This window comes from Cryptomeria japonica, chromosome 7, assembly GCF_030272615.1.
Source record: "Cryptomeria japonica chromosome 7, Sugi_1.0, whole genome shotgun sequence".
In the NCBI taxonomy this organism is placed as follows: domain Eukaryota; kingdom Viridiplantae; phylum Streptophyta; class Pinopsida; order Cupressales; family Cupressaceae; genus Cryptomeria; species Cryptomeria japonica.
The window spans coordinates 702,514,311-702,586,399 of NC_081411.1; the positions used below are offsets into that span (position 1 = coordinate 702,514,311).

Here is a 72,089-nt window from a genome sequence, read left to right on the forward strand (position 1 = left end):
GGCAAAAAAACGTTTTTGTTGAAGGCCCCTTTTCACAAAGTCTTTTGGGTTTTCTAAAATTTACCTAACTTGTGTGCTTGCAGGAAGGGGTTATCATTTGAAACAACCCAAACTACTAACAATTTTGTTGCAGGGCCTTGGCTAGGGTTTTGTAATTTTGTTGCGTGCCTTGTTTTTCATAACTTAGCAAACACTTCAATTGATGCACTAAAATTGAATCATTGTCTTTTGTGTCTTGAGCAATAGGCTCTTTTTGTTTAATCTTTAGAGGGCCTGTCTTCCCGTGTGGTCATTAGGACTACTAGTGAGAAGAGAACGACCCAAGTGGTAGCGAGGAAAACCCACCTCATCCAAACCACTATAATCAAATGTATTCATGGTGAAAACTATGAATAACGTGTGCTGATTAGTTCATACCGACACTATGTCTCCCCATAAACCCGTTTGATCAAATTTATTTGATCATTTGTAGGGCGTAACCCCTACCGGCTGGGAGCCTTCTGTATTTACAGAGCTGAAAGTGCCGCATGTATGGCCACACGAGCGGATGCCCTTACTAGCACCTCTTTGTTTTAGATGCCCAAATCCTTCTAGTTGTTGAGGCAGGAGGTCGGACCTCTGGTAGCGGCCCACACACATACGGTTCTTAGTAGAGATACAAAGTTCGCCATGGGGAGTTTTCATGGGGACTGATGCTTGGCTGACCCGAGAAGTGAGTGCCGAGGGTGGAGCCAGTGAGGTCAAGCATCTAAGTATCCGCTCTGAATAGCGTATCCTCGGGGGTAAAACCCTATGTGGGATCAACAACTATTGTCTTGGCCAGCCCTAAGATTTGTGCTTGTCTTATGCTAAACACTCAAACATTCAAGACAAAACAGCAAAACATTGTGTCTTTTGTGTCTTCAAGTGTATGTAAAAACTTTTTACATCAAACAACACACTTTTGGAGTCTAAACAGTTTGCAAACATTGAGTCATCAACATTGTGTCCTCTTGTCACGAAAAACAGTCGAAAAATCAGATTTGGTCACAACAAAACAACTTCACAGATAGGAAAAATTGCACTAAGGTTACAGAAACGCGTCTGTGTCTGTTCAAACCGCGTCTGCGTAGGATAAGCGCATCTGTGAAGTACAGAATAGTGTCTGTGTTTTTATCAGCGTCTGTGTCAAATAGAGAGGCGTCTGTGTCTGGGAATCGCGTCTGTGAAGTATACAGAGGCGTCTGTGTCAGGATTTGAAAACTTTAACAGTCAAGCAAACAAAAAAAAATCAGTTTCGGCATACTTGAGCTTCTTAGGTTGTCTCTTCAGGTTTCATCTAGCATTCAGCCTATTCTAAGGTTTCATACAGTCCATCATTGCTTCATACCTCACTTTACATTCATACTTGTCTAAACTTGAGTCAAAAGGTCACTTGCTTGTCCTTATCATTCTTTGTCAACACACTACATACAACTACACTTTGCTAGGTGGTCCCTCATCAAGGTTTCTTACCTTTGGGTCTCATTTGGTCTTACTTAGAGTCAAGGTCAGCTTACCTCATCAAGAGAAACTATCCTCTCTTTGGAAGTCACACCTACTCTACTACTTACATACTTGGTCTTACACTTTGGAAATTGCAAGTACACCTCAAGATTCACTTACACTCCATACAACTCTTGGTCTTCCGTACTCTCGTCATTTTTCATCTAGTCTCTCACATCTTGGTCTAACACCTAGTTCATGGTTGAAACCCGCCTTCAAAAATCTAGGAGAATAGCTAAAGAAGCTCAAGAATCCGTAAACATGAGTTCTTATGAGTATGACAATGATCTATTCTACAATCCTGAGCACACTACATTACCAGACATGAATGTTTATAGACACAATCCAAATGTAGAAAGCGCAAACACTATAAACAACAATACTACACACAATGACAATGTGGACAACTCTTCAATACTATCAGCAGACATAGAAGAATCCATAATGAATCCTCAATTCAATAGATTGGTTGAAGAGATAATGAGGAGAGTTCGACAATACTTTCTAAACATGATGGCACATAGTGGAGCTAAAATACCACATGATTTTGACTTATCTCAACTTATGGAAAGTTGACCCTCACAACAAATTCAACCCAACATGGATCAAAGGAGACCAAATAGTGGAGGAAATAGAGGACCGAATAATATGATGCCTGAGTCACCATCAGTTTTGCTTCAAAAACCAGCAATCCCACATACACAAGCTCAAACATATGATACTTACACTCAAGGACCATCATGGAGGCCTTATGCTCAATCACATGCTTAAGGTATGAATCAATCAAAACAAGTGGATACTCAAGGACATCCTCAAAATTTTGACACAAGGAGACCTCATGTCAAAATTCGGGGCAACACAATGGAAAATGAAAGGCCTATTGAATATGGTTTATACACACAAAATAGATATGGGGTCCCTCAACATGAAGTTATGCCAAATGCTCCATACATGTCACAACAATATAGACCTCTTCCATACGAACATGTTTATGATCAATATCATCCATACATGCAACAAGCTCCTCCTCAAATGGGTGTCTCAAACATGGGGTATGCTACAAGAAGTCGATCTCCACCTAAAAGTAATTTGGAACAACAAATAAGAGATTTACAAAAGAAAGTGGAGGACATGAGTACATCAAAACCTACATACACTATGAGAGATATATGTCCTTATCCCTTTGATAAGAGCATCCCAATGCCCCCATTTCCTGCACACTTTGTGACGCCAAAATTTGACAAATATAGAGGGAGAGGAGACCCCAAGGCACACATAAGACAATTCTTCACAGCCTGCATTGAGGTAGCGGCAGAAGAAACATACTTGATGAGGTTGTTTCCACAAAGCTTAGGCGATCAGGCTATGGAATGGTTTTCTCAATTACCTCCCGGTATTAAGTCATGGGGTGACCTAGCAGAGGAATTCATTCAACATTTCTCTTACAACATTGAAACAGATGTCTCAGTTACTACCTTGTGCAATACTAAACAAAAGGAAGGAGAATCTTTCGCAACATTTTTACAAAGATGGAGAAACTTAGCTAGCAGATGCTCTTGTGAAATCCTGCAGAAACAAATGGTGGAGATGTTCACACAAAATGTTAATAAGGCTATTGGCTATGATCTCAGAAAAGCTTGTTTGTCTACATTCAAGGACGTTATTGAAAAGGGCCTAGCAACAGAAAAGGTCTTAATTGAACAAGGAGTTATCAAACTATTCAAAGAAAACAAAGAGGACTTTAAAGGAAAGGACAAACCAAAATTTTGGAACAAGAACAAGAACACAGTTAATGATGGTGTCGTCGATGCAAATACAGTGAGACCAAAGTTCATCTTTTCTGGATCAAGTTCTACCAACAATCAGGTGAACAACCAAACAACTTCAAAACCTCAAAGGAAGTACACTCCATTGGGGGAACCACTTGAATTAGTATTCAAAAAGCTTGTGGCAAACAAAGTGATCACAGTTCCAAATTTTCCTCCATATGAACCAAAGGTCAAACCAAATTGGTGGAATGATGATGAATTTTGTGAGTTTCATAAGAGCAAGGGTCATAAGACAAGTAATTGCCATCGATTGAAAAACATTGTGCAAGATCTCATTGATAGAGGCGACATTGAGATTGAGGGACATTCATCTAATCAAGAGCATGAGATGTTTAAGGAACCATTCCCAAAACATGACAAAGGAAAAGGCAAAGTCACAGATGATCGAGCCAATTACACTAGAGCACCTTACAATTATGATTCTACTATCAATCACATCTCAATGGACAATCATATCTCTACTATTACTATCAAGAACAAAAATCCTGAGAATCCTTCTCAGAGACCCAAGATTGTCCTAAAAGGTGTGGGATCTTCGTCCGAATCTACCTCTGAATGTCATGTTACAACCCGTCGAGGTAAGATTACATTGCCAGGTACCTCCACTAAGAATACCAATCTTTCATCAACCAAGCCTGAGTACGACCTTGTAGAACAACTAGGGAAGACACCTGCACTCATCTCTATTCTTGAGCTTCTACGTATATCCCCTGCACATAAAGCTATCCTTGACAAAATCTTGAGAGACACTGCCATCCCTACTGATCTGAACGTGGACCAGTTTCAAGCCATGGTGGGATATCTATCCGTTCCACACTCCCTCACATTCACAGAAGCCGATGACGCCTCCATAAGTCAGCCACATAATGCACCTCTACATGTTGAAGCCTTCATACATAAACATAGAATAAAGCGAGTCCTGATAGATGGAGGAGCAGGTCTTAATATTTGTACATTGAGCACCATCAGACAATTGGGATATTCTGACAAAGCTGTAAATTCTACAAACCAAATTACCATTAAGGCTTATGATGATGAAGAGCGCTCGTCCAAGGGCACGGTCACCTTACCACTAAGAATAGGGCCAGTCACAAAGGATGTGGTTTGTCAAGTCCTAGATCTAGATCTCACGTATAACATATTGCTAGGACGTCCGTGGATTCATGAAATGAGGGCAGTCCCATCAACATACCATCAATGCATAAAGTTCCCTCACAATGGAGTCGAGGTAACGGTCAATGGTGATCCAAATCCATTCATATATTGTAATAACTTGAGATCACATACTGAAACTATCATTCCCAGTAATCATGAGGCTACTCCTTCTTCGGCATACATTGATCCTGAGTCGTTAAAACCCTCGACATCCAAACAAGGTGAACTTAGAGGCAAGTTTCAAGACAAAGGCATGGGAGAATACACTCTGAATCAGACAATGTTTTTACGACAAGTCCTGAGCTCTCCAAAAGAATATGGGAGGCCACATCCTAACAAGCAAATCTCCATCATGATACTCAAATGGGATCCTACCATCTTTCAAAAATGGGGTGAACTAGAAGAAGAAAATTTATATAAAATGCTCTATAAGGACGTTGAAGAGGACACACATGATCAGATTATTATACCCTGTGAGAACTATGGCAAAGGCTTCAAAATTTTGCAAAGATTCGGATATGATGGAAAAAGCCCTCTCGGACTACGCAAAGAAGGTGTCATGGAGCCCTTACAACCTGAGCTAACTACAAGAAGGGAACGCTCCAAGGGGCTTGGTTTTCTGAATCCCAGACTACATAATAAAAGAACAAAAGAGGTATGGCGAATCAAAGTTGCCGAAGTTCAACAAGAGGATTATCCTTCCACAGATTCTAATGAGTGGGAGTGGGGTTCAGACAAATCCTCCAGTGACCATGAGCTCACCGAGACATTCAGAGAGCCAGATGAACCTACAGAGGAGGAGGAATTTTACAAAAAGTTCAGAGTTGGTCAAGAACCAACCCATAAGGATCCCGCACAAGCTTCGTTTCAAGGTCCTAGGTCAAAATCACATAGGATGAGGACACCTGTCCCAGAAGGCTCTACTAGTGATGACAATTTGGATTCGCTCACGATCGAAACTGATGAGGAGAGTGCCATCGATGACCTCGATGATTACCTTGACATACCTGAATATAACCACATCTTCACTCTTCGTCCAGCAAACTCTGAAAACACTAATGACCTTCCCCTTGTTCATCCTCACACTGTGGCGCTATCTGACTCCAAAAAAGTAAAAAGAAAGGACGTATCTGAGGGTGAAAACCTCTCTGAGGCGCCCGAAGATGGAAGGCTCAACATTCTCCCAGCATCATACGAGGAAAAATCATCCATGTTGGTAGAGGAGACTATAAAGACAAACATTGGTACAGCAGAGGTCCCACACAACATATTTTTGGCTCAATCATTGACAGAGGCCGAGAGGACAAAATTCATGAGCTTCTTTAAGGGACGACAAATCAACTTCGCATGGTCATACGCTGATATGCCTGGACTGGATCCGGATTTGGTTATGCATCATTTGACAGTCAAACCGGGGGCAAAACCAGTAAAGAAAAAATTAAGGAAAATGCATCCACAAGTGGCATTGCTAGTCAAGGCAGAGCTGGAGAAATTACTGGATGTCGGATTCATACGCCCAATTGATTATCCCGAATGGATTTCCAATCTAGTACCCGTCAGTAAACCGGATCGCAGCATAAGGATATGTACAGACTTCAGAGATATCAACAAGGCTTGTCCAAAGGATGATTTCCCATTACCAAACATTGACTTGATCGTTGATCTCACAGCAGGTCATGAAATGCTATCTTTAATGGACGGATTTTCTGGATATAATCAAATCAGGATTGCACCTGAAGATCAACATAAAACATCATTCACTTGTCCATGGGGAACCTTCTGTTGGAATGTCATGCCTTTTGGGTTGAAAAATGCAGGCGCTACTTATCAAAGAGCGATGACTACTATCTTTCATGATCTCATGCACATAACCGTGGAAGATTATGTTGACGATCTTTTGGGAAAATCAATAGACAGAGATACACACTTGAACATCCTTTCAGTTGTCTTTGATCGGCTGGAAAAATATAAGGTAAGACTAAATCCAAAGAAATGCGTCTTTGGAGTAACCTCCGGGAAGCTCCTAGGATTCATTGTGTCTAAAAGAGGAATAGAAGCTAATCCAGCGAAGGTCAAGGCTATCTTGGACATGCCGCCACCCAAGAATATCAGTCAACTTCGGTCTTTACAAGGGAGACTCCAATCCATACGAAGATTCATAGCACAACTTGTAGATAAGTGTAATCTTTTCCAGCACCTGCTACACAAAAACATCAAGTTCAAATGGGATGAGAACTGTCAACAGGCTTTTCAGGCGCTCAAAGACTATCTTTTGAACCCACCAGTTTTGATGCCACCAATTCCAGATCAACCATTGCTACTTTACATATCAGCTACTCCAACGGCACTGGGGGCACTCCTAGCACAACAAATACCTGACAGCAAGGAAAAGGCAGTCTATTATATCAGTCGGACATTGGTGGGATATGAGCTAAACTACACACCAATCGAGCGTGCATGTCTCGTTGTGGTCTTTGCTTCACAAAAATTATGACATTATATGCTCACTCACAAGACTAAGTTGATTGCCAGAATTGATCCACTAAAATATCTTCTCAGCAAAGCTACACTTACTGGGCGGCTGGCCAAGTGGGTAATGATTTTGAGTGAATTCGACATTGAATACGTGGACAGAAAAGCTATAAAAGGACAAGCAATTGCAGATCAACTGGCAGATGCTCCCACGATAGATGATGCTCCTCTACAGTCAGAATTTACAGATGAGTCCATTCTAACAATATCCCCTGCAAAGCCATGGCACTTATATTTTGACGGCTCATATACACAGCACGGGGCAGGAGCGGGTATACTCTTTATAACTCCCCAAGGCGATTCTATACCAAAGTCATACCGCTTATCATTTTCGTGCACTAACAATATAGCGGAATACGAGGCATTAACAACTGGGTTAAGAATTGCAGTTCAATGGAAGATCCAAGAACTTCGTGTTTTTGGGGATTCTCAACTTGTCATCCGTCAAGCAACTGATGATTATCAAACAAAAGATGAAAAGCTAATGCCTTACAAACAACTGGTAGATGATCTGAAACAACACTTTGCAAAGATAGAGTTTGAGCAGATACCAAGAGAACAGAATCGCGCTGCAGATGCCATGGCTACAATTGCTTCGCTCATTGATCTACCACAAAATGAGACCTGCTATGAATTCCTGGTAGACAACCTGCTGATGTCGTCATATGAAATCACTCCTAAGGAAATGATATGTGTTGTTGGTCCTGAATCCCAGTTATATGGTCCCATATTCACATACCTTCGCGACAATATCTTACCTTCCGATCTATCGAACAATCAACGCCGCACTTTCATTCGCCAATCCTCTCGATACGTCATTTTAGCAGATATCCTATACCGACGAGGTCTAGATGGAACCCTTCTTAGATGTTTAGAGAGTGATGAAGCTCAGATTGCGTTACGAGAAGTGCATGAAGGGATATGTGGTCCGCATACTAGTGGTCCTACCTTGGCCAAGAAACTCATCAGGACTGGATACTACTGGCCTACTATGGAAAAAGATGCATATCAGTTTGTCAAGAAGTGTAAGCAGTGTCAAATTCATGGAGACCTCATACATGCACCAGCACAAGAACTACAACCACTTGCATCTCCTTGGCCCTTTTGTCAGTGGGGACTCGATCTCATAGGCAAGATTCACCCTCCTTCTTCCAATGGACATAAATTCATTATCACAGCCACAGAGTATTTTACAAAGTGGATTGAAGCCGTGCCTCTCACACAAGTTACTGGGAAACAAATCGCTACCTTCATCTTGAACTACATCATTTGCCGATACGGGATTCCTACTTCCATTATTACTGATAACGGGCGTCCTTTCAAAAATTAGGATGTTCGTGAACTCTGTGAGCGCTTCCATATTGCCCACCGTTTCTCCACACCATATTACCCCCAAGGTAATGGCCAAGCTGAGGCGTCTAATAAAACAATTCTCAAAATCCTTAAAAAGACAGTCGACGACGCTGGCCGTAACTGGCATATCCAACTTAATCCTGCACTCTGGGCCTATCGCACAAGTGTCCGCACACCTACAGGAGCTACACCCTACTCACTTGTCTACGGCTCTGAAGCCATCTTGCCTATTGAGGTCGAGCTACCTTCTTTACGGGTATCCTTGAGAAACATAATCAACAATGAAGACTACAGCGTCTCTCGCTTACAAGAACTAAAACTGCTAGAGGAACGAAGGCACACTGCTTTTAATCATCTCAAGGCTTACCAACAACGAATGAGTCGCAGTTACAATCACAAAGTTAAGCCTCGCACATTTGAGGTAGGTGACTTAGTACTCAGAGAGAACCCCAAGAATCAGCAAGACAGAGATAAGAAGGGCAAGTTCGAACCAAACTGGCTTGGTCCTTACATCATTACAGCGGTATATGGATCTGGGGCATATCAGCTCTCAACTATAGAAGGTGAACCCTTAAAGGATCCTATCAATAGCATGCACCTTCGCAGGTTCTACACATAAGCTCTTCGGAACATCCTAATTCAAAAATACAAAAAAATCAAAAAATTCAAAAATACAAAAAAAAAATTATAAAACAAAAAATCGTCACTTGGTGAAAACCTGGCAAACAGGCGCCTTGTGACAACCAAAAAAAAAAAAAAAAATTGAAAAATCGAAAAAGTAAAGAGAAATAATTTCGTCCAACGGTGAAAACCACTTCGGTGGCGCCCTGGGCAAGTACCATGGTGAAAACTGGGTCACCAGCGCCATGCGTAGAGACTTTGCTCCTCTCTCCTTCAGGATTCTCTTTCATCCTTTCACTTTGCACACACTCACAACCTATTCATCCATAATAAACTTACCCATTCCCATCATGGCTTGTTATTGATCTACCTAAGATTGGTTAGCCATTCATAATAAACCTCCCTTTTCACATCCCTTTCCATCCATAATAAATCCGATCCTATCTGTGGCTAAGGCAAAATCCTACGTCTAGTGATGGGTGTGGAACTGAGAACATCACATGTTTTGAGGAGTACAGTTTCTTCCAGCTTTCTTCAGTCTATTCGCGCACAGTCCACAATAAAGCAACATTCGCATCACAGATTTGCAATAAAGTTTCATCTTTTCCGCAATAAAGTATTAGTTTCATGGATTCAATCAGTTTCAAACGAGACACAGTAGCAACAATGAGCTTCAACAAAATCAAATCTTTCAACAGACTCAGACAACATATGGTTCAGTGCTATTGATCCTTTTTGTGAAAGTGAACATTGTGACCATAATCAAATAAGACTTATACAAGTGACAAGAGACACTAAACTTGAGGACTACAGTGGGTGTTGGTGTCGAGTCTTGGTTTTCTTTTGATTTTATCTTTTGGTGGCATGTCTTTTAGCTTTTCCGGGATGTCTTTGACTAGAGATTCTATCTCTAGGATTGCTTTGACTAGAAAGGCGAGGATGGGGTATCGTCACCTATTTGCATTTGCTGTCTGTGGATTGTCTTTTAGTAATGCTATGACTTGTCCAAGGATATGAGGACACTGTGAGTCTAGTGTGAACTGGGGCATTCCTTGTTTGTGACTGTCTTATCTCCATGCAAACAGGTACAATGACTTTCTGGGCCGAACAGATGCCTCGATTGTCATAACCTATTTTGCCATAATAAAGCTCAATGATGATAACACACAAGAAGCTCTTTCACTTTCATATCTCCTGTCTTCCATCCCCCTTTCTTGATTGACTTCCATCGTCCTTCTCGAGTCTGTGTAGCCTACTATCGCATGACTGAGTATAATGACACACCAAAAATATTTGCATTTCATATAGTTTACATCTGCATCACCACATATAAGCATTTCATACATACATATAGATATCACAATTGCATCACATCCTGCATACAACACATGTTAACACATCTCACATTTTCATTATGTAAATAATCATTTGCATTATCATATTTATCTGCATTACATACATTCACATTTGCATCATGCATCACATATACAACATAAAAGAACAAAAATATATTGCATTGCATCATATAAGCATCCATATCATAAAACATGCATCACCTAAGAACATCTCATCACATAAGGTACAAAATGGATCATCTCATATATAATCAAAATGTGTCATGATACAATGATGTCAAAAGAATCATATGGCTACAAAATCACCCGCAGGTGTCTACAATACAAAAATGGTACATATACTGATACAAAGGGGAGCCCTCTATGGCTATGATGAACTCCCTCCCTCGGAGCCACCTGGCCTCGACGGAGTCTGAGCTCTAGATGGTCCCGCTCCAGGATCCCCCTGCCTGTCTGGTGGTGGTGGAGGACCCATGACCCCACCGCTGGATGCCTGCCTCCTACGACTCCCTCCCGTAGCCGTCGCTGTGCGCGACGATCTATGGAAGCTCCTCGCCCGCTGATCCGCTGGCACGACACCATAGTACAGATCCCTCCAGTAGGCGATCTCCTCTCCGGCTCGCAACACATATGCGTAGCTTGCCCCTGCATCCTCTGCTGCCCGCCTCCCTGCCCTCAGAGCTGTCTCGGCCTCAGTATATCGCTGGATGGCCTGGTCTCTCTCCCGCTCTGTGTCCCTGAGCCTGATCCTGAGGCGATCCCTCTCCCGCTCCAAATCCGCAATCTCGTCTGCCTGGCCCTGGCAGATCTCTCTCAGCCCTAGCAGCTCATCCTCCTCAGGATCACCACCCTCAGCCTCTGCCTGTGGCTCCTCCTCTGCAGGTGCCTGCACCTGTGCCTCCCCCTGTACCTGTTTAGGTGCTTGAATAGGTACCTGTCTCTGCACCTGTCCCTGTCCCTGCACCTGTCTCGGTCCTTGTGCTCTAGGACCCTGTGCTGCTGGTACATGTAGGGGCAATCCACCTCGACCCCTCACCACCTGGGCTGCTCTCTCCTGTCCTCCCTCCCTCCGAGGTGCTACTCGCCTCTCCCCCACCACTCCTCTCCGCCTCCGTCGGCCCCTGCCTCCATCTCCTCCACCATCATCATCATCATCCCCTCCCACCTCTCCCTCCAGCAGCTCTCCCGGATCTGTCAACCTCGAAAATGGATGTTCTGCCCAATATGCAGAATACTCTGCGTCCATCCCTGCATCCTCTACCTCCGGCCACATGTCCCACGGTAATGGCATCATCTCGGCCATCTGTGTCAGGGCCTGATCATATGATAGAAGTGGCCCGAACTGTACCTGATCTCTGACTGTACGGGCATACATGCCCGAGCCTCGCGGCATCCTCTGGATCCGACCGAACTGTCTGCATACCCTGTCAACAAGCTGCCTCTCCAGAATATAGGGCGTCCGCCCAATAAGATACCTGCTCCTGAATGCATAGGGTAGCTCCACTGCGTCATCATCCCACTCCTCGCACCCCAGGTATGGCCTCCAGATAACCATATCAATGTCATCTATGGCGCATCTCCAGTGCTCCAATCGACCAATCCGAGGCTGTGATGTAATCATATCGTATAAATGAACAAAACTCTGTCCATGCCCTCTGCCTCTGAAGTGGATAGGTCATGTGATAGGAAGGTGCTCATATGCCCACACCTGTAGGAGAGTCACTCCGCAGCCCAAGCCCACTGATCCGTGGTAAACAAACTGATGCAGCTCATAGTATAAATGTGCCAGGACACATGGCCCCATGCATATCTGGTGTGCTCTGTCATCAGTGTCTCCAATGCTCCTCCCCAGCCAACTGTCAATCCCTGTGTAGCCCTGTCTGGACATAAGAAACCACTGATGGCTCCTCCAATGACAGCCGGCAACGCTAGCCCTGTCGCGGCCATGGTATCCCATGCCACATGACCTGCTCTCATCTCCAACCCGGGATCCTGAAATACCCGTCTCAGTGCCTCTCTGTCTCCGTCTCGATCGTATGGAATCAACTCTCCATTGATCGGAATATGCAAAATCCTGTAGACATCCTCCAGCGTCACTGTCATCTCGCCCATAGGCAAATGGAACGTGCAAGTCTCGGAGTGCCATCTCTCCGCCAGTGCAGTCAGCAAACCCATGTTTGCCCGAAACTCAGGCACATATAGCACATGTGTGAGACCCATCTCCTCAATAGAAATCATGTCCTGAATCGACAACTCTGGTTGCAACCTCTGAGTCGATGGGAATCTCTCCCGTGACTCCAATATAGGCAAATACTCCTGCAGTCAAAACAATCAATCATGTCAGTTATCATGGCATTCACTGTTTATCACAAAATGCTACTTGCTATCTAAATGCATATGGTTATCTACCCTAGTGACACTCACTGTTCATCACAAAGTGTTGCTATCTATCCTAGTAGTACTCCCTGTTCATCACAAAGTACTACGTGTGTGACATTCCCTGTTCATCACAAAGTGTTACTCACATTCGCACTCCCTGTTCATCACAAAGTGCTGCCTATCTTGGTGCTCCCTGTTCATCACAAAGTGCCTTGATCTATCCTAGTCATCCTAGAGGACTTGCTTGAGTGTATCCTCTCAGCAGCTTATCCAATCGACAGCGTATGTTCATCACAGAACTGTCGATTTGACCTCGAAGACCAAAACCATGCATTTTGACACACAAACGCGCTTTACACTCCTAAACGCGCTTATAGACTGCACAAACGCGCTTCTGCAACACAGACGCACTTCCTGAACACATACGTGCCTATACCATTTACAAACGCGGCCAGGGAACACAGACGTCCCTACAATTCTCAAACGCCCCTACAATTCTCAAACGCGTCCGCATTCAACATAAACGCGGTCCCAGGCATAGACGCGCCTGGACCCGACACAGACGCGCCTGTTGGACACAGACACGCCTGGCACTGACACAGACGCGGTTGCACGTTTTTGCATTTTTTAACTATCCTATTCCTAGCGCATTTATTGCTACCTAACATGCATTAATGACAAAACTTGAAATGCGTGAAAGTACGAGGAGGTTTTGCGGTACTTACCGGCTCTCCTGCATCTACTGGTCACTGGAATCGGCAAACGCGGTCAAATCTATGAACCAAAGCCATCGCTGCTGACTGCTGCTGCTCTTTTCTCGCTCTGCATTGTGATCTTGTAAGGGTGTGGATGACAATGAGGATGTCTTTTGCCCGTGGTCTATCTTATAGCCTACCCTAGCCCTCGCCCTCATTTCCCGAGTCAGTATTCTTCTTCCTGTGACTTTGTCACTTTATCTGGTCAGTCCATTCTAGCCTTTCTTTCTTATCGAGAGATTGTCTGCAATCTTTTCAGACATTTTCATCCAATCTCTCGAGGGGGCATATCATTCCCATTCTGGGGCAACTCTGTGTCAGTTCATCTTATCTTCTTTGAAACAACGCGACAAGCCGCATTGTCTCAAAGAGGGGCAAAATGTAGACACTCAAAATTGTCCAGTCTAATTAAATAAATATTTTATTTATTTAATTATCTAAGCCTAATTCTTCTATTAATTAAATAAATTTTTATTTATTTAATTAATTCATTTATCCTCTTCTAGCCTTATTTCTCATTTAAATAAATACATTTATTTATTTAAATTATCCCTTTCCTAAATTAAATAAATATTTTATTTATTTAATTGTCCTATTTCTTCTATTAATTAAATAAATCTTTATTTATTTAATTAATTCATTAGCTTTTTCTACCTATGACACATGTCATTCATCTCTTAATTCATACACTACCTACCTCTTTCATTGTTTTACTATTTCTTTTACCTACCCTCTAATCCTAGCCGACCTCTCTTTTTACACCTCTCAATCTTAACCCTCCATTTCTTATTGTGTCTTCTATTTAAGGAGATGCTTTCTTCATTGTCTAACCCTAACTACTTGATCAATTGGCTACGCTACGATCCTACTTGCAACCACATTCCGTTCTTTGTTGAGCTCCTGTGCATATAAAAATCTGAGAGCAAATATATCAAGCAAGATCAATGGAGATAGGAAGAATGGAGATCAAAACTCTATTGGGCATGTGATGGTATAATCTTTGTGATTTTGAGTTATTTTGCATTGTCTTAGGTTATCTTCATATGTTATGGTGGATCTTTGTTGATTGTTAGGCTAGGGTTTAGTGGTTGGATTCATTTTAGCCTTTCAGTATTGTTGTTTATTGTTATCCATTTTCACCATAAACAGTTGTATTTGTGGATTTGATTATTGATATTTTGTCGGGAATGGTTTGTACTGGTTCTCTATGCATTGTTGTAGCTTGTTCTTTGTTGTTGTTTGGGGATAGATTTGTATCTCCGTGTCTTCTCAATTGGAAGGATGGTGCCTTTGAAATGGGATTCATGGACAATCCATAGCTAGGAAAATCTTGTTGAGAAGATTGTTGTTTCCCTTCTCTGTGTTTGTCGAAAAACATTCTGTGAAGGTCTGGGAATGATATTTGTTGGAGTTGTATGTAGTTGTTTCTCATTTGTTCGGTTTCCTTGAATTATATATTTCATTGCATCCTAGTTGAGATAGATTTTGTGGCATTCCTTATACTTAGCAATTTTCTAAGCAATGTTGTGACTTATATTTCCGTTTTCTGAATCTAAGACTGTCTTAAATGCACTAGTATAATCGTTGTACATGTGTTTCTATTTTGGTCATATGCGTTGTTTATTTGTGTAAAGGCACTATTCTATTTGATATATGCGCTAATTCAATTATCAGATGCACTATAACACTCGTCGAATGCGCTAATCTATCAGCCAAAAGTGCCACAGTGATTTTTGCATGCACTAATCCGCTTTATTTGTTCTCTGAGACATTTTTGGCTCTTTGGGTCTTATTTGAGTTTACTGTTATGGTTTTTCCATTTGTCCAGAGGCAAGGTCTGTGTGTTTAGAATATCCTGAGGAGATCCGAGATTGTATAATGGATGCTCTTGCGCATGGATGTGGATTCTTATCTCTTCAGCTCATGGATGGGTTCTTGTAGCAAATTAGTGTAATGAGATTTATTTGGCATTTGTACAAGTAGGACTTATGAGATGGTTTAATTTGTAGAAAAGAGAAACTGTGTATCATGATATAGTGAGATCCTGTATTTATATGTAATGGAAAAGATGCAATTGTTGTGATATGATGTTGTAATCATTATTGTATCATGACATGCATCTTGGATATTGTTCATTGATGGGAATAATGCATTTGGATCTATTGGTGTGTAGTTAGTGTTATGTGAATGTCTATGATGATTAAGGAGATGGATTAGTAATGCGATAATTAGTATTGGAAATGGAATAATGATGCTAGGATGTTGAATAAGTGATTGGGATTAGGAACATTTTGATTTGGTGTCTTAAAATGAATCTTAAGGGGTTTAAGGGCATTTGCATTATTAATGGATGTAATTCATGATAGATAGATTAGTGAGATATCTTATATATGTATGTAAAGAGGAATGGTAGTTGAGTTAGAATGCATTAGATGATGGTAGTAATCATGATGATTTTATGCTTATGCTGATATATTATTGATGTGATTATGCTCTATGGATAAATTAGGTAATGACGTTGAGATACCCTAGGGATAGATGTTGTGAGTTGTGTTTATTTCCGCTTGTGTAATGAGATTATATGATTATGCTTTTGATTATGTTTATGATGGATATATGTATATCTTGTAAATGGATGTTAAAAGCATATGAGTAGTTAGTTGTATGTGTTGTATTAAGTGATTTTAATTTATTTTTATCTCATATTGCATGTCAGATAGCTTTATTTCTGTAGGGTATTTTGGTGGGCATTACACAACTTATAAAATCTCATGAGTTGATAGTAGGATATTTTGACCACCACAAGTTCTGGCAACATTGGTGAATATTCTAGTGAGTTCAAGGAAATTTTATAACCTTCAACATAGTCTATATGTGTCAAGAATATTTTGCAAGTTCGGCATTACCTAAGATATATTGTTTGTTTCAAGCTAGTGAGGGAAATATTTAGACAATGTATATAATATTATATCTATTGATGTTGACATTAGCATTATGTCTTCAATTTACCCTATAGGTACCTTCAAAACCTTAATTTTAATATAAGGGAGCTATTTTTTTCTTTTTCCCATTAGCATTATGTCTTCAAATTACCCTATAAGGGATCTATGATGTCAAATTTTACAAACAAGATATCATTAAAAAGATGGTTCCACATACTCTTTTACTAATGTAGGTCCCATCATAATATTTTGTTGCTAGTATATTTTATCGTTTGTTGATTTCAAATCATTATTTTTTTCTTCCAAGCTCATAATTTTTTTCCTATATCTTTGATTTTCACGATTCATATAATGTTGGAAAGGTACTTCATAGATCTTCAAATCTATCCATGCATTTTTTTATAGAATCTATCATAGGTATTTTTATTTAGTTTGTCATTTTTTCACATTTTGATCAATTACTTAGACATCTTGGCACTTAAAAAATGTTTCATGTGCATGGGATGACTCATTTGATATGGTTTGCATGCATAAAGTTCATTGGTCTTTAACTTAATCTTTTGAGGAGGTAACATGAGATTATTTTGTTCGTTCTTTTGTGGTCATCTTGAAAAGGATAATTATGAGTTGCAACAAAACAACATCCTAACAAATCTAACCCGTGACAATGTTTTTCCTTATCTTTATGGACTCATATCTGAACCAAACACACTAGGGAGTAGATTTGTATGGAGTAACATGATCGATCATGTTGTAGGAGTGATTTGTTTTAGTGTTGATCCTAACACTATGTTTGTTGATAAGACATTAAGCATCCCCACATACTAGGGACTAGACTTTAGGATATTCATGAAGAATCTCGTATTTCTCCATTTGGAAAGGATATTGCTATATATTTTCTCATTACCCTTAATGATATAAATAACATATCCTTTAATAATGATACTTTAGAGCAACTTGATTATATAATAGGTCTTGCATATTTTGATAGTTTAGAGGCTTATCTCATTGTTCCCACTATTTATATTGAGACCCAATTTCCACCTTTTATAATTCCTTGTCATCCCAATATCACCACATCCATGGCCCCTATTGATTAGTGTATCGATACATTCATTCTTTTAAAACAACTACTTGGAATTCATATCTTATAAACATATCATCCTTGTTTATGGAGTCTCGTATTATAGATCTAGAGGATTATTTGAGTAAATTAATTCCCTCTTTCATAATAATCACATCACTGCTATTGGACCATCATCATTTTCTTTGGACATTGTTCTACATCAGTCTTCATAGGATTCTAGATTGACATCATCTCATTTTTCCTTGTGGACATTTGAGCAATTTTTAGAGGCATACATCATTTTGATTTGGATTCCCTATTCATCCAACTTATGGGAGTGGTTTCTCTAATCACTAATACACCTATTTCTCCCTAATGCAAGAAATGTTGTTTGTAAGAAATGGATTGTGTCATATATTTAAATGTGCATCATTGACAAAAGAATTGCTTCTTTATGAGGGGTTTCATATCTTCATTTTTCTCTCATGTCGGGGGACATTCATTTTACTTATGTTACAAAAGAATTCCTTGGGAGGCACATCGATTCCTCCTTTCTCTCTTTCACTAGTACACAATTATTGCATTTCTTCTCTTTTGGAGAGGATTTTTCCCTTGAGGTTTTCTCCTTTTCTCTAATTACGAGAGATTTATCATTTGTACATGGGTACCTCATTAGACCTTGTATCTGGGACCCATCCATGCATACATTATCATAATCATCATTCGGTTATCAACTTCTCCCTAAGTTGTACTTAAGAGAGTTTTGTTAGAGTAAATAGGTAATCACCTAATTACTTAATCATTAATTAATTAATTAGGTCCCCTTTTTACTTTATACACTTAAGCTAAACTAAAGAGTGATTTTAAATTTTTAAGTCATGTTGTCTCATAACATAGGATGAGAACACATTCCATGATCTAACATAAATCTTACATAAGGTTTGCATTTTTACTTTTATAAGAAGTCATTATCGTACATTGTATTTATTTAGATCAATCATAATGTAATATCTCAATCATGTTTCTTTTTGGATCATTTCACTTGTTAAGGTTACATAACATAGCAAATGGATTTTTCTCTCTAAATGAGATGGGTGTTTTGGTTGAAGATGATTCTTGCGAGCTATGGGGTTCACTATCAAATCCAACATGCATATGCCCATGAAATATGTAAGGTCATATCCTACATTTAGGCATCACATTTGGTCATTAATAGAATCTAGGAGAGACAAGAGTGTGGGTAAAATTAATTTTGGTAGCTAGGTGAGTTTTTACATGTAACCCTAGTTTTTTGCAAAACCAACAATCTGCAAATTAGATTCGGGAAAATGACAGTACGGAAGCAGAAATGAGGAATGCAACATACAATATTTGCAAAATTAATAAAAAACTGAAAACGCCATCAAATTGACCAAGAATGTCGTCATATGTGCCAAGAACGTTGCTCTGCACACCAGAAACTCTGCTCTGCACACCAGAAACGCTGTTCTGCAAACCAGAAACGTTGTTATGCACACCAGAAATGTTATTAAACAGACTGAAAATGCTGACAAATTTGCCAAAAATGCCACCATACATACCAAAAATGCTAAAGTACAGACTGAAAGCGCTAAAGTACAGAAAAACATAAAAACAGAGTTGAGCAATCTCCCAAAAACATCATTTGAGGTGTTGGAACGCCACAAAAGAGGCTAAGATCACGATTTGGGAGCCCAAGAGAGCTAATCTGCACTCCGAAAGAGCTAATCAACTTGTCAATGAAATTTCCTGCAAGCAAACTTGTTAAAGATCAAAGGGGCTATGCCCCACGGTGGGCGCCAATTAATGTGATGCTAAAAATGTTGTTAGTATAAGAGGCATACACATATAATGAGACAATAAAAACATAATTGAAAAGCTTAATTGAAAAACTAAATCAAAGATGCAAACCATAAGCCTTCCTTGAAATGTCCCATTTTCCTCTATTCTTGAGGACCTTGAAGGTGTTGGATTGATGGGCTCTCAGCGGAGCAATGACCTCCAAAGTGGCAACTCAAGAGTTGAGTAGCTATTTGATCATGATTGACTATGGAGATGATATGAAATGCATGATGTAAGAAACTAGATTAACATGCTATGATCAATTCCAAATCTAATTACTAGATAATCGAAATGCAAATTGCCTATAGTAATGATGCCTAAATTGATATGAGATGGGATCCTTATTGCTCCCAAATGAGGGATATTTATAGGAATTCCAAGGCCAAAGATGAGGTGGCAAGAATCAACGGTTTAGATTTGATCTGAAGATATCAAGGGCCAAGATTGAGGAAGTTGGAGAAGAGGTTGGAGGAAGGGACACTTGTCATCTCTGTGGTGACAAGTGTCAAGGAGCCTTTCTCATGAGAGGGAAAGTGTCCAAGGGAGGAGACATGTGGCAAAAGTGCCATGTGTCTCAAGGAGAGAATATCCACACCATGGGAGGTTAGGATAAGGAGGCTAGAATGTGCAAGATAGGATAGGGTTAGTTATACCCAAGATTAGATTGAATGGGTTAAGTTAGGGGATGGTTAGGTTGGGTGGTTAAAGTTAGGAGCCATGTGCTCATTTGAATTTAGAAATTCAAATAATTGAAAAATGGTAATTAATCTCAACAAACTTGAGTTTGTTAATCTTAATTAAGGATTAGAAGAATTGATTAGTATGGGGAGACATTAATTAATTGAGAATTAATTAATCAAAGGGGGATGTGAGATGAACTATATAAATAAATCATTTAGATTTATTTACTAGTAGATGAATAGAGAAATTAATTAAATTGCTTGTGAATTCAATTAATTGGGAAGGGGAATTAATCAAATAACTGCGTATTTAATTAACTATCTTCAGACCATTTTTAGGTGTATACAATTAGAATGATTTATTCCTAAATACATCTAAATAAAAATTAAATATCTTGTAGTGTCCTAAATTGTATCCCTCTACAATTTCACACTCATTTTGGGCTCAATTTGGTGGTTTTCCCTCATGCCCTTGATTCATGACTAGTTGTGCTCAATCCATGGTCAAATCTAGAAGCCCATCACAATCTTGAGCTCATTGACCTAGTTATGGTTCAAAAAGCTAGGACTATAGCACCTAGCACCCTAGTCTAACCTTTTCGGGCCTAATGTTGAATCTCTAATGGTTAGAAAAATATAGAGAGGGAAAGTGCTCCCTAATGTAGACCTTCTTCAAAATTTAAAGACAAAACTTGTAAGTTGTGCATAAATACAAATCCCTCCCCCTCATTTGAACATCTCTCAATCGCCTAATTTCAATTCATCCCTCCAATTGATCAATTCAGTCGGGCATCTTCAAGGCATTAGAGGAGAGATCTGAAGTCAAGAAATCAAGCATTGAAGTTCAACAATCACGATCAAGTTTATGTGTTCCTCCATGAATGGAGTATTCATTAATTCTTATCAAGCAACATCAACCTTTTGTGAGACTTCAAGGCAAGAAGCTCGTAGCAAAGGTATCATTTGTCAATTCAACATTTCCTTTAAGATTTTCAATGTTTGACCTACTAGGGGTAAGCTCTCTCACATCATATCATAGTTGTAGTAGAGGTTAATTCCTACTTGTGGTATGACTTAGGCAAGACCTTATATAGCACAACATTTTTCTCTCTTTTCTATGTGCAGGTTACAGATTCAATTGTTGAAAGTTGTAGAGAGAAGATTGAGACATATAGTTCCAAATTTCAAACAGGCAAAAACTCATGGACTATATCAATTAGCACATGAGACTGACACTTTTTGGTTGAATTTCAAAGGGAGTAATTTACAGTGCATTGTGATCCAGAATATGAAGCTTTAGCTGATGGAAAAACCTCTAGGCCTAGGGTGCCTAACACACTTGATTAACATTTTTAGGCTTAGATTTTAATGACATGTTTCTTTCTATGTTATTTCCAAATATGTACTTCTAAGCTTATTTTTTGATCTGTTTTTGTTTGTTATGCCAAATCTTGTTAGTTTCCTAGCATTTTACCTAGTTCTTGCATCATTTCTTGTCATAATCATATCCAGTCATAACAATAAAAAAGGGAATAGTTGATCCCAAGTGCTCGGCTCTCCTAGAGGACTAAAGTTGAGCCTAATTAATTGTTCCCAATGAAAGTAAGGGTGGAAATGATTTATAGTTTACATGTTTAAGCTAGTGAACCTTATTTCCAACATTTTATTTTGGTGAACCCGACATAGCTTGCATAATTTCTGATTTGGATGTTTACATTTAAGTTTATTTTGATAAGTTTTTTAAATTTAGAGACATTAATTTCTACAATTTATCTTTTATACACTTGTATTCATTTATTAATCACCATTTTCTTGTTTCATACTACTTAAATAGGTGGCTAATTGACTATTTCATTTCTATATTGCATTTTTTAGTTACTTGTTTTATTCTATAATTGCATATTATTTGTTAGTTTATTTCTTTATCATTCACAATTGTATAAAAAGCATTGAAAGCATTAATAGATTCCTTTACCTTTGTCTCTAGCTTTCCTTCTTTGATTCCTAAGAGTATTTGGGTGTTGTTGGAGCTTGTACTTGTGTATGAGTTACATAACTCATTATTTTGAATCCAATATCCATGTGAGAAGAAGTTATAGACTCGTGACTTCTCGTGGTTTAAACACTAAAGGCGTTGAGCCTAAATTGTGTGTTGACTTATTCTCACTTAGGAGATTGGGTGAATCATCTTCTCTTATTCTATCACCCACCTTGCTTAACATTGTTGAGAATCCTTCCCCTCAAGATTTTCATGATGAGGACGAATCTTCAATACAAGTGTAATGAACAATTGGTGAAGATTGACAAGAAATTGGAAAATCTTCAAAAATTTGTGAGTCAATAACACTTGGTTGGAGATGTAGTACCCTTAATTGAGGGCTTAAGGAAGTTGGTTCAAGATGATAAACATGGCGTGCAAGTTCTATGTGGCATAGCTCACATAGTGGATGACAACACTATAAAGTTGGATAATTACGTGGAAGTGCTTGGACATCCCACTCTTCCAACCCAAGTTGAAATTTTCATGCTTGCACCTACATCTATAACCATTGTTCCTACATACACATATTCCATCATGGCTACCTTTGCACAAAATGGTAGTGCTATCCATGTTAGTAGTGGGGAGAATCTTATCAATCAATATGCTTATGCTCAACCTTCAACTACTCTCCCTTTTGTTTCTCAAATCATGCACCAACCATCTCCTCCACCCACTTACCAATGTTCCACCTATTTACTACACCATGCTTTCAAATACTCCATTACAATCCAACTTTTCCCAATCCAATTCATCCACTGAAGATAATATAAACCATTTCTTGTAAAATGTTTCATCCTTACAACAACAATTGGTTTGCATAACCCAATCTCATTCCACTATCCTTAAATATACCATATAAGTGACCCACTTTCTTTTGAGATCCTTCGAACCCCACTCCCATAAAAACATTAAGGTTACTCGTTTTGAGAAATATCATAGAAAAGGTGACCCACACACTTGAATGTGAAAACATTTTTAGCTTTAATTAGTGATTTCTATGATGACAAACTTCTTTCAAAACTCTTCCCCCCTTCCCTAAAAGATATTGCTTTGGAATGGTATCCTTGCTTAATTTTTCTTGTTGTTTTTTAGTAATTGGTAGATGCATTCTTGCAACATTTTAAAACAATATTGGACCACAAGTTACTTTGATTGGTAAACTGTATTGCAAACAAGGTACTAAGGAAAAATTGATTTTATTAGTATATATTAATATTTGTATTCCCAAATTGCTTATCCTATTTTTGATATTGATATTCAAAGAGTTTTTATTGATAATTTACAATTAGATATTAGAATTTTTTTTTTACTTTTTCATTATGAACATCTTTCATACACTTGTGCACAACACTTCACCAATATCAACTCCAGGTTAGTCAATATGAAGCTTCTTTGTCTTTGATTCCAAATGGTAAGACTGAAGATGCTCATTAAACATTCCAAGTCTTTAGAAAACAAAATAAAAACTTCACTGAGATCAATAACACCGAAGATGATCATTAAACATTCCAAGTCCTTAGAAAACAAAATCTCAAATTCATTGAGATCAATAATGACAACTCTTCCAACCATGTTGATACTCAAGTTGAAACCAAAACACTCCCTGTTGTGGCTTCACTATTCTTCTAAACCATTCAAACATCACAACTTCAAACCCCTTTTCGAGTCTTTGCATTCCACTATGCTTCAACTGTTTAACAACAATTTGATGAAGATTCCTCCTATCCATCCTATAAACACCTCAAATCCTTTACCTCCTTCCTATAATTTTAAAGCCTTTTTTCAATAACATCGTCATCCCAGGCATGGCATAGAGAAATGTATGCATCTAAAGCATAAAATTAAAGGTCTTGTTGAATCTAATGATATAGTAGTGGATGGTGTGAATGATAAGGAGAATAATTCCATCTCCACTTAATCAAAACTTGCAAATCTTTACCAATAGTTTTCCTTCCCATTCGATGTTGTTGAGCATAAAGATAATGGCTATATATCTATTAATGACATATCTAATGAAGCAACAATGTTTTGAACTTGATATACCGAGAGGTGATCGCGAGAAACCTAAGCCTAGACATGAACCTATTATTACCTTTACCTCAAGTGATATCAAAGATGCACCTGATGGTCCATTATACATTACTGCAAAAATCAAAGATAAACTCTCATGAAGAGTGCTTATTAATCTAGTATGTATGGTGAATGTTATTAAAAAAATATCCTTACACACAACAATTACATCAATATACATGATAAATATGAAGTCTTGATCAAGGTGCATGATAGTTTCACTTGCCCTACCATAGGTTCCATCTCTCTTCCCATAGAGGTTGGCTCTAAGAACTTAGATGTTACTTTTACCGTTTTCCCTACCTCAAATTGATTTTGTGTGAAGTTGTTTCATCCTTGGCTGGCATTTATGAAGGTAGTCCCTTCTACCATTCACAAGTGTTTTAAATTCCCTCATAATGGACAAATTTTAACTATACATCGTAGTCTTTTCCAACCTTTAGATAATCATGGAAAATTCACCGTTGATTAATTTTGGCCTTGAAAACCTCAACCACTTTAAACTTCATCAAGATATCCTATTATTTTCATATTAAAATTATATTTAACCGATAGGATAGCTACCTTAGGTAATCCTTTGGGATCCACTTTGACTGTTATTCCTAAGGATCTTTCATCATTTATGGATATAGAAGTAGCTTTTCCTACCCCATGAGTCATGAGTGAACCACATCCTAGACTTGGACTCCTTCCTACTCCTACCATTCCTCCTATATATGCTATAGTTCCACCTCCAAAATCCTATAAAGGACAAAGAGGAAAACTTTTGATACCTTCTATCTCTCAACCTTTAGTGCTTCCTTTCATTCCTCCTTCCATTCTTATAGAAATAAAGAAAATGAATTAATGTTGAGTGATCCCCAACCTTCTAGTAAGCTTTGAGTCCACAACCAATGAAATCATACTGTGAGAGAATGTTGATGAAGACATTATGCCAAGGCTCATAAGCTTGCTTCCAGAAGTGATTCTTCTCCTAAGCAATCAAATGCTAAATTGCTCCTATCTTCTCAGCCTTCACCCAACCTGAGAGACGAGTCTTACCTTGCCCAACCTTGCCACAAATTGAAGTTGTTGATTTCAAATGATTTTTCTCCTCCTCCTCCTCCTCCTATCAATATACTATTGTGATCAATTTAGATGACGATTCTCATGATAATGTTGAAACTACTAAGGATACTAATGATGATTTATCTTTGATCATTTCCAAAGATTTAACTCTAGCTCCTAGTGACACACATTATGATTCATCATTAGATAATGGTCCTTGTTTGGAACTAGAGATAATTCCATCTATGACACTAGTCATATCTCCTTTGTAATTTTGTCCACTATATTTAAATGGTGTTGAGCAAGATCAGGTGGCAAATGATTTGCTAGATTAACTTGTTCATACAATAGATTATTTTGTGTGTTTGCTTGCATGTAATGTGATATCTCCCATTAATGTGATGCTTGGTGCATCTTTGTGTTTTTCAACATCTCTTTGGATGACCCTTTTTGCTACTTTCGCACAAGGCTACAAAAGGACCAACCCCGTCATAACATTCCTCTATTTGTATCATCATTCTCCTGTATATTGTATGCATGTTACATCGTAAATGTGCTTGTGTTATCTACTTGGAGATGATGCAAAGTGTTGATATATTTTTGGTCTCTTCCATGTTGACCCAAAAAGACTTTTTATTCATCTTATATGCTTGTCTTCCTCTATGCTTGTAGTTCCACAACCTTTGAGGGACGAGATCAAATTCAAAACAATCACTTGATATACATGATTTATTTGATGCACATACAAACCCTAGATAGTGGATCCCTTATGTGCTCTTTTATGTCTCGCGACCATCACCTTTGATTTGCCTATGCTTGGGGGCATTTCATTGTTGAAATGTTTGTGCTTGTCTTTTAGATGCATGTATACTACCTTAAAGCAATTACTTCAGGTAAGGCATACACAATCACTTTAATGCATGGGGATACACTCAGCTACATGTCATACTTTCTACACACACCACAAGTTTGATTTATACACTTTTAACACACACCATGATGTTCTTGGTGCCACTACAACACCTATTTTGTAGTTGCATTTTTCTTCTTCAAATTATCTAGCAAACAAAGATTTTGCTTTGTAATCTTCTTCAGCAAGAATCAACTAGCATAACACACCTTGCTAGACCTATTTGACTCTCTTAACATGACTCCTAGTAAGAAAAACTTACTAGACGTAGATGTCATGCTTCTTCTCTAATGGCTCCTAGTAAGCATTCCTTACTAGACCTAGATGCCATACCCTTCTTTGTTCTTGCATGCTCCATGTGTATGTGTAACCTATGATGGTCATGTTGCTCCTTTTATCTTGATATTTTAGATTGATAGGATCCTAAGTCCCGGGGGATTAGTATTGTATTGTCTCTTTAATATCTTGGTGAAAGTCTTTTTATGCTATCTTACACTTTAATGAGGGTACGTGAATAAGGCCATACTCTTGCTAAAGTAGGTTCTAAATGTAGTGTCATACAGTTTCACACTAATTTTGGGCTCACTTTGGTGGTTTTCCCTCATGCCCCTTTTTCATAATTGATTGTGCTCAATCCATGGCCAAAATTGGAAGCCCAACACAATCTTGAGCTCATTGACAGGTTGGTTTTGGCTTAAAAAGCTAAGACTATGGCACACAACGTCCTAGTCCAATATTTTCGGGCTCAAATTTGAACCTCTAATAGTTAGGAAAATGTAGAGCGGAAATTGCTCCCTAATGTGTGACCTTATTCGAAATTTAAACACGAAATGTGTAAGTTGTGTATAAATACAACTCTCTCCCCCTCATTTGAACATCTCTCAATCTCTTAATTTCAATTCATCCACTGCCATTGAGCAATTCAAGCAGGCATCTTCAAGGCATTAGAGAAGAGATATGAATTCAAGAAATCAAGAATCCAAGTTCAACAATCATGATCAATTTTATGTGTTCCTTCACGAATGAAGGCATGCATTAAATCCTATCAACCAACATCAACCTTTTGTGAGGCTTCAAGGCAAGAAGTTCATAGGAAAGGTATCATTTGTATTCAACATTTCCTTTAAGGTTTTTAACCTTCACCTTACCAAGGGTAAGCTCTCTCACACCATATCATAGCTGTAGTGGAGGTTAATTGCTACCTAAGTTTTGACTTAGGCAAGCCCCTATATAACACAACATTTTCCCCCCTTTTATGCGTGCAGGTTATAGATTTGACTGCTGAATGTTGCAAAGTTGCAAAGAGCAGTTTAAGACATGCAGTTCTAGATTTTGAATAGGCAAAAACTCATGGACTATGTTAATTAGCACATGCAATTGACACTTTTTGGCTGAATTTTGAAGGGAGTAATCCATAGTGCGTCTTGATTTGGAATCCAAATTTTTAACAAGTTGAAGAACCTCCAAGTCTAGGGTGCTTAACACACTTGACCAATATTTTCAGGTTCAGATTTCAGTGATAGGTTCTTTTTCATGTCTTATTTCTAGCTCTGTACTTCTGTGCTTGTTTTTTTACATCTTTCTGTTTGTTTATGCTAAATTTTGTCAATTTCCTATTATTTGACCTAGTTCTTACATCATTTCTTGTCATAATCATATCTAATCATAACAATAAAAGAGTGAACAATTGATCCAACTGCTCAACTTTCTTAGGGACTGAAGTTGAACCTAATTGATTGTTCCCTAATGAAAGCAAGGTTAGAAATAATTCCTATTTTGAATATTTAAACTAGTGAACCTTTTTTTCAACATTTCATATCAAACATACTTAAATATTGTAATAAAAGAAGAAAAGAAACAAAAAATAATAATAATTATTAATCATAAATAAACAAGACAATTGCTATTCTTTCACGAAGAAGGGAAAGTAACCCTTCCCATGGGTGTACCGATTTTATATTAAATTTTATTGAGAGTATTAATCAAACGATTTACTTTTTGGGGTTTGATAATAAAAACAGAAAAGTAGACGAAAAAAACAACCATTAATCACGATGAAGACAATTTGGCTACTCTGTTTCCGATGGCTGTTCACGAAGAAGAAAAAAATCCAAATGTAAATAATGAGTGACCCTCTGCGTGGGTTTCCGCTTGCTGGGTCTTAACTTTATATTAAAAAATCTCAAAAAGTCGATTTACGTTTTGGGGTTTGGTTAAGGTTGAGGGGAGGCTTATGGGCGAGCCACTTAGTTGGCCTTTGGACCCACACGCAACAATCCCGTAGAGATTTTAAATGGCTTAGAGCAAGCATGTCTATGGCAGTCAAATGGGTTTCAACTCATCCTGGAGATAAGAGAGTTAGGATGGCAATTTTCATGTTCCTATCAGAGGGAAGATAAAAGCTGTGAACAACACAAGTACACAAGCTCATATCAAGACAAAAATTATATGGAGGCTTATTGTTGATGATTGGAATATTCTTGACCAAATGTGCGTTATGAAATGGAGACTATTTTGGGGTTAAAGTCATGCTAGCTGTAAATCTCTGAAACGGGTATGTCTGAATTGGCTCAAGACATCATTTACATTAGTGGGTCATCATTATCTTTGAGGATTTTCTCTGGGTTTGTGTAAACTACAGGCAGTACAATAGTTCATCTGTGACAGGGCAATGTACGCTCTTTGGGTTTATGGGTTATGCCTTGCAAGCCTTAGAGGATCCACTGGAGAAAAGTAAAATAAAATGAAGGCATATTAATTGGATCCATATTGGATTGGAGTCGGATAATTTGAGTCTAAAATCTTGTAGCACATTAGTGGTTGAGGCACTCATGGAACCAAAGGTAGGGGAGAAATATAGACTTGGGCGCAAAATTGGCAGCGGTTCATTTGGGGAAATATATCTTGGTATGTTCTTCTTTGTTTGGGTACACCCATTTTTATTTGTAAGTGGAGTGCTTATTTGTTGGCTGTATCTTTTTTACCCCAACCGATTTGTGTACCAGTGTTATCGAATTGAAGATTTGAAGAGTATTCTTGGGTGCCCTTAATTCTTGATTTTATTATCATGTTATTCTTACATTCATTTTTTTAGTGACGGGATCTCTGAACTTCTGATATAGGATTGTATAATTTCTTGAATTTCTATGAAATTGTAGATGTTAGAGGTTTGTTTATTGACATTAATTTGTTAAAAATATAGAATAGTAGGGGCAAGAGCAGTGTTCAGTTCAATATTTCGTCCAGATCCAGGTTGTAATGTTGAAACCCAGGGATTTGTGCGGTGAAATTAGGCGTTTTAACTTCTAGCTAACACTTCCTCTCATATTTCTTGGCCTGGGCTGCAATCAAGTAATTCATGTTCATTTTTTAAATGAAAATTAAACAGCGAGCTTTTTCCTTTGTGCGATTCCGCATCTAGAGCAGGGCCTATTAATCGCTTATCATCATGTTTTCTGTCTCCTGACTCTTTTTTGTGTCGGCGTTGTTCAGGAACCAGCATTCTGACAAATGAGGAAGTTGGCATTAAACTGGTAAGTTCATTTCCGTCAACAGAAAAAATCACAGTAGAAAAAAATGTGTAGGGTTGATAATCTCTCCATATTTGATGGATCTTCAAACTGTAAAAGGGCCCATACAATTTACATATGCGAGTATTTGTTTTATTGATTATTCACAATTCCTTTTTACTGCCCCTTACCGATATTACTGTTTGCTATGCATCCACAGTCCTGAATTGGTCTGGTTCTAGAAAATTTTCAGCATTATCTGCGAAGTAGTGAATGGCATGGGTATCTTTCTTTGACAAAGATGCTGCAACGATTTATAATTGAGTGTTTGTTTTATTCAGATTTCTTTTTCACTGCCTATCGTTGATATTAGCGTTTTCTGTTCATCCACAGCCTTGAATTTGTTTTGTTCTAGAATTTCTTCAGCAGTGTCTGCAATAAGCAGTGACTGGACTGGCATGGGGATCTTTCTTTGACAAAGATGCTGCAACAGTTTATAGTTACTCACTGAAATTGGTAGTAATTTATTGTTTCTATGGGGAAAAAATGAAGCAGGGTATTGTAACTTGTAAGTTTTCTTGACCATACTGTCCATAGGCTATGCTAGTCTTGTGGGGAGCAGAGCTTGAAAGTGCGAAAGGACATTGAAGAACTGAGAATCATTTGTAACTTGCTGCTGTGTCTGATCTGTTGAAAAGTGCATTTTGTATGAGATGGCATCTTGTTCAGAAATTTGAAATGGGGGCAAATCTTACATGTTTTGTTTTGGAAAATAAGCTTCAAATGTATGAATAAGGGTAAATTTTATATGGTACTGGACTTAAGTTAGAGAACATCGTAGATGGCTAAAACTTGTTAAAAAGTTTATTGAGAAATCTATCTGAGATATAAAATTCATCTAATGCTCGAGTAAATCATCCTTATGCCTCCCACTCTTCTACACTCGAAAAATAATTTTTTTCTTGTTACCATCTGTATTTTTATTTCTTTGTGAGAGTCCTGTGTCTTTTTTAATCTGCAAAGTACATGACATCTATGTGATTTTTTTTTTCTCATGTCAATAGTGGAAGAAGCATTGTGTCTTGTGTATCTTGATATTAATTTTCCATTCATGCAGTTATCTAATGGTTTATGCTGTCAAACAGGAAAGTGTGAAGACTAAGCATCCTCAGCTATTGTATGAGTCCAAAGTGTATAGAATGCTGCAAGGTGGAGGAGTAGAAGGTAAATGCTAGAAACGTTGGTTGTCTAACTAGCTGGCTATTAACTGCTTTCTTACCGTAATCCTATTGTTTTTACATAGAATTTTCTATTTTATTTTTGGTCTATTCACTCTAATTGTAGCTCTGTTCGAGCAGGTGGAGTACCAAATTTAAGATGGTTTGGTGTTGAAGGTGATTACAATGTTATGGTACTTGATCTACTTGGGCCAAGCCTTGAAGACTTATTCAATTATTGTAATAGAAAGCTCTCCTTGAAGACTGTATTAATGCTTGCTGATCAGCTTGTGGGTATCTTTTTCCCTGGTGTCTTGAATGCCAGACAAAATACTATGAGTGATATTTTTCATTAAAAAGTAATAATCTTGGTTAAACAATCCCATGAGACTGAAAAACTTATGCAAATTTGATATTGTGATTTTTCCACAAGAGTGATTTTGATTTGGCTATTGTTGTTGTCAGATTAAAAGGATCGAATATGTGCACAGCAAAAATTTCCTTCACCGAGATATAAAGCCCGACAATTTTCTCATGGGTCTTGGACGGAAAGCAAATCAGGTTAATTTAATGTAACTTTGAGATTCTCCTTAGTTATAAATGCTTGGATTTAGACTAAATTCAATATCATAGAAGGATCGAGTATGTGCACAGAAAGAATTTCCTTCACTGAGATATAATGCTGGACAAGTTTCTCACGAGTCTTCAATGGAAAGCAAATTAGGTTAATATAATGTATCTTTGAGATTCTCGTCAGTTATAATTCTTAAATGCTCAAATTGAGACCAAATATGATATAATCTAAAGCTATTAACAGCCCAAGGGAGATGCACTACCTGGTTTATTGTTTATTTACAATCTTAAATCAAATAAATCCTGTTGGAAGTAGGTCAGAAATGTATCAAATTTTAGATTGTTAAGTTTGAACTGGAAATTGCATATCTACGAGTATAACTGAAAATTGTGCGTGTATATTAATTGTTCAAAAAATATTAGCTTTACTTTGGAGCATAACATCTAAGCTATGAAATTGGAATTAGGGATGGGTACAGGTATGTGGATATGGTACACCAGTATGCATTTTTTTGGGTTGGGTATTTCCACACAAATACCTCATAAAAATCATAAATATATACATATTTGCAGCCTAAAAATAGAAATTAAAGTTCAGAATACCAGCATGTGCTAAACAAAACTATGATAATTGTTACAAATTTGAAATAAAGTATACTAAAGCATTCAAGATATCTATACATAAAACTAAAATGTTATGATACCTATAAATTATAATTATCTATACGTAAAGCTAAAGTAGAACATATGTGAAAAAATATACATAGTTCCATGGAATTTCCTAATAGGGGGATGGGTTTTGGGAGTGGGTGGAACAAGGACCCAGGGCCTAGATTTGGGGACAGCAGGGGGAAGGTGGCGGAGTGGCAGTGGGGGAATGATGCTGATATAGATGTAGTACTTAAAGAATAGTTATAAAAAGATGTATAAGCATAAGAATTACAAATGAAACGTTGGAAATGAGTAAAACTTAAATACTACTAAACTTTAAAGTGAACATTAACAATTTAATATTGAACAATGAAAATTCAAAAAAATTGAATTTGAAATTTATATTATATTATTAAATCAAGATTTCATAATGATTACAATGAGTACAATGATGTCAAAATAACAAAATGGAGTGAAGTGAGGCCTCTAATCATCCCTAATCTCATCATCACTAGAGTGGATTCCAATGGTCAAACTCCTCCAAAGTAATACCAACCAGTCCTCCATATGTAACGGTAGCATCCTCATATCAATTTGTGTTGGCTCTACATCCCATTGTGCTGTTGGACTCTCTTTGTACAAAAGCGTCTTGTGGTCAATGAGGCACAATGCACTATATACGACCACAAGCTTCTCTGCTCTCCTAGAAGTAAGCTTGTTCCTCTTAAGAGAGTGGATGAAGCTATAAGTAGACAAATTCCTCTTAGCAGTAGAAGAACTAGAAACTTGAGATAGCAATTCAATGGCTAGAGTGATAGTCAAAGAATTCGGTCCATGGCAGTTCCACCACAAAATTGTGTCCTCTTGTACCATAGTTACCCTATCCATCGTGGCCTCCTCAAAATAACCCCTTAGAGTGGTAAATTTTGTCCACCTCAGACAAATGATGTTGGCCTCTACGAGATCATACATCTTTTGGATGGCCCTCATGAACCTTGCCTTTACCTCAACATCCTATATGGGTTTAACTCTACCAAGCCTTTGGTTGTACCACTTGGGGTTCAATGCATATGCAGCAACGTGCAAGGGAGTGTTGAGCTTCCACCATCTCTGATGAATGATTGGCTGGATGTGCTCATTGTAGAATGCTAATGTGGGGTCCTCTCACATGGCAGCCCCCATTTGGTCTAGCATAGAATCAACGCATTCATACACCTCTCCAAGGTTAGGTGCACTGGCATCCCAATATCTAATGACCTGGAAAATTGGATTGATGATGGAGACTATATGTTTGGCACCACCCCAAAAATCATCATTCTTCACTACATGCTTCAGTCTCATCCCCTACCCTATCTTGGACTTGGGCCACTGATTGGATTCTCAATCATTCTTTTCAAGAGAATGAAATAGGATGCATATCTAGTCTTGACAGGTTTAAAGAATTCCTTATAAGCTAAGTTACCGGTTCGGGTTCGGATTCGGGTACGGATTCGCGGATTCGGCAAAAAAAATAAAATCTTGGGTACGGGTATGGGTTCGGGTTCGTCCGTACATATATATATATTTTTTAATTATATATATATACCCATATACTATATATATGGTCAATATATACAATCCATACAAAAATAAAATATACAATGTGACTTTCCATACATAATGATAAATGATAAATCCATAATTATTAATTGCCAATGCCAATAAATATTCATATATCGCAAATGTAATCAATAAACTAATAACTAAAGTCTAATATCATATTCATAATTTGCAAAAAAGATGATATTCAAGTTTCAAGTCTTTTTTAAAAAGTCATAAAGGGGCGAATTAGAGTTAAGTCTTTTTTTATTGTTTTTTTGACCCGTGGGCCCCGTTTTTGGGAAACCATAGGCCTGGGTTCACGCGGGTCCTCTTGGGTTCACCTGGGTCCTCCTGGGTTCGACTTGGGTTCCACCCGGGTCCTTCCCAGGTGGCCGGGTTCCCTGTGGGTCCTGCGACGCAGGACCCACAGGGAACCTGACCACCTGGGAAGGACCCGGGAGGAACCCAAGGAGAACTCAGGGAGAACTAGGAACGGGCAAGAACCAGAACCGAAACCCAGGCCAAAAGGGGAAGAACTGGTAACTTAGCTTATAAGAGAAGGTCTTGAAGAGTGGACGTGTAGTGTAGTGGTTGTATATAAACATTTGTACATCTCTTAGCATCATTGACCATTGCTTTGATCCAATCAATTATACCCATGTCCTTTAGTGCATTATTCATGGCATGCATACAACAAGGAGTCCACCAAATATGTTAATAAGTTGCCTCAATTAATCTCAATGTAGTTTTGCACACATGGGCTGCATTTGTCACTACTTGAACTACATTTTGTGGCCCAACCTCCTCAATAGCATCGTTGAGGATTTGAAATTGAAAATCAACATCTTTGCGATGCTTTGAGTAATCCACTACCGTATGAAAATATGGGCCCTTTGAACATGTAACCATGATTTTGATGAGTGGAAGACACTTAATATTCATCCGCACATCCATGACTATACTTCATCCACTTGCCACCCAACATCCTTCATTTTCTCAATTGACACATTTATCTTGGAATAGTTCTTATCAAAAATTGTGGTCCTTAATATTGTCTCCCTTAGTGGCACATATGGTGGTCTTGCCCTTGCTACTATTGCCATCGCCTCTTTATAGTAAGGAGATTGAGCCACGTGGAATGGAATGCCATTGGAAAAGAAGAATTTGCCATTGGCATCATTTGCATCATCCCTCATTTCCACATCAAGTAATTCAGCTATTGGGTTAGGAGCATCACCTGTCGACTTGCATTTCCCCCTAGCCTTTGCTACATGGGCCCTTGAAGGAGAAGAAGCTGGCATACATGCAACTTGCCTCTGCGAAGTAGAAGCTGAACCATGTGGTTGGCTTTGATCACCCATTATCCTATGAGACAAAGAATCAAATATAGATGCAATTGCATTGTCTTCACCACCAACACTCCATAGCCTACATATTTTAGCCCTAAATTGCAAGTTTTTTGATCTCCCAAAAAACTCACATATTTACACACCTGCTTTGAATATGAAGGAGGTGGGCATTAACTCTAGTAATGCTGGCTTGAAATTCAAAACCACAAAAGTGGCACTTCCACAACCTTGTACCCCCAAATGTCCCAGGCTTGTTTTGTATTTTTGTTGCAAATTGTTTCAAAGGAGACTTAGGATCAAAGGGACCTTAGCAAATCTGCCAATATTGTGGAGGGACAATTTATAATTGTAGCTACAATCACCATGGAATTGATGGTTGGAGTTTGACTGTCAGTCACTTCTCTCAGCTTTAGTCTCAAGTGCATAGTCATATTGTCACTTTGAACCTCAACCTCATCCTCACTTATGCCATGTGAACTCATTGTGACACTACGATAAATAACATAAAATTTATAAGTCTATAATTCTAAAATTTAAATTAAACTATGCATGCAACATAATGCAAAAGATTAAGACACATTATCTTTTTGTTCTTACTTCAGGTTGCATGAAGCACAAAAGAAAAGGATAAACAAATACAAATCTTTTTTTAAAATCTTTGTCAACCAAGGAATTCATTTTTGTTTTTCTTACTTCAGGTCGCATGAAGTGTAGAAGTAGAGGATACAGAGGATACACAAAAGTTTCATCCTAGTTTGACAAAATAATAAATTTGAACATATAAACGACTAATTTCAATTTGTAAAACAACAAACTTAAATAAGAAAATAAAAAATATGACAATCATATCTATGAATATGATTTTTTTTTTTTTTAAATTTTCAAATTTCAAGCTTGATGTCTATGAATAATGAACATTGGACAATGAATATGCACTTGCAACCATGTTTATGAAATCATGAATATGAAACTAATAATTAAAGAAAAAAAAAGTCATGGAATCCTACCTTATGCTTTAAAAGTCCTTGCAACTTAGTGTAGAATCCCTCTTTTCCTCTTCTTCTCGCTCCTCTTCAACCCACTTGCATTTCACCTCACTCTTTCACTCCTTCACTCACTCTTTTGGTCCTCCTCAATGAATTTGTGAGTAAAAATATGGATTTTAGGGTGTTTTATGGGATTTGAGAGGCTTTGGTGGGGCCCTTTGGCCATTAGAGTTTGGCCTTGGGTGTTTGTTCCCCTCAAAATTAAGTTTTTTAATTTAAACTTGCTTTTTGGGCTCGTTGGTTGTAGGATATGCCTGGGCATCTTTGTCATCTCAAAGGCATCCTTGGTGGAGGTGGTAGTGCGATGTGGGGACATCTCCCCCAAGTTCTTGCATCCTAGAAACGTTCTTGTCCTGGAAACATTGTTTTTTTTGGTGGTGGTGATGCGAACATTGGAAATATATAAAGCTAAAATGTTATATAAGGCATTGTAATATGTAGAGAAAGTAATAGCTATAAAGATATTAAGTTACCAATCCTTGTATTGGTTTAGGTTCGGGTTTGATGGTTTGGTTCATGGATTTGACCCAATATTTTTTTTTGGGTTAGGTTGGTTGGTACAAAAACATATAAAATATAATATATAATACATATGTAAACCCTGCAATCAAGAATATTAGACGTAATATACATATTTTTAATATGTATATTATATGATAATATTTATAAATGTTATACAATACTTTTTCTTTGATGAGTGAAAGATTTTATTGATATTAGGATTTTAATCCCAAATCGAACCAGGTGGGGCTACAAACAGGGAGCCACCTCCCCAAAAAACAAGGCACCAAGTGCGAAGACCTGTTAACTGGTCAACAATTCACATCTTTAGCTTTGCACCACTCCTTTCATGAGATAAAAGAATCATATCGAAAGTTTCCTCGATTTTCTAATCTCTCTTCCCCTTCACTATTTCCTCTTGCACTGTTGTACCTTGTAACTCATCGGTTGATTCACCACTATCATCTTTTTCAATAGAGGAGCTGTTACCAGCAATGACATTATCTTTCCTTGGTGTCACAATCCCTGCCAAGTTCGTTGAAGTAGAGGGAGTTCCCTCTTTTGCTCTCATCTCTCTTTCCCTTCATTGCAATCCAACCTTCCTTCTGATCTACAACATCTTGCGATTTTCTCATAAGATTCATCAGAGGAGCATCTCTGCCCACCATCCACCCTGTGTGAACTAGCAAGTCTATCATCTTTCTCCCCAACAAGGTTACTACCAGTATTAACACTATCATTATACGTATTTTCTGTCCCTTACGAGGTCTTTGAAATTGAGAGGTCCATACTCTGTTTTTCCTTAACTTCTCCCTTTTTGTTACAGCCCTTTGTGGTGACACCATCTTCTTTTTCCACTGAATAATGATGGGGGGAACCCCCTGTTAGGGTTTCAAGCAGATCCGAAGCAAATATGAACTAACAATTATATGCAGATTTAAATACAAAAGATACAGGAATAAAATAGGACACAGATAACACAGAGATTTAACGTGGTTCACCCAAAATGGGTTATGTCCACCATACACAGCTGTCCAATCTTTCTTATTATCCAGCAAAAATAGTACATCAACATTCACATGCCTTAAGCATCCCAGCCGCTTATAACATGTGTTTTTAGGGCAACAAACAAAGTCGGCCTTTTTACGGTTTTATTACAATGTCGGTTTTCATCAACAAAAAAACGGCAAAATTTTTTTTCTACGTGCTGAGTGTACAGTACTTTGCTGATCAATCGCCACATTTCAACACCCCCCTCCACCAAGTTGCCCGTTTGTTTGTTTTTTGCTTAGAACAATTAGCAACAATATGCCTTGTTTGAAAACATCTTCTACATTTGGAAGGGATTCCTTTATAATCCACCAATCGCATCTAGCTTCCATTTGAAGATTTCAAAGTTAAATCTGCAGGAAGAGCCCTTATGATATCCATCTCAACAAGTATATGGGAATATGTAGTATGCAGGAAACCTAACGAACCCTCATCTACCCCCAAAAACCTTCCTAAAAAGTTTCCTATAGCTTTGAAGCAAGATTCAAATCAATACTGCAATGGAAGGTTTGGAAGCCTTACCCAGATTGGAATCTTGTCAAAGTATTCAATGGCAGGGTTGAAAGCCAGGCACCAAGATTTCAACAACAACTAATGCTTATCCTCACAGCTCCATTGGTATTTTCATGATGTTTTGTTCATGTCCTGTACACCTGGATAAATCATGACATCCCCCTCCAAAATGGGACTCTAGAACTTTGATATGCATTTGTGTAAATCGCCAAGGCTCGGCCAAAAGCCTTTGAATCTACCTATCAAGCCCATTTTAGCAAAGTATTTCTCTTTTTCAACACTTCATTATATATTTCATCTTCTAAGCACACCATTGGCTTGTCAACTGCAAGCTCACCCTGGTTTGTGCCCATGTCAACAACATTATTTGAAATATTCTCTTGCCAATCATCTCCTGTGCAATGTTCCACCCTCTGCCGCTCAACCGTTTGCACCTTTTGCATACAAAGCCTTTCCTTCCAAATCCAGCCCACTTTCACATACCTCTCGCCATTGAAAGGGGGATTTGAGCCATAGCGAAACCCGTCTCTAAAACCAAACCTTCCACTGGCCGATCTAGCCATAGCCGCTCGAGAATAACCAGAATGCCCCAAAAGAACTCCAATAGATTTTTGAGTTGATGACGACCCACGTGTAGATTGACACCATTGAAGCAATTCATCATCACAACGTTGAGTCTTCGCAGAAACCCTAGGAACGACAGGGAACAACAACAATCGCATAGTGATTCCAAGTGCTAGTAAATTATAAGCGTTATAGAATATTAATAATATATAATATTAAAATTATAAAAGAAAATTAATATCAATAATTAATAGTTAATACATAATATATTATTAATATATAATATAGTATTAATAAAATATAATATAGTATAATAAAATTAATATATAATGCTATGATACAATAATATAATTATAAAAGAATAATATGAATATATATTAATTTTAAAAATTAATTAACATAACAATTAGTTTTTTCATTATTAATTGTAATATTAATAATTATTGAATTTATTTGCATAGTTATCAATCCATTCCCCTGGAAATGGCCCCACACTCAACCTAAAATGAACTCAAGGTGATTTACCAAAATGCGAGTGCACAAAATTACAGAAATGCATGCGGCAAAATTCGGGTAAAGGCGATTTATAGAGGACAAGGTGGGTTTGTTGTGGTAGCAAGAAAAAACGCTGAAATTCATTGCCGTAGTAGGGAAAACCATTGAGACTGTTGCAGATCCATTCAGTTTAATCCTGCACAAAACCATAGGGAGATTCTAAACCCTACTTGTATCCTTTATCGAGTCAAAATTGTACAAATCCATACAGTTGAATGAATTTTTGACTCTGTGTTTTAGCAAATTCCCCCAAAAAGCTCAAAATTTTTCTAGTGCCAAAACATATTAAGTTATAGGTTTTTGGGTATTTTGAGCTCAATTGTGAGGTCCATTTTGCATTGGAATACACTGTTTGAAAGTTCTTGGCTGAAGACTCCTAAAAGAGGGAAATGAATTGTAGATCTGAAGCTTTGATACCATGTAAAAGCTGTAGATCAACTCTATACCAGCTCAAGGATCACTTGCAACCAAAACAACTTTTAGCACAGAGAGAAGCAATGGAAATGCTATGAAGCCAGATAATTCATTCAATGCATAAATGAAACTGGTATGATGGTATACAGTGAGGAAACTCTTGTTGTAAAGGCAAGAATGAAATCCTATGACAAACCAAGATCATGAGAAATGTCTTAATCCTATGATACGAGATTCAAAAAGTAAATGACATAAGTAAACTTTTTTTTTTGATAGATAATGGGCCAAAGCTGATAAGATGTACATACCCTACCCCCTTGTGGGATTTGAACTTGTGATCTCTCTTCCAAGAGTACAAGTCTTCCACCACTAGGCCAACTCAGGCTGTACAATGACATAAGTAAACTTAAGTATATAAGTACGATAGGGTTTAATAGGAAACTAGTTAGGTAATAGATCATGTTCACACCAACTTAATTGGAAAAGGGTATGCTTGTTGGAGAGAGCAGGGGACCTTTGTTAGGTTTTTTGTCCTTTGTATGTAGCTTTTTTATGATCTGTCTCATATTTTAATGACTTGTTTAGTATGAAGTACAGGGTGGACGCTACTTCTCACAGTCTGAGACTCCAAAAGCCATCTGTCTGTCTTTGTCAGTTATCTTGAGTATCAGTGTGTCACAGATATTTCATTCCATTAAAACCATGATTGTCAATGTGTGAAGATATCTCACTTACTATTTATTATTATTTTCAGTGTTTATACCAAAACAATAGTTAAATTTTTTTTTCATGACTTTCAGTATGAGTATGCAGTGAAAATATTTAAACTAATATAATAGCATCTAACTGTAAAGTAATAATTATATGGCTTTGATAGGCTAGATAAATGGTGTCTTATACTTTATTTTTTCAGTTACAATATTGAGTGTCTATAATAGGGTCTCATCGCCACATTCTAGAAAGAAAGACACTGCTATGGTGAAGATAAAATTCTGTACAAATCATAGCTAGGGTGACAGGCGCCAGAAAGATCCATAGACTGCAAAAAGCTACATTAGGATGATACCTGTGAGAACTATCTACGTACATAGAACCATATATAACCAGTCAGCACTGATAGGGAAACACCAACAACATTAACATAGGAAATGCCATATGCAACAACACAGCACCCTAAAACCATTACCTGTTATTAGTCAGCACACAGAAGAAACCATTAGAAATTATACACTTCCCACGTTGGAATACCTGCACAACTGGGAATGGTTTGCTGCCTGTTGCCAATTCTATTTGCCACACCTTCACCTGAAACAGGGTCTACCTCTGCCATGACTGGAGAAATGGAAGACATCTCCACAGCTGGAAGCCAAACACCATCAGTTTAGTTGATATTTCTGCCATGATCATATATTGACTGGAGAAATGGAAGACATCTGCCATGATCTCTTATCTTATTTTATACGTCATAGTTTAGTTGATATTTCTGATGTATTATTGCTCTTCCTGACAGGTTTACATGATTGACTTTGGACTTGCGAAAAAGTATCGTGAACCTACAACTCATAAGCACATCCCATACAGGCATGTAAATGTTAAAATTCTGGCTGTCAAGAAGCAGAAAATAAATCATGAGCAAATAAATCATGAGTTTTTTCCCTGCATTTTCAGAGGACGAGTCTTAAATTTGTGTCTTGTATTTCTAGGGAAAACAAAAACCTCACTGGCACTGCAAGGTATGCCAGTATAAATACACATCTTGGGATTGGTGAGTAAAACCTTGATTGACATTATCAATGATGAATGGTGATGTATTTGCTCCTTCAAAAGGGGCATCACATCACTGCATTTATTATTGGCATAGATGTAGCAAATTGATTCAAATAGATTTAAGACAAGATGTATTTACGTTTCATGACATCATATTTATGCTTATGCATCTCTTATTCAGAGCAAGGCAGGAGGGATGATCTAGAGTCGTTGGGATACATGCTGATGTACTTCTTAAGAGGGAGGTAGGCTTATACTTCACATAATTGAACCTTTGTGATTACTTCTTTTGAAACCATTTGTGTCTGTTGCTGTATATATTGCAGCTTATTTGTTGCATGTATCAGCCTTCCATGGCAGGGATTGAAGGCTGGGACTAAAAAGCAAAAGTATGAGAAAATAAGTGAGAAAAAGATGTCGACTCCGATTGAGGTATGGTTTTCATACCAATACAGTATATCTCTAATATGTGTGATCATGCACATCATTGTGATATTTTCTGGGGAAGTAAATTTTTAATTGAGCATTGAGTTTCATATAAAAGACGTATCTTTATAACTTTTGTATCTAACATGGCTTTGATACTGTTTGGATTAGACATTGTGCAAATCTTACCCCAAGGAATTTGCATCATATTTCCATTATTGCCGGTCATTGCGATTTGATGACAAGCCAGATTATGCTTATCTGAAAGTTTTGTTTCGTGAACTCTTCATTCGTGAGGGTAAGGATGACACAGATGAAGATATTCCATTTGTTATTTTTAAGATATTTCATCCGAGAAATATTTTAATCCTGAATCCCTTAATTATTTTTTTGGTAGTTTCCTCTTTCACTTAATTTCGTAAAGATTTTTCGTTTCTTGCATCCAGGTTTTCAGTTTGATTATGTATTTGACTGGACTATTTTGAAGTATCAACAAACCCAGAGTGCAGCAGATCCTCGTCCTCATGTAAGTCCAGCATATTGTTATTTTTCATGCAAATCTTCATTTCTGCATCTGGTACTGTAGCAGAGGGTCTTTTCCCTGACTAAATCAAATGGTGTATTCTGTGGCATAAGCCTGCGCTTGTAGCCGGAAAATTTGGCACAGGAGCTGGTACTCCAGACAGGGTTTCAGGTTGGTTTGTTAGTGAAACACTTATATTTTACTTTTGCGTGTATGTAGTAGGTGCTATATTACATTTTATCATTCATTCTTTTCTTAAGTAACTGTTTCAGACTCGAGAGAATCATAGATTTGAAAAGGTAAAATTACAATGTTCTTGAATTTACAAAACTCAGTCTATATTACCAGAAGTTAGAAAAACTCTGCACAGTTTCTGTTTTAGGAAATCTCCATGTAGAAACATGTAGAAAACTCTAGGAACTTTTCCTTTAATGTTTGTCTTCACAGGTCCAAAAGTAAGGCATATCAACATGCTTTTCAACTTTTCAACCATGTGTTATTGCATTACGGCTCTGGAGACCATTGACATTTAATAAAATTATTGAATGTGGGAAAAACCATCTGTTTTTTTCTAAGTTACTGAATTGGGTTTGGGTACGGGTACAGGTACGGGGGTATGATATGCAGGTATGGAAACTTTGAGGGGTTGGATACATTTGGGTGTTGTTGTGAGGTATTCACACATCGCTCCATTGCAAATGGGGATCCCCACTTTTTCGCTTTCTAGGTTAGTTGTCTTGGCTCAGTTCTTAGTTGTTGTCGAGTCTTTGCTATTAACCTTTTGTTCGTAGTTTCTCAGGAGCTGGCCAAGTCTTTTTCTTTGAGATGAAGTGAGGTTTAACATTCCCTTTGTTCAGCTAAGGCATAATCCCTTATACTTCTCCCGATCCTTTCAGTGGGTGCCCAAACCCAATCACTCCCATTTTCATTTCCTTCCATTTCCACCTCCCCTAACACTCTTCACTTCCATTTACCATATTCTATACCCACCTACCTTTCTATCCCATCTACCCTTCCTTCCACCCATCCCCATATCCTAACCTACTTCACCTACGTAACATACCTTATATTTCCTAACTTCCATCACACATCCTTAACCTACCCCTTACACTACCTTTACCTTTACGTCCATTACCCCTTCCATCTCATTAACCTCCCTACCTACCTAATTATTCCCATTTCCCACCTTTATTCCTAATATACTCATCAACTACCCTTCACCCACATATACCTTCATTTTTACCTACACCTCCCTTTACCTACACCTTACTTCCCTTAGCCCACCCTTTCCCTTACCTACCATTTTACCCCTACCCCTATCCTATCCTATCCCATCCCACCTTCCTTCCCCTAACCTAAACCCCATTCCATTATAAACTACACCCCTCTACCCTTTCATTACCCCCTTATACCTACCATTACATTTTACTCCCTAACATTCCCTAACTCCATCCACTACCACTTATACCTCCTAACCCCACGTATCCCCTATCTCCCACATCCATACCCAGTATGTCTCCCTTTCCCCCAACATCCTCTTCTTCCCTTTCACCCGTGGCCTTTCGTCAACACCTCACATTTCTTCAACCATCCTTGTCTTATCACATGCTGGGCCCCACCAAATCTGAAGTGGAGATTTTAAAAGGGTTCTTTTAAAGCTTAGAGCATTTTTTTTTGACTTCCTACCGTATTATTGTTTGGGCCCACCAAAGCTTAAAGATGAAAGAAGGTAAAAGTTTTTTAAGGTATATTTAAAAAAGTAAAAGAGCCACTTCATCATTCTTTGGATCCTAATATCCCAACACATGCCACGATGCCCAACTTCATGTATCAGGGAAAGACAACGATATAATTTACTTAATGTTTCAAAGATGATGAGCGATAAAGTTTATTTCATGCTTAAAAAACAATCTTGCAACCTTCAACCACAGCAAGAGAACAGCAATATAATTTACTTCATGTATCAAAAGATGTGAGCGATATGATCAACTTCGTGCACAAAGAGAGAGGATCGATGTGGATACTTTGGTCTCCCAAGGAAATAAGAGATCTAATGCACTTTGTGTTGAAGAGAAGATGAGCGATATCATTTACTTCGGGTTTTAAGCTTAAAGGGCGATGCCTTTATTTCATGTTCGTAGGATGGAGGAGCGAGTGTATTAACTTCATTCATTGAAGGAGGAAAGTGATGAATGAACTTCATGAGTTGAGGTAAGTGAGCGATTTATCATCTTCATGTTTGAGAAGGTAACATCGATTCATGAATTAAAGTAGATGAGCGATGATTTGCTTCATGTTTAAAAGGTAAAGAGTGATCTTCATGTTTCGAGGCATAAGAGTGATGTATCAACTTCATGCTCTAAAACGAAAGAGCGATTTCATCAACTTCATGAATTAAAGTGATTGAGCGATATAATTTGCTTCACGTATTGATAGATTTGAGCGAAATGCATAACTTCGTATTCAGCAAGGGGTGAGCAATGAATTCAATTTAATAAGTTGAGAGAAGTTAGCGAAAGGAAACTCTTCATGTTCTAAGGAAAAAGAGAAATCAGCAGTGAGTTTACTTCATGTGTCAATGGAAATGAGCGATGAACTACTTCATGAATTAAGGCAAGAGAGCGAAATGCTAACTTCATGCATTATAAGAAGAGAGCGAAATACTTCATGCATTGAGGAAGGTGAGCGATTTCCAACTTCGTGTTTGGAGGATGAAGAGCGATGTATTAACTTCATGCATTGAGATTGGAGAGCGATATGATTTGCTTCATGTTTAGGAGATGGAGAGTGAACTTCAGGTATCAAGGCATGTGAGTGATTAATCAACTTCATGCTCTAAAACATATGAGCGATAACATGATTTCGAGCATTAAGGTGTATGAGTGATTTCTAAGAATTGGTGAAGGGGAGCGAACTTCGCGATTCCACCTAAATGAGCGATATAATTTGCTTCATGTATTGATAGATGTGAGCGATTAAGGTGATTGAGCAACTTCGGGTATCAAGGGAAAAGAGCGATGTGATTCACTTCATGTACAAGAGGAGAGGAGTGATGGATCAACTTCATGCATTAAGGAAGAAGAGTCATGTATTTACTTCATGAATTGAGGTGAGTGAGTGATGCACTTGCTTCATGTTTTAGAGGAGAAGAGCGATATGACTTACTTCATGTTTGAGAAGAGGAGAGCGATGTTCATGTTTTACCATTATAAAACAAAGTTCCTTCCTTCACAAGTTTGCATTTCAAAACGAAATTTCACAACTTCATGTTCAAACACTTTGAAGCGAAGTTCATAACATAACAAAATGAAGCAATCTTGGAAGTGAAATATATCAACTTCGTGCATTGAGTGAGAAGAGCGAACTTCATATATCAAAAGAGATGAGCGAAGTTTCTTGCTTCATGAATTGGTGTTGATGAGCGAAATTGATAACCTCAATAGCTGCAAGCTTCAAACGAAATTCAAGAATTGCTAAGGAGGAGTGAAATTATTACTTCACGCATTAAGAGATAAGCAAATTTCAACTTCATGAATTAAAGAAGTGAGGTGAAGTTTTACTTCATACATTTGGAAAAGGAAGCGAAGTCAACAACTTCACCCTCAAACACATTTGAGCGAACTTCATGCAGGGGCCTTTAAGGGCGAATTCTCTTTGTATGATCTTATTAAGTTTACATATTAAGTGTATATGATGCTTGTTTGTTTTGCATGAAATGAAGAAAGAAATAAGGAGATCAAACAAGAAGCATTCACTTGCGCGAAGACATGATCTACAACATCAACAACATGAAAGAAAGTCACAAGAGAAGGAATTCCGAAAGAGAGATGCAAAGATGACATCAAAAGTTCATTCTAAGAACTTCAAGAGCAGATAGTTTCAGAAGAGTTAATCAAAGTTAAAAGATCATCGTCATCATCGTTGAAGCTAGATTATGTTGAGTATCAAGAGATATTCCTTCATGGTGAATCAACTCAAGTCTACAAAGTGCAAGAGTGAAGTGGCATCCCAGATGGCGTTCCAATCACCATTCCTCCAATCAATGAAGTCCACATCGACACAATCAAGTTCAATGTACTAGACTCACCCAGTGATGGCACAAACTTCGAGGCACCTACCCTTATCATCTATTGGTCATGCCAAAGTGCTGTAATTATTTCATTGGCCGAACTGAGTTTGTTGTAACAAACCCTAATTAGGGTTTTCATTGTAAAATCTTGGCCATTGATCTCAACTTGATCTAAGCCGTTGAACTATATTGAGAGCACTATATAAGGCTCAGGCTCTTCATTTGTAAAAACTAATAGTTAATAGCTAATAGGGAATAGTTGGAGAATAGCTAGTAGTAAATAGAATAGCAATTAGAGTAGATTAGGAGAGGGAAGAATTTTTGGTATGACTTGTAAATGAGATACTCTTTCATTGAAGTTATGGTGAAATTTGTTATTTCAACAAGCCTCATGGTTCTACTTCTCAGTTTATTTTCATGTTGATTAGATTGAATGGAAGAAGTTGTTGAATGTATTCATGTGGAATCCGTTCAATCCATACCACTAGCCTCTTGCTGCTTGTAAGTGTGCCTTGTGTGGTCAACTGGAATGATATGAGCTTAACTTCGAATTGTTCTACACTCATTGTTTATGCATTAACTTGAATGGTGATCAATGTTTGGCGGTATTGATTCAAACATCTTTGAAAAGTCCTTAGAAGATTGCATTGAGCTTGTGTCAAATTGTTCAAGTTGATGGTGAGACCCAGCTTGGTAGGATTCCACCTATTCATTTATCCATCTTCTTACATTCTAGGTCTTAGAATAGACTCTCTCAAACCCTTCCTCTTTTGCTCTTTTTTATCTTCTAATTGAGTAGATAGGACTTAAATTACAGCAAATCAAACATTCAGGCGTTTGAATGTAAGTCCCCTTGTGATTCCAGCATAATCACATCAAACCAACTAAGCTTATCCACACGTAGAGATCCTACATACGGAACCTTGGAGTCTTTCTTGGATGAACCTTAAGCAAATCTTCAGCATCCAAAAGATTTTGATCAAGAGAGGATAAGATACTTACGGTATTTTATTCTGTGTTCGCATGTGCGTAAAAAACACATCAACAGGTATGTCCATACAAAAACCATATAAATATCATATATATGATATATCTATATATTTGTGCTTTTATATATATATATACTTTTTTATTTTTATTTTTATTTATTTATTTATATTGAATATATTTATACATCTGCAGTCTAAAAACAAAAGTTAAATTCAAAATATCAAAACTACTATAAATATTTAAATTTTTTAAGTATAATACAGACTAATCTATTTAAAAAATTTAATATATACGCAAAATTAAAATGGTATAATATATATAAATTATAAAGATTTATAACAGTATGACCCTGGTCAATAGTTGTGTACCCCCAAGCATTTGAGTAGGATTGGGAGAAACTATTTCCTCCCTCACTAGAATCTGTTCTTCCCTCTCGTGGACTAGTTCAGTTCAATCGATAGAGGAGAGCCTAAGCTCGAAAGTTTTAGTGTAGATGCCTATGAGAGAGCTGGATGCCTCTGCCCCCAGCAGTATTCCTTTTCTGAGTGACTGATAAATCCATGTTTGTGACTGATAAATTCATGTAGTACACCTTTGAAAATTCATGGCATAGGGTTTTGGTTTTGCCTTGCGGCAATAGTGTTTAGGGTTTCCAACTTTTCTGTTAAAGAGCCAGAAAAACATGTTGAATCTACCAAAAGAACTCTACGCGAACCAACAGTCAATTCCGCTCCTTACCCTATTCTGGTACGACTTGTACCTGGAAACAGCCAGTTTTCAGGCTGATTCAGTAACTTAGGTTTTTTTTCAGTGATATGTTTGCCTCTGTGTTTCAATATCTAGTAATTACTAATCATTCCCCCTCTCTCTCTCTCTCTCTCTCTCTCTCATTCTCTCTCATGTCCATAGGTGATATCAGTAAAATAAATGTGTAAGGTCTAATTTTACTATGGTTTATGCTTTGCATGATGCTAATAATAATTTTGAATTACCCCCTCTATTGTGGACTGGAGTGGATCTATGGAATAAGATGAGGTCTTTGAATTCTTTAATGTTATTATATAATTTCCCAAGACCTATGCAAAAGCTGGTATAGCTTGACCTTTTGTCACAAAAGGTTGCACAATAACCCCCCTTTTACAGTTGTCCATTGCAAGTGCATCAAAATTTAGTTTGGTCTGCTCCTAATTTGGAGGGGGCTAAACCTTTTTGGAGATCTTTATTGGCCTTTTTTTGATAGTAGCTTGAAGGAGGTTTATTCTTGTATATTTCCAGAGAATCAATACATCAAATTCTTGTCATGATAACTGTCTTTTCTTTTTGAAGTTTGTTACTTAGAAAGTTTTGCTTATTTATCAAAAGTGGTAGATGTTTAAGTATGAAATGTTTCTACGGATGATTCTGCTGTCATGCATCAAAGCCAGGCAGGATTGTGCGGAAAATGCGTCTACTTATAATTAGGATTTTCATCACCATTCATTACACATAAGTAAGCTAAAGGTTTCACCCATTGCCTGATCTTGACAGTTGACATCACTTGAAAAATAAGTGAGTTTTTCTCCACACCATTTTTGTATTTAGATAGGTGCCAATGGGTGATTGACTAGCTGGTGTTGTTCCTAAGAGTGATCAGGAGCATAGTTACCAGACTCAGACTTGATGTAGATTTGGTTGGCTGGTTTTGGACTTGGACTGATCCAGTGCAAAATTTTGGCACAGGATTAGCAGACTTAACAATATAAAACCAGAATTATATGTAGAGATTTTATAAAGCACATATTTCTTTGCACTTTTCTTTTAATAAACCATAAAGAGACATAAAAGACTAATCAATTACATGCTGCTTTGTTCATATACATGATCAAATGATCTGAGTACAAAATCAGATTTGATAGGAAGGAAACAGAATTTTTAAATATATAAATATTTATGAGTGCTTTTGGTTTACAAAAATCATAGATTAGGATATCCATGTAATAAAAGCAAAAAGCACAAATGGTAGAGAGCTGGCATCATTCGGGCCTATGTCACTAGGACCAATGCCACTTGCTTTTTGGTCTCCTGCACTAGGTCCTAGGGATTCTTTCTAGAAGGTGTTAGTTGACATAAGATCTTATCTTTTGACATATAATTCTAGTGTCATAGGTCATTTAATAATTGAAACTTAGTTAACTTAGGTCCTACTGAATCGTTCCAGAAGGTGTGACTTGTTGTAAGATCTTATCTTATCTTTTGACATTTAATTCTAGTGTCCTAGATCATTTAATAATTGTCACTTAAGTTGTCTCATAACATAGGATAAAGACACATGTCAAAATTTTGTCTAATCATATCTTTCAACCTTGTCTTTATAAGCAAGGTATGCACATTTCATATTCAACCAATCTTTCAAGTATCCATAATCAAGCAAGCTATTCTTACCATTTTCTCTCTCCTAGAAGGTTATTTTTGTTTTGCAGATGATCTTGGGGTGCTGGGAGTTAACAATCCAACTTCTACATGGTATTAATTTAAAAATCATTGATTTTTAATCGCTCATGGTTGGATGTTTAAGCACTTGGTCTTGATTTTATATCAGCCATGGTTATATTGCTTGAGTGGGGGCTTTAAATGCCTAATGGTGTGACCTATGGGTCATCGCCCTTCATCGCCCTTCATCGCCCTGCCCTAGCAATGATGTTGCCGTTGGTAGTGGGGTCCTTTTTTGTAATAGTGCCAATGATAGTCACGTGTGCTTAGAGGCCAGTCCCTTGGGTGCTATTTTTTTTTTCCATTTTTGGCAATTTAACTAAGATTGGGAAAATCATCATAACTTTTTGCTATGGTCTCTGTTTTTTGAAAACGAGATATTGTCGAAAAACTGGTTTTGTGTACTTTCTAGTGGAGCAAGTAATTTTGCTAGATTCCGCTCTTTGGTGCCAATATTTGCTGTTTGAAATTAAATCACCAACTTTGGTACCCGAGCTCATAACTGTTTGCCACAATCTTTGATTTTTGCGATTCTTGTTGCTTTGGAAAGGTGTGGTGGAGTTCTTTCAAGTCGTTCATGCTCTTTTTCTAGTTTTAGCCTCATGTACATTTTATTTTAGTTCTTGCTTTAGGGGTATACTGAAGGATTACTTGGACATCCTGTCACTTGGGAAGGTGCTGTTTTGATCAATGCACTTCATTTCAGTTCTAGATCATCTATCATTCTCTTGTTGCTTCGATCAAATTCTAGTATTATTCCATCAGAGGGTTTTCCAATGTTCCTCTTTAGAAAGACAATCAATCATTTCTATTGCATCATTGGATTCCAATGTTCAAGCTTTAGAATCTTGTCTTTGTTGCTATAATTAAGGTTTTAAAGTTTACTCGAGTGTGCTTCTAGTGTTTCTTTAGGGGGGGGGAGGTGTCCCATCTTTTTTCCTTACTATGGATGGATAATTCATTGTAATTTTGTGATGGATGTAATCCTTGGGGGGTATCGTTTAGTCCTCCGTTTTTCATCACTTATTGGATCTTTTCTCTCTTTTGGAGAGGAGTTTTGTCTCAATGGGTTTTTCTCCTTTTCTCTATTTGTGAGAGATTGCATTGTAAATGGATACCTAACATGTATTCAGGACCCATAATAATCTTTGTCTTTGCATCATTTGCATAATAATCCACTTCTCCCCATCTTGCACTCAAGGGGGGGTGTTGGTGTGAATTAAGGTCTTGTACCTTACTAGTTCCTTAGTGGGGATATTCACATGATTAACGTAACTTAGGTCCTAGGGAATCTTTCTAGAAGGTGTTAGTTGTCACAAGATCTTATATTTTGACAGTTAATTCTAGTGTACCAAGCCATTTAATAATTGTCACTTAAGTTGTTTCATTACATAGGATCAAGATACATGTCATGATTTTGTCTAATCCTATCTCTTAACCTTGTCCTTATAAGCAAGACACCTTATCTACATTTCATATTCAATCAATCACTCAAGCATCTATAATCAAGCAAGCTATTCTTGCCATTTTCTCTCTTGTGGAATGTTATTTTTATTTTGTAGGTGATCCTGGCATGTGGAAAGTTCACAATCAAACTCCTACAATTGCCATTTTACCAAGTGTTGGAAACACCCAAGGGATATGGTTGTGCTTTCTTCTCCTACTCCACCTATGCTAATGCCTCTGCCTAAAGCTTAGTGTGGAAACTCATGGGTGGTCATCTATCATAATCACAAGATTTTCATCCTTTGTGATCCAATTTGATAATGGGTCAACCTCCTCCAATGCAATGGGAGATAAATTTGAGCCTAAGACTTGCTTATGATGGAGACAGAGGTTGCAATAAAATTATACATGTAAACAAGATTGTTTAGCCTTCGCACAATTAGTCTATTACACTTTTTCAAGTACATGTGCTCAAATATACTATTAAAATAATGTTATATCTTATTCTATAATGGTCATCTTAGTTGTCGATTCATTTAGCTTTTTACTTCGTTCAGGCTTTTAAGTGCAACTATTGCTTCTTTTATAAGAACGCATAGTTAGCTTTTTATTATTTAGCTTTTTAGCTTTTTTTTAGCATTTTAAGCTTTATTAGCTTCATGTTGAAGCTTTAGATTAACGGTTGTTCTTTTTAGAATGCCGTCTTTTAATTCCTTTATATACATTGTATATTCATTATTTATTTAATCCAATTATTTTTCATGGTATTAGAGCGGGTAGATGGCCTTTTTTAAGGTTGGGCAAATTTTTCATTTTTTGTAAAGGTTTTTAAATGAAAAAAATCTATATTGTAATTTGGGTTTTTGTTAGGCATGATTTGGGTCTGCATCGTGACTTCTGTGTTCACATTTTCAACACGGCGTGTCGGATTTTCGGCCCTCGTTTTTTTCGAGCACAATTTTCTGGTGTTCGTATTTTTTGCCACCAGTGATGGCGGTTTTTGTCGTGATTCTTGGACACGAGAAAAAAAAAAGTTTTTTTCTGAGCTTTTTTAAGCCACGGCTTGTTTTCCCTGTGTTGACATTCTATTGCTTGCGATCTGTATTTCTTCGCTCTATGTTTTCTTTCGGCAGCGGATTTCCATGGTTTCTAGTGGTGTGATTTTTTGGCGTGCGGTTTTTTTTTTTTTTTTCGGCACAATTTTGCGTTTTTTGGCGTGCTGGAGTGTTTTGTTTGCGTTTTTTTGAACCCGTAACTGCCTACGTCGAGATATTTCTTACTGTTTCTGTGTTTCACATGATTTTTTTTTGGCGGTGACAACAATGTTCTTACATTTTTTTTGCAGGTTTTTTTTGTGTCAGGTTATTTTTCAGGCATGCTCATGTCTCAACATTTTGGGCTTGGATTTTAGGGTTTTTTTAATTTTTTTTTCCTCAAATTTTTTTTTTTGGTTTTTAAATATTTTTTCTACGAGTTTTTTATGATTTTTCCAAAAAAAAAAAAAATTATTTGAGAGTTTTTTATGATTTTTCTTGGGTTTTGATAACTTTTTCCTAAAAAATTAACTATGGGTTTTTAATATTATTTTACTTTACAAAAAAAATTATTTTAGTTTTTTATAATTGTCTTTAAAAAAAATATTTTTGTGTTTTGTTATTTTTTTCCACAAAAATTATCTTTCTGGGTTTTCTGATTTTTCTCCACAAAAAATCATGGGAGGGTTTTTGCATTATTTTTTCCTCAAAAATCAGGGTTTTTGTTGTGTAACGTTTGGTGTTTTGTCGTGCGACGTTTTAGGGTTTTCATGATTGTTTCCCCAAAATTTGTTTGTTGGGTTTTCACGATTTTTTTTTGAAAAATTGCTAGAGGGTTTTCACAATTTTTTTCCTAAAAATTGTCTGTTGGTTTTTTCAAATTTTTCCTAAAAAATCGTCTATAGTTTGCGAAGTTCATGTTGGATTTTGATTATTTGGGTTTTACCCTTTTTTCCACAAAAATGATGATTTCTAACATCAAATTTATGGGTTTTTCAATTTTCTCCTCAAAAATTGTGAATTCTCTTTTGGAGAGTTCCTGTTTTTCAGGGTTTGATGGTTTTTTCAAAAAAAATCATGCTTTGTTGCAGTCTGTTTTTGGTCGCACCTGGAGTTGCTGGGGCGAACATCTGTAATCGTGGTATCTTGCAGTCTATTTTGGAGTTGCTGGAGCAAATAGTGCTTAGTAATTCACGTGTGAGGATTACTTCAGGTTGGACAGCTTTCGGTACTCTTGGTCATTAACATTCTGCAAATCCTGGGAGGGTCTTCGTAGTAGTAGAGTGTTCTTTGCAGTGCATTTGTGATCAAAAGACTTGCAGTGTCTTCTGTAGGGTATTGAGTACTATGACCATTAGGGAGGGTATTAAAATAATATTATATCTATTCTATAATGGTCATCTTATTTGTCGACCCATATAGCTTTTTAGTTCGTTTAGTCTTTTAAGTGCAACCATTGCTTCTTTTATAAGAACACATAGTTAGCTTTTTAGCTTTATTTAGCGTTTTAAGCTTTTTAGCTTCATGTTGAAGCTTTAGATTAATGGTTCGTTCTTTAAGATTTCATTTCGAGGCTTCGTGATCAGAAATAAAACTGTCATTTTAGGGACACACTGAATGTATTATAAATGGAAATCGAACGCTACTGAAATATTTTTATTGCAAACTATGGTAAATAAAAAGAGTGCAATCTCTATGCAATAGATGAATGCTCTGAAGTCTGAACTGTGAGTTTTCCATTTGAATGCATTTATAATTTTTAGCTCTACAAAGCAGAAACTGAAAAGTTACAAAAAATAGTAAATGATTCTGAAGTGTTCTTGATAAACTAATTCTCATCCCTCATGGGGTTGATGTGTTCTTCATGGAAGTTGAAATAAACTGTAGAATAAGGAAGAATAGCTTGGAAGTGAAATAAACTGTTGGAGTGGTACTATTTTGGTGGTTATGCTTGCTGGTCATAACTCCTTGACCTTAGTTGAAATTTAAACTTTGGTTCAGTACTACCACCTAGATAATTCAAACTGCTCCACATATCATTTAGCTTTCCTCTGCATCTTTCTATGTCATAGTTTCAGATTTTCTGTAAATTACATCCTTTTTCTGGCCAGATGGAATAGTTGTACTTTCGCTCATTGTAGACTGTAAAAACGCTTACTAGTTTTTCACCAAATCTTGCACTCTTCCCGATGAGCATTTTCTGAAACAGTTTGCATGCATGTGGGAATAAGATGTTCTTGGTTTGAATCTAATTTTTTCTATATTCCAAAAAGGTTGGAAATGAAATGTGTTTCATAATACTCATTCATTTATAACATATTAACAGATTCAACATATATGGACTGATATGACACTCGAAATTGATTCAGAAATTGCTGATACAAAATACAGAGGTAAGAAAACTGATTTTCTGACCTTTTTCAATAAGTACAACAATTGTGGCTTGTACTAGCAAACTACAATGAACTTCCAAACATGCAGCAGTCAAAACAAATCTACTTGTCTCAGCTAGAGGCTGGTTGACCAAAATAATGGCATCAAATACAATCAGATAGCCTTGCAACTTGGTTTGCTGCCCCAAGAAGAGTATTTTTACTAATTTCTCCTATTGACCTTTATACAACTGAATATGGGAGTGATGGATGCAAGAAGAAACTCATGGCTGGCATTGAAAGTCAACGCTCAGCAACACAGAATGTACCAAAGTCTAGCAAACTAACTTGCACGGCATCAAATATTTCTATACCCTGTCATAAAGTAATACACTAGCTAAGTAGGCAGATAAACTGATGCCATCCACAGAGATTTCATCACCCAGAAATGAAGAAAATAACCAACAGCTAGCGAGGTTAATGGTGGCTAGGTTTATGCAAATAAATGCTGTCCAATAATGCAGAAAACCCACGCTTATACAGTCTAGTGTCATCACCCAGCCAAACAATGAAATATGGCAACCAGCAATAAGTCTTTTCATCACTCAACATCACTATCTAAATATGGTGCTAGCTCCTATCATATCCCATATAAATTGTCTTGCTTGCAAGACTTTAACAATTTATGATTCTTCAATCGATAAATCCTTTTGCAGAAACTCCTTAATCTCATAAACATTACAGAATCAAAAGGGCACAAGCGTTTCAACACAACAGTGAACTCCATTTGAATCGACTCGATCAACCAGGCAGGTTTTCGTCCACAAAGCTGATGGCCATGTTGAGACATGGACCAGTTAGGACTCGAACCTAGGACCTTCCATACACTGCTGGAGTGCTCTACCACTGAGCTGCTGGCCCCTCTTGGACCAGTCCATCGTTGGTCCGGGTGTGGCTCATTTCCAACACCAACAGACCAAGGGTTTTTGTCCTTCGGCTGAAGAATGAATCAGGTCCAATCTCCCATACGAAAAGGGTTTAATAAAAATAATCCAAATGCCAAATGACTCTCTTTGCTTTATACTGTTCACAAGAACTTTCCAGAAAAATACAATTTAAATTCACCTTTTTAATAATAAGCTTCCAGAAAATAAGTATAATATTATTTTATAATATATTACTTTCTTTTTCCTCTTGAATTGACTTTATAATATTTATTTTATTTTTGGCACCAAGCAAGGTCAATTAAATTATTCAACTTATAATTATAATTAATTAAATATAAGTTGGCTGAGTATTAATTTAGACAACTTAATTTAATTAATTAAATTATTTTCTCTTTGAATGCCTGCTCTGAAAATGGGGACATTACACATACATTGTAGACGCTGGAAGCTGTATTTTCTGCCTCCCACACCTTTTTTGCGATAGTTTCTTTAATTCCAGTTGCAATGACTTATCGTATTTCATTCCTTATGCTGTTGACAAAAAGAAAATCATAAGCTATGGAAGAAACTCTGAGATGCTTTGAACCAGAATGCTGTATATTGGAAATGGAACACCACATACATGGAAATGAACCAAGGGTACATAGGGACATGTCCTTGAGGTTTTTTGCCTGTCTTGGGGACGGGACGGCTTGAGGACGTTTCCCAGCTGTCCCCTAAATTTTTCAAAATGTCGGGGACATTTTCAAAATGGAGGGATGACTTGGGGACAGAGTGGGGATGGTCAGCCTTCCCTGGGACGCATTGGGACCATCTGAGATGTCCCAACTATCCTGGGATGGCTGGTCATCCCCTTTTTTCTAGTGCTAAAAAAAAAAACTCCCAGCTAAATCAAAAACATTTTTAAATTTTATATAAAAAGAATAGAGATGTGTCAAACAAAAGATGATAACAAATAGAAAAAAATTAGAACTGGTAGAATGGGAATAATTTTCATCACTAAATTTTCATGTATCCTAAAATTTAAACAACTTGATTCAATTGTAAGCTACAAAATTAGCATCCATAATTTGATGCAATATAATATTAGATCTCACTTATGAGACAACACAAAGGCTCACTTTTGGGGGCAAATGAATTGCTCCAAACTGCATACAAAAAATATGCATCTCCGTTATTCAATTTTCAATTTTGGTACCAAATCATTCTACTTACGTAATATAGCGGGAAAACCTAATTATACACTGGACCACTTGTTATTTTGCTAAACCTTACTTTGCAATAATAATTTAAATTGTATACCAAACCCCAACCAAAAACTGATAGATTTTATGCATGACAACATTTACAATAATGACAATGGAAATGTTGACAACAATTACAGTGCCAAGAAAACAATCTAACAAGGCACTGGATGTGCTTACTAAAAATCTTCATATCACATTATATTCCATAGTGCTAAAACAGAATAAGAAAAAAAAAACAAAAATAATAGAAATCATGGTAAAGATGATGCAATGATTTCTTTAAAAATTGAAAAATTTATCCAAAAATTAGTGCCCTACGCAAAATATGACTATAGATGATTACATTGGAAAAACTTTAGGAGTTATTCTTTTTTCAAGATTGTAGGCTACATTATGTGTTCTGCTAATTATAGAATTAGAATATTTGATGTGAAAAATCAAATATCTTATTTTCTTACTTTTTCTTAGAGTAAATAATCTTCCTCACATATTCATTTTCTTTTTCCTTATCACTCGGATAAGTGGTGTTTTGTTGATCAAATATCATCGTATACTTGATTGAATCTATCATGACCTCCCGGGATTAACTTACCTTTTTCTTCTAATATATTAAATATTCAATTCTCTTTTAATTATATTCTGCTAATCTCTGAAAAGTTCTGCAATATTCTGACCCTATCTTTTTCTTCAAAAAGTTACAGTTTTTGTTGCCCTCATGTTCTATCTAATAGTGGAAGAATTTATGTGTTTATACAAGTTGCTCATTTTTTCAGCTGGGCATGATGGTCGGGAGCGAAGGTCTGGAAGTGGTGAAGGGACTCATCGAAGGTCCAATGTAGTTAATAATTTTCTTCAAAGTGGGTCAGCAGATCATAATAAATACAAGAGTACAGGTCTAGATGACCCTTCAACATCGAAAGAAGTGGTGAGATAGTGAATGAAGATGCAAATAATTATGCTTTGTTGGTTGCTTGTATACATTTATTTTGGTAACGTTAGTCTAGCATTTTATAGCATGTTTTTGTCAGCGATGAAATAATATAGATTCTCATAAACTTAATTTTAAAGGTAATTTGGAAAAAGCCAACAGTAAGTTTTACAAAATGGTGCTTAAAGTTTAGGCTTCCCCATGCTGGAAAGTGAGAGTTATATGAAATAATTTTGCTAAAGTAATTGCTAGAGATTCCATAAAACATATAAACTAAAGAACTATGTGGATTGGGGACGAGTTTAAGAAAAATACCATGAACAGTTTCCGCAGGTTGAGCTCCTAGTTCAAGAAAATGAACAATAGCACTTTAAGTGGAATATTTATAGTTGAATATGTTCTCATAAAGTAGTGCAACTGATACCATTGTTTGCTATGTGCTTATTTGTGAACCAATAAACTACATGGACTGCATATCAAGCTATTTATGAGCATCAAAATTTAAGTTATTTTTAACTTGCAATTCAGCTGCCAGCTAAATTTGATAGACTTATCTTGAGTTGCAAAAGACAACTGAATTATTTTTTTTGTTCCTCTTGTTTGAAGTCATCAAATTATCAGTGAAAGGGTAAACAGGCCTAAAGAAGGGGTGTTTCAATTGATTTCTTCAATGTTAACTGGCAGGGCCCAGAAGCTGACCGTGCACGTTCTTCATTTACGCGAGCTGGAAGTTTATCTAGGAGGGCAGTTATTTCAAGCAAGCCAACTGCAGCTGCTGAAATTAGTGAACAGTCCCGTTCCCTAAGTAGATTTGTTCCTAGGAGTCTTCGTTCTTCAAGTGCACAACGCAGTTCTATGGCAACTACATCGGATTCAAGGAAGGTCCTTGGAACTCGGAATCCATCGAGGAAGAGCACGCATGAGGATTCACTCAGAAGTTTTAAGTTTCTCTCTATAGATTCAGGGCAGAGGCAGTGATCAGTTGTTATCATTCTGATTTGTCATAATTCAGGAAGTCCATAAAGCGAGGCATCTTTGAACATGGTAATTTCTTTTTAAGCCAATTCTATTGTCATTATGTATAATTGCAATTTATTCTTGGTGCATCAGTTTAAATCTCTTATAAGAAGACAGCTGAAAAATAATCATGGACTCGTCTTCATTGTGTAAAGAAAATTCTAGTATCATACTTCTGTTTCCATGGAAGAGAGGGCATAAAGCATGAAAAGCAGGTTTAGCAGATGTGATCAACCAAGCATTTTCTATACATGTTCTCTGTCTGTTGTTCCTTATTCAAAAGGATGTCAACTCAAGTGAGCATGAAACAAATTCCTTTTTCCTTTTGTACTTCAGTAAGCATGCCTACCAAGCTGCAATCTAGCAAAAGTTGTTACCTTCTAATTTAGTATCACATTTATAAGGGTCTATTGTAGACACTCAATTACTGCCGGTATGGGCAGAATTAAGAAAAAGTGCATTGCCACCCTGTGGAACTGTTGGGCTGTTAAAATCTGTTTGATACCTTCTTCCTTTGATGCTTGGTTACCAGTCCATTTCCATTTACTAGAAGAGATCTTTATGACCCGTTGATGGGAAAAATACCTTCCATTTCCATGCCTGTAAAATATTAAAATACAATCCTCTGGAGGCCCCTGGGTGCATACCAGACAGTTGAGCTGCTGAAAGACATGGACAATGGTTGCAGGTTCAAACCCACTTTGCAAGCTGTGCTGAGTGTGGGGTAGCTCAGATTGTTGCTGATTTTAAAGCTTGCACCTGAAGTATAATGTGGTGCATGGTTGCTGGGCTGCTGATTCTCATTAAACCAAAACCCAACCCATTCCTCTCCCACTCCCTCCTCTGGAGATCATCTCTCCAGGTCTTGACACACTTTCAAAGGAGAACTGGCAATTAAGGATCAGCGATTGATACTTGCTTTTTCTGGGCTTTCACTTAGAGAAAGTTGTAGAACGTAATTAAGCAATGGTCTTTGCCCATGGAATCATGCAGCCAAGGCTGTGGGTTGGTTTGGGAAATCGCGTAAATGATTGACACATATTGTTTATGCTTACCATATCTTCAAGTTTTCCCTTTTAAACCCATGTTTCCATGCTATTACTGTCTGCATACATCTTGTACTGTTTCTGTTTATTAGATATTTTAGTTTTTAAATTAAGATCATCTATGACTGCTTACACTTGCTGTCTTGCTTTGCATATCAACAAGCCCCAAAGTTTCGAATTATATTTCAAGTTTTGTCTAAAATTCATTGCTTTTGGAACTATCTATTATCAAATGCCATGCATGCATGGTCTTCTAATCTAGATGTTTTCTTGTGTTTATTTTTTGAATCTTAAATGAGTTAAACTTGCTTTCTCTGCTACATGTAATCTTTTGATAAGAAAGATATCTTGTGCCTTAAATACAAATTTGTAATAGGATAGCTATCAAGAAACAACGATTTTAATAGCAATTATTCTCAGGTCTAAGAGTATGGTACCTCCCAATTACTAACAGTCATAGAGTGGTTAGAAGAAAGGTGTGTAAGTCGCTTGCCTCAAAGTTCTATTCAAGTGCAAGGTTGGATAATCCTTGTTTTATTAGTCGTTTTATTTGGACCTGGAGAAGTGCAGCATGAAAGTAGTTTGTATTAGGCCATGCCTATGTAGTTAAATAGTGAGAACTATTCAACTCCATTGTGTGGCATATCATCCTTGTTAAATGGTAGTAGCATGAGCATATGCATCAACATAATTTCGCTATTGTATTACAACTTCTGTAAGTTCTTTTTTCTTTGCCTTATGTATTTGTTCTGAATACGCTAAATGGTGTATTTTATTAATGGCCTTTCTGAAGATAACTTTAAAAAGAGACCATATTTGGTAATATGGATGGTAGCATGTATGTGTCCAAAACCATGCTATAATTGAAATGATCTACATTACCACCATATGTTCTTATGCATCATAGGTTGGACATAGTGAGCCAACCATATAACAAAAATATCCACATTACACTTAGATCAACATGATGGAAAAAAGGGTTTGAAAATTTGAGAGTATGGATGGCCTTGTGGTAGACAAACTTAGAATGGGTTGGAAGTTGTAGTTCCTACATCAACATGGAGGGGCCTAGCCCTTTACGTAGTAGACCCATGATTAAATTTTGAAATTGACAATTGCCACCTTTGAGAATAGACCATTAGATCTTGACCACGATGTCCCTTACCATGACAACAGTAGTAGAGAAGGCATCAATATCATGGTGTCCTTTCTAGTTCTAGGGAGAAAGAATTCAACCTTATGCTAACTCTATTCAACTAGGTCAGCTTGACCAAGTGGGATAGTGGGCTTTGCTAGTCAACCTTTTGATGAAATCTAACGCAATGAGTTCCTTGAGGGATATTGAGGGGCCATTGACAAGTCGTTGTGCCTTTTGGGGCTCTTTCCTTTCCCATATGAGAGCCTTGAGGATGGGAAGGAGATAACTAATACTTTTCTTGGCACTCATAATATTTCCCATATTAGAGGGGGCATTTGGAGGAGGAAGGTGCGAGAAAAGAGTACAGGATTAGTTGCTTGTCATGTTTTGGCTACCATTCTTGTACACCATTAATATTCTTTACATCAAATTTGAGAAATTTAAGATAATTGGAATATATAGTATTTAAAGTTTCATAGTGGGCAAAACTTTTGGTGTGCAAAGGGAGGTGACTTGCTGAAAATTCAAGTTTCCTTGCTGATAAATGACAAGCTGAAGTAAAGTTCCTACCTCTTTAAGGTCCTCCCACAAAACAAAGACGAATTAGACCTTGGGTGGTACTTTTCATAGGGACTAAATAGTCAAGTTTGAATTAAATCAAACAAGGGCAATTTTCTAAAGTGTTTGAGACTAGTCTTTAGCCTTTGTTTCCAACAATTTTATGATGATGATTGTATGGGTTGCAAAGATGGGCATACTTTTGAAGAGAAGATGAGCTTTCTTGAGGCTATGGTAAGGCTAGTTGGACAAAAAGACAATGACGAATGTACATGGAAAACATGTCAAAGAGGTCATGAAGAAAACATAGGAGATAAATGCCTTAATTGATGATAATGGTGTTGCCAAAGGCAATATTGACTTAAAATCTTCATTTGAGCCAAATGAGGCTTTTAAAATATGTTCTCCAATAAAAGTCATTCAAACATTCATATGTATAATATATGACAAGTTAAGCCCACTTTATATGCATTTTAGATTTTGTGGGTCTACAACCATAATCTTGGATTTGAAGGGCACCAAAATTTAAGTGTATAGGGACTAGCATAGTAAGCAACAAAACTATTTGTCTTTGGCCAAATAAAGGGTTCACATGTTTTGCAAGGTTGTGATTCTAGTTGCATGGTTTGCATTATGACAAATGGCTAACAATTTCAAGAGATTGTGAGAGGAGTTTTTGCATGGTTTGGATTAGAGCTTCATCCACTTAGGGACAAGGAACTTGTAGGGTTGATTAGATTTTTTATTAGTTTCATGCATGGTTGTAGTATGAGGATGGGAAATTATTATTCCTAAATATGGTAGAGAGCCTAGTAGTTCAAATAGATAAATGGGTAAAAAATGAATTCATACACAACTATTATTTTAGTAGAATGCCAAATAGAGGCAGAGGGCTTCCCAACCTTTGTTCATCATTAAGAAAGCCAAACAAAACTAGGTGTCATTTAGAGTCAGGAATTTTAAGATGTACTGCTCAACAACCCTATTCATCTTTGCAACGATGGTCGTTGAAAATAATTGCACTTCACGTTAGGAGGGCTTGCCCACCAATGACTTATAATAGTTATGACCCATGGAAATCTTGAACATTAAATCCAAAGCAGAGAAGAAATTGATGGGCCAAAGAAGAAATATATACATGACTTAGGGCATGCTAAAGAATTATTTTCTTTTGAATGACACTTCGTGCATGCTAAACCAATGCTTGCATGTCCCTAGTATGATGAGGTAGCAGGAGGTCAATCATTACACCTTGTCCATCCTTTGGCAAAACCCAAAAACAACAAGAAAGTTACTCATTTGTTTGACCCAAACCTTCTTCTCCAACTAGTATAATCATAGACAAAGAGAAGGTACTTTGTCTTGATGGTGAGAAGGAAACAACTAAAAGTGGACTTATCTTTTGGAGGTCTCTTGTAGTGCAATCTAAATTTCTCAATAGTGCTCTTTTAGAATATTTCACAAGCCTCACTTTGTAGCCCTTGTGGAATGACCTTCCATAACTCTTCCATAGTTGTTTTCTAAAAAATGATCATTTTTTTTAATAAGGACAATAAAATCATTCTAGACTCAACCTCTATAGAGTCATTTTAGAGCCAAATTGAGGGAACCTTTCTAGAGTTTGATTTCCCAGTCTAACTTTGAACTTCCAAAGAAAACCTATTTCTTTGCTTCTTTTGGTGCCTCATTTAATTTGATTCTAGCACAAGTGCCATTCCTTGAAAGACTAGAAGTGGTAACATTGAATTTGAACTAATTTAGGAATTAAAGTGATCAAACATTAGAATCCCTTTGTTACCAACTATACAAGAAATTTTCGATCTCAACTAACTTGTCAGTTAACATTGCATAAGCACACTAGAAAGGAAAATAAATCTTAACACAATCCATGTAGGACACCTAGCTAAACTTCATTCTAGGAAACTCCTTCCCCTTGGATATGGTGATTGTGACTATTAAATGAGTTTAGATTTCAAGTGTTTTGGTTTACTTGGGATCAACTATCTACATTATGTCTATTGAAGTCATTATAACCTAGGCTCTGACATGAATGCAACCCACAAACACCATCTTGCAAATGACTACTATTCAGTTGCTATCCGAAAAGGTGTTCTTAAAATTATTCTAGTTATAATTGAAAATTGGGAGTATCAATTAGCTTTTTAATACTTCAATATCAAAATTGAGTAGACCTTGGTGGTTTCAAATGGAGTACATTAAACAATATTCAGTATATCCACTAGCTAAACCAAAGCAACTTAATTTGTAAAGAAACATGGCTAATTTGGCCATGATTACATTGAAACAACATATTGAAGAATGAGTCGATGACAAAAGTTTTGTGTGATGAAAAAATAACAAGTGAAGAACCAAGTTTTGATGGGGAAGAAATAACATCCCTTTTATAGTAGAGAATAGCGTATTCTTCCCAAGATGACTGATAAGACTTAAGACATTCCACCGTCCTCTTGTTAACATGATTCCCCAAAGTACAAGTTTCAAAGACAACTACATTTCATTTGTTTCAACTTCACTATTCTCTTTCAACACATTGATGAGTGAAATCAAAACAATTTCCCAACCCATGAGTGAAATCAAAATAGTTTATGCAAACCATCTAGGGACTAAATAGATAATGGTCTTGCTAGGTGAACCAAGGGAAAACTAGAGAGGAGGAAAATGGTTAGCTTGAATTGAAATATGCGTAAAATATCAAACAAATGCAACAAACACCATTATAACTCATATTTGTCTTTTGTTCTTCAGATTGAACTTGATGAAGTGGAAGATGCGCCCCTTTGATGCTCCACTTGATGTGCTCCTTGCTTGATGTGGATGTGGTCCTTGCTTGATGTGGATGTGGATTGCTCTCCTTTGCTCTCCTTTGCTCAACAAGATTTGGATTTGATAGGATTTGAATTGATGGATTATTGATGGATGAGGATAGGTTTTGGATTAGAAGATTGAAGGATCATGAGGACACGATAAGGATATGATATAAGAGAATAGAAGAGAAAATTAGTAGCATGAGAATGCTATAGAGGAAGTGGATCATTTGTGAGGAGAAGAGGCTCCAATTTCTAGATTGGAGGAGATCAAAATAAAGGGCCAATATTGATTTGGTTATGGAGGGTTGAGATTGATTTGAAATGGTGGGCATGGATGAAGGATGCCTTGGGAGAATAAAAATGAATATAAAATTCCTTGACGAAAGGGGGGAGGAATTAAAAATTCCCAAATAAAGGATGCATGGAGGGATTCAAAAAAATTTGAATTTCTTTGAGAGGTTCAATGTTGATATGACATGAGTGGGGAATATAAAATTGTGAAATAATGATAAGTGAGATTAAGAGAGATTCTAAAAGAATTAATTAGGTTGAGTGGGGATTAGGAAAAATGATTTGTAGGAATCACATGACTAGGTTAATTAATTAACTGAGTGCGTTTAGAGGAAATAATTATTGAAAATTAATTAACTGAGTGGGTTTAGAGAAAATAATTATTGGAGGGACTTTAGAAGAATAGGGGAATAATTAATTTATTTGATAAATTAACTATTGGACAATAGTGATAGAATTAATTAAATCTATTTAATTAACACTGGGAGGAATAAAGATAACACAATTAAATCAATTAATTATGTTGACAAGCTTACATTGATTAAATATTGATTTAATTAATTTTAGGTGTCTACATTTTGCCCCTCTTTGATATAGCGTCATGAAGTGATGTTATATCAAAGAAGAATAAAACATAATGGAAGAAAAGGATAAGGACTAGTAGCATGATGCCCCAACCATAAGATGAGGAAGAATGACGAGGAGAAAGGATGACAAAGAAGTAGTTGTATGCGCCCTCGAGAAGACATGCGGGTTTGAAGAACATGACTATGCTCTCGAAATGGATTAGAAAACTAGGTGATGAAAGAGGGAATAAATGAATGGATTGGAGTCTTGTGAATGAAATGATACAAATAAATGATAAATTGATTGGATTTCTTGTTGAGCAAATATAGAGAGAAAACCTAGGTTTGATATTGCCATGAATAGTCTACACCACTGATTATAAGAACCAGGATGATATGAAGTTCCGAGGCGTGGATTGACACTCAGACAAACATGAATCTCTTGCATACAACCATGCAAGTGTTGATAAACACTAATGCAAGGTTGCCGGTTCACATAAGAAAGATCCTCAAACATGCTATGCCATGAAAACTATGCCCCATTATACCGAAGCCGAGACATACCAAGATATAGGATGATCAGGGCAGTCCTGAACAAGTATAGTCCCGGGACACAAGATAAAAATCAAAGCATAAAGACCAACCATGCAAACACCATGTACATGACCAACTGACATTTCTTGCCAAGAGTAGGACATGGATTTGGATAAACTGCTGGACTGTGGAAGGATGCATCCCGATGGGCAGGTGATGGATTTGGATGAACTGCTAGACATGGGAAGGATTCATCTCGATGGGCAGGGTGTGGATAGATTGATGGATGACAAAAGACAAGTTGGATGTGCAAGGTCTACAGATGAGAGGATTGCCACTTGGATTTGATTAGCACAGGTGCTTGGATTAGGCACAAGTCGGTTTAAGCTCAGGTAGATGGGAAAAGCTTAGTTGGATGGATTGGATAGGATTGGAAGAAGGATAAATGATTAGATAGGATGAAAAAAAGGGGGATGGATGATTGAGTAGGATTGGATCGCGGATGAGATTAATGATTGAATTGGAAGAGATGGAGAATATGATTGGATGAGGTAGGATTGGATAGGATGGGGTGGATTAGCGGATAGGATAGATGGACTGGAACCAATGACAAGGGAGAACCAAGGATTGGCAAAAGGATGGATGGATGGATGGATGGAGGGAGATATTGTTTGGATAGGAGACAAATTGATTGAGTGGATGGATATGGATAGGAAATGGAGGAATGTAGGGTAGGGTGATGGAGACTCAAGGACTATGCTGCAAAGGAGTGCAATGCCCCATACTAGAGGTAGTGGAATTAAGGATGCAAGGATGGTGGATAAAGATGTATGAGATGGAAGGATAATGTGTAATGGATATGAATGGTAGATGATTAAGGCTTGTGTGTTCCGAAGCATGATTATTTTGCCTCTATATGATCGAGACCAAAGATAGGAATGTAGGATTGCATTTGGATAGGATGAGGGATATGAGATGGAGGATATGGATAGGATAGTCAAGATCAAAGATAGGAAAGGAGGATGGACTTAGATAGGATGCAGATAGAAGGTAAGGAATGTGGATGGCATGATTGCATGGATGAAGCTTGTCCCCAAGTGTAGAGAGCAAGAGGGGGAATTACACATGATGCTTGTTTGCCAAGTTTTCATCATGGTACTTATCCAAGGCGCCACAAGAAGTGGTTTTCACCATTGGATGAAATGATTTTTCTTTACTTTTTCTGATTTTATTTATTTATTTTTCTTTCGGATCATATTTTTCTTTTGAGCATGTTGTTTTCAGGGGACATGTTGATCCTTTTATTTTTGTGGATTTTGAGCTTTATGCTTTTTAGATTGGGCATCCAAATTGCTTCCAATAGCAATGGGACGGGTGCATGAGGATGAACGACTTAAGGATTTTATGGATGGTGGGATGATAGAAGGAGAGTATTGGGAGGCATTCAATGATGTGTGCCTTTGTTGATCTTGCTTAGGAATTATTTGAGGTGATGGAGTGGTGGATGGAGGAATGTAAGGACCCAAAATGGATGGAAGGAATGGAGGATTTAGCTTCGGAACATAGGGGCCCAAAATGGATGTGGATGATGAGGGATGAAGGGATTTTGATTTGCATGAAGGATTTTTGGATTTAGGAGGAATAGAGGATATACCAACATCTTGAGCATTAGCTTGAGGACCCTTATTATTTTAGAAACAAGATGCGAGTCCATTTTGAGGGGGATGGGATGTGGAAGGAAGATTAGGATCTTTAGATGGACTGGGATCATGACATGGAGATGAAGGGATACTTTGATCTTGAATAGGGAGGGTATCATGAGATGGAGTGGGAGGGGCAATTGGATCTTGAGATGGAAGAGGATCATGCGATGGAGGGGGAGGGTTGGATAGAGGAATCATATGATCATGAGAGTAAGTGGAGGGAATGATACCATTAGATGGAGTGGAGGGTGATGCATCATGAGATGGAGAGGATTCCATGCTAGCATGCTTTGGAACAAGCTTTTGGCATGTTTGGAGTTGTGGGGATTGTGTGATGGAGGAGGATACAAAAGCTTCGATGTGAGTAGATGGAGGAATGGGGGTATCATGAAGTGCAGAGGATTGGGATTTGTTTTGAGGTGGAGGTGATGGAGGTGGATGTAGGACTTGAGGAGATTTGGCAACTTGGTTTTGAGGTGGGGATTTTGTCTCCTTTGCTAGCATGTCTTAGATAAGATTATGGATGACGGACTTGGAGGATGTGGATGTGGATAATACAGATTTTGGAGGATTAGGATTAGATGGAGGATTGGGATAATGAATCGGGGAATTAGGATTAATGCTTGGAGGATTATGGAGTAAAAGATTTGGATGGGGATTAGAGGTAATGAATGTGTTGTAAAAGGATGGGGATTGTGATATGGATGGGAGGGGAGATGAAGAAATATATGCGGATGAGGGATAATATGGAGATACAAATGGGCAATAAGATATATTTCCCTTGTCAAAGGTAGAGGAAGGATATGATATATGATATAGATTGGGATTGGATATAGTGTGTTGAGATGAAATGGATGGGGATATGATAGATGGATTTGATGTTATGAGATTGACTTGGTAGGCAGGTTGAGGTGGTTAGTGAACTTCCATGAGCATCTGCTCATACCAAGCTTTGAAATTCTGGGTAGCTATGTTGGGAATGAGCGATTGGATTGGAATTTTGGAGGAGAAAGATGATGAAGATGATGTTAAATGAAAATGAGGATTAGGACTTGGTTTTGAATGATGATGGATTGGATTTGATTAGATTTGGATTGGACTTGATTTGATTGGATTGGTTCTTGGATTAGGGCTCATTTGATTGGATTAGATTGGATTAAAGGATCAGACGATTGATTGATGAGGGATTGGATAACCAGATTAGAAAGATGGATTGATTGATTGATTGGAATTTTGGAGATTTGATTGGATTAGAAGGAGAATGATTATGGAAGAATGGCTACCCAAAGTCGGATGAATGATTTGGATAGAAATATTGGTTGAGGAAGGAAGGATGATTGCTCAAATGGATGAAAGTGGATTGTGGATTGGAGAATCGCTTGGATAGATTGGTTGGGAATTGTTTTGATGACTGAAAGAGGAAATGTTGATTGGTTTGAGGAAGGAGGGACTTGGCAAGAGATCTCAAGCAATGAATACACGTTGACCACACAACGTGCTATCCTAGGAAGTTGGATGAGGAGAAAAACCTTTGCTTGCTGACTTAGGTACACACCCAATAGCTAATTAGAATATGACCGTTGAGTCTCACGAAATGTATTCTCAATGCCGTATTAGTCGACTCCAAACGCTAATGGGGGCACGATATGACAAGTCTTTTGGAGGAGTTACTATCTCCCTTGCACAAAGATTATCCACCTTTCAGAGGTGAACCAGGTGGTTTCTAATCCTGGAGTTCTTAGTTAGGATTTCCGTTCAAAGACTACTCTTTGTAGTTGCGCAAGCGCGATTGAGGCGTGTCTAGAAAATAAAAAGGCTAGATAAGGAATTTAACTAATTTTTTGTGATTTATTTTAGATAAGAACAAAAATTTGGATATGTAAGAACAAGAATAATAAAGTGAGTAGAAGAATGTTGCAGGCCGATGCACTATTCCTGCTACGCTCGCGTTGATTGATGGACCCGCAGAAAAGGCGGGTTAGAATTTTGAAATTTGAATCGCCCACGCTAAAGCGCGTGCGCATGCGTCAAAGCAGGTAGCGCTCTCGCTGATCTCATGGCGATTGCGCTAGTTTGCAGTCGCTCACGTTGTTCCGACACCCGTGACTAAAAAATTCACAATAACTCCACAAAAATGTTAAATTTAGGGACGTGGGTCCCACCGGGCGTGCCATAATGAACCAAGGGAAAACTAGTGGGGGAAAATGGTTATTATGAATCGAAATATGCATAAAATATCAAACAAATGCAACAAACACCATTATACTTTATAGTTATCTCTTGTTCCTCAGATTGAACTTGATGAACTGGAAGATGCGCCCCTTTGATGCTCCACTTGATGTGCTCCTTACTAGACGTGGATGTGGATTGCTCCCTTTTGCTCAACAAGATTTGGATTTGATAGGATTTGGATTGATGGATTATTGATGGATGATGATAGATTTTGGATAAGAAGATTGAAGGATCATGAGGACATGATAAGGATATGATATTAGAGAATAGAAGAGAAAATTAGTAGCGTGAGAATGTTATAAAGGAAGTGGATCATTTGTGAGGAGAAGAGATTCCAATTTATAGATTGGAGGAGGCCAAAATGAAGGGCCAAGATTGATTTGGTTATGGAGGGTTGAGATTGATTTGAAATGGTGGGCATGTTTCAAGGATGCCTTGGGAGAATAAAAAAAAAAAGAATTCCTTGGGGAAAGGGGAGAGGAATTAAAAAATCCAAAATAAAGGATGCATGGAGGGATTCAAAGAAATTTGAATTTCTTTGAGAGGTTCAATGTTGATGTGACATGAGTGGGGAATAGAAAATTGTGAAATAATGATAAGTGGATTAAGAGAGATTCTAGAAGAATTAATTAGATTGAGTGGGGATTAGGAAAAGTGATTTTTAGGAATCACATGACTAGGTGAATTAATTAAAGTTAATTAACTGAGGGGTTTAGAGGAAATAATTATTGGAGGGACTTTAGAAGAACAGGGGAATAATTAATTTATCAAATAAATTAATTATTGGACAATAGTGAGGATTAATTAAAGTAGATTTAATTAACACCGAGAGGAATAAGAATAACACAATTAAATCAATTAATTATGTTGATAGGCTTAAATTGATTAAATATTGATGTAATTAATTTTAGGTGTCTACACTAGGAAAAACTTTTAAGATAAATAACTGACTATTAGATCAACAAGAGATCAGATTGTGGAAAGTCATCAACTCTCATGCCAATAGAGATATAAAAAGAAAATCCAAAAGTTCATACTTACCGCATCTATAGAAAGGATGTACAACCTATAAGGCAACCACACCATTGACATTGAGAGAAATTACATGTATGATTAATTTATCAATCTTAGATAGAAATGGGTGTTACCACTAGCTCCAAAGAAGGGTATAAAATGGCGATTCTATGTATATTGAAGAGAGCTTAACAATGATACTTGCCTTTCATTGACCAAGTCTCTAGCAATTTGGATGAAAAGACCTATTTCTCCTTCTTAGATGGATTCGATAGTTATAACCAAGTCCAAGTAGCCGTTTAAGTTCAAGATGAGACCACATTCATTCTTGTGAGAAACTTTTTCTTATAGAGTTTGTCCTTTTGGACTTTAATTTACATTAGCTACGTTCCCAAGGGTTTTCATTGCCATTTTTGTAGAGTTAGTGGATGAATATACGTATGTTTGTATGGATGATTTTACCATCCATGGTAGTATATTTGAAGAGGCACTCCAAAATTTGAATAAATTCACAAAGATTCGAAGAAGATTAACTACCTTTGAACCATGAGAAATGCCTATTAATAGTTGATCAAGGTAGATTGTTTGTTCATCACATTTCTGTTAGAGGGATCAAAGTGGATTTTACAAAAAATAGAAGTCACAATGCAACCAAACCCCTCAAAATGCAAATTAATATTATAAGCTTTTTGGGTTATGTAGGTTGTGATAAAAGGTTAATAATTTTTTAAAGAAAAAATTTAAACACCATGTTTGTTTTTCCCAGAAAGATGTTGAATGCTGAAAAATCATTTAAATTGATCAAGAAAAAAATGTCCACTCACATTTTTAAGAGGTTTTGTAATTACCCTTTTACATCTATGTTGATGTTTTAATTGATGCAATAGGAGCAATTTTAGGTTAAGAAGATGATGGGTGAAAATATTCCATTTATTTTATTAGTAAAAACTTTTTGTCCATAAAGAAAATTTGTACAACCATAGAAAACCCATTCCTTGTTGTGATCCATGTTAACAAATTTCACCAATTGGCATAGGAAACAAAGTTATTGTTTATACAAATCATTCATTTACTAACTGACTTATGAATAAATCTATCGTAATTGTATGTGTCATGTGATGGCTATTAGCTGGAAGAGTTTAATGTGACAATAATAAAGAAAATTAATCAATGCAAGATTTTCTAGATGGAAAACTATTTTCCATCTTTGTTCATGCCCCATTGTTCATTGATACAACAAAGTATCTTGCTATAGGGGGAGTTTCTACTTGTCTTGTTTGCTAAACTAAAGAAAATACTTGT

The 72,089-nt window shown here is 37.2% G+C and overlaps 1 protein-coding gene across 3 annotated transcripts; it reads left to right on the forward strand.

Moving 5' to 3' along the window:
- The first annotated feature begins 28,297 nt into the window (after positions 1-28,297).
- On the forward strand, positions 28,298-59,975 carry LOC131040247 (uncharacterized). Of its 3 annotated transcripts, XR_009104800.2 has the most exons (15): positions 28,298-29,026; positions 29,612-29,652; positions 30,774-30,852; positions 30,987-31,135; positions 31,311-31,406; positions 41,153-41,223; positions 41,346-41,407; positions 41,591-41,654; positions 41,757-41,841; positions 42,007-42,133; positions 42,282-42,361; positions 42,472-42,529; positions 57,706-57,857; positions 58,545-58,904; positions 59,033-59,975. XR_009104800.2 is itself a non-coding variant. In XM_057973138.2 (14 exons), the coding sequence occupies exons 1-14, from the start codon at positions 28,951-28,953 to the stop codon at positions 58,836-58,838; spliced, it is 1,434 nt and encodes a 477-aa protein (XP_057829121.1). In that variant the 5' UTR covers positions 28,298-28,950; the 3' UTR covers positions 58,839-59,975. The 3 variants fall into 3 exon arrangements, 2 of the variants coding, with proteins under 2 accessions (XP_057829121.1, XP_057829122.1); XM_057973138.2 differs by having other exon boundaries at positions 58,545-59,975; XM_057973139.2 differs by lacking the exon at positions 29,612-29,652 and having other exon boundaries at positions 58,545-59,975.
- Positions 59,976-72,089: the final 12,114 nt, after the last annotated feature.

Excerpts from the sequence above, each read along its gene's own strand:
- LOC131040247 (XM_057973138.2), top strand. The coding sequence starts at position 28,951 with ATGGAACCAAAGGTAGGGGAGAAATATAGACTTGGGCGCAAAATTGGC. Across the intron at positions 42,134-42,281 it reads TGAACTCTTCATTCGTGAGG|GTTTTCAGTTTGATTATGTA; the intron begins GTAAGGATGACA and ends TCTTGCATCCAG. Across the intron at positions 57,858-58,544 it reads CTTCAACATCGAAAGAAGTG|GGCCCAGAAGCTGACCGTGC; the intron begins GTGAGATAGTGA and ends GTTAACTGGCAG.